At 36.8% G+C, this 72,089-nt stretch overlaps 3 protein-coding genes across 3 annotated transcripts; all 3 read right to left on the bottom strand.

Moving 5' to 3' along the window:
• Nucleotides 1–21,309: 21,309 nt before the first annotated feature.
• rtn4a (reticulon 4a) lies at nucleotides 21,310–34,095 on the bottom strand. The gene is made up of 7 exons (XM_026933575.3): nucleotides 33,672–34,095; nucleotides 27,671–27,878; nucleotides 27,434–27,572; nucleotides 27,271–27,340; nucleotides 23,434–23,480; nucleotides 22,930–22,988; nucleotides 21,310–21,765 (listed from the first exon to the last, which is right to left on the bottom strand). Exons 1-7 carry the CDS (start codon nucleotides 33,946–33,948, stop codon nucleotides 21,723–21,725), a joined length of 843 nt encoding a protein of 280 aa, XP_026789376.3. The 5' UTR covers nucleotides 33,949–34,095; the 3' UTR covers nucleotides 21,310–21,722.
• A 3,469-nt stretch (nucleotides 34,096–37,564) lies between these two features.
• LOC113538193 (leucine-rich repeat-containing protein 15) lies at nucleotides 37,565–41,712 on the bottom strand. Its single transcript, XM_034311017.2, has 2 exons — nucleotides 41,087–41,712; nucleotides 37,565–40,551 (listed from the first exon to the last, which is right to left on the bottom strand). The coding sequence occupies exon 2, from the start codon at nucleotides 40,541–40,543 to the stop codon at nucleotides 38,051–38,053; it is 2,493 nt and encodes an 830-aa protein (XP_034166908.2). The 5' UTR covers nucleotides 40,544–40,551; nucleotides 41,087–41,712; the 3' UTR covers nucleotides 37,565–38,050.
• Nucleotides 41,713–42,099: 387 nt separating this feature from the next.
• Nucleotides 42,100–50,826, bottom strand: LOC113538433 (leucine-rich repeat-containing protein 15-like). Its single transcript, XM_026933496.3, has 2 exons — nucleotides 50,690–50,826; nucleotides 42,100–45,806 (listed from the first exon to the last, which is right to left on the bottom strand). Exon 2 carries the CDS (start codon nucleotides 45,798–45,800, stop codon nucleotides 44,214–44,216), a length of 1,587 nt encoding a protein of 528 aa, XP_026789297.1. The 5' UTR covers nucleotides 45,801–45,806; nucleotides 50,690–50,826; the 3' UTR covers nucleotides 42,100–44,213.
• Between the last annotated feature and the right edge of the window lie 21,263 nt (nucleotides 50,827–72,089).

The following is a 72,089-nucleotide window of genomic DNA, read 5'->3' as shown; positions in this document are numbered from 1 at the left end:
CTGCAAGTGCTTTAAAGCGATGCAATGAAGTACTGACAAGAAGTTTATTTATTTATTTGTTGCTTTTGTTTATATGTTGCCACATGCCCCTGTCTCTGCCCCTGTCTCATCATCGTACTGTTTACTGATGGCCTTCACCTGTGTTTGAGTGACAATGAGTTTGCCTTTTTATATCCTCTGTGTCATTGTTCTTTTGAAGTGTCATTGAATGCTACTGTACTTTTCTAAACTTTTTTTCCCTAGTCCCCTGTTTTATAGTTTCATGTTTCCTGGCTTTGACTTTCTTCTCTTTACCTCTCTTATTATAATGGATTATCTGTGTTTAATGTTGCTTACATGTACTTTGACCCACACTATGGACTATAATTGCTGGATTGCCCATAATAAAGAATATGCTGAATTCCCACATATTGAGAGAGCAGGGAAATGAAGCTCTGTGCTCCATTAAATGAATGAAGTCCAGGCCAGAGAGAACTGAATGAGTGTATGTGTATACATTTATACTGAAAAGTTCAATACTTAAAGTTTATGGCTCAATTTCTTGGTTTCCGTTATTTGGTGCTGATATTCGGTTAAATGTGTTTGTAGCACTTATAGTTCACATACAATACTGAAATATACTTCCAGGTTATGTATGCTTCATTCAGGAAAACAGAACAAACATATAGAAAAAAAAAATAAGAATGTAAAACAGCCTTCAGCCTTCAAGTCTTCAGAAACTACAGACACATTTGCAACAACTTTGCCAGAAGTTATGTATTAATAAAAATAAAAACTGGTAGGAACAATATTTAAAAAGCTCCACTGTTTTCTCTAGGTTCTCACTCATAGCTTAACGATAAACCTCCCAACTACCAGACTTCTACACCTCTGCATTTACGGGGACTGATATTCAGTGATCTCTCACTAGCGTCAGATTGCAAGTGTGTTTGTGTCAGATGTGTTTTGAGAGCAGGGCATTGAAATTAGCCCCACTTCCTCACCTTATGTCTAAGATCAACCAGCAACTTTTTCTATAAAAATATAGTAGTAATGACAGAGCTGCAGCAGGTAGTGTTGTTGCTTGCCAGCTCCAGGGTCTTCTGGTTTGATCTAGAGCTCAGGTTTCTGTCTGTGTGGAGTTTTGTATGTTCTCCCCGTGTCCATGTGGGCTTCCTCTGTGTTCTCCAATTTCCTCTCATGTCCCAAAAACATGCCAGTCGAAATTGCCCCAGGGTATGAATGAGTGTGTGAATGTGTGTCTGCATGATGCCCTGTGATGGACTGATGTCCCAACCAGGGTGTATTCCTGTCTCTCTCCCAGTGTTCCTGGACTGTGAATCTGACGTGACCCTGATCAGGATAAAGAACTTAAGATGAATGACTGAATGCTAGTAGTAAAATATTACTTTTGTTTAAAGTCAGAAATGACATGTTCTTATTGCTGCAACTTCACTTCTTATAGGTACACAGTATAACCGAGTGTCTTAATTTAGCTGTGTATATTAATACACCACAAGACACTCAAACTGCAATGACTAATGTAATCTGTGTGCATGTTTTACATTTATTTCATTTGTTTGGAAGACCGCAATATATTCAGTTACAAAATTTGACCCACACTGAACACATTAACTGTAAATCCTGAAAAAAATCCTGAAAATCAAATACTGTCCTTCACACTGTTATTATATATTCATTAAAAACATATCACAAATCAGCCAATCCTTCATCCTTTCTCTGAACCTTTATTCTAGAACACACACAGTGTTTGCCCAGTTTCCGATATACAGAACATTAACTTCCTTCCCAACTTGTTTAAAATGCTATCATATCCGTGATCAAAATATTATGAATGGGTCAAGACCTCAATCTCAAAAAGGCCAAAGGACTTCAGACTATAACAGAGCACAAACAGAACATTATTACTGACCACCACTGTGATTCAGGAACTTGGGGTGTGTGTGAGTGTGTATTATGCTTAATCTTCACCACAAAAAAAATGTTCAGTCTAGATGCAGCAGTCTTTCCTATTTTCCACAATAAAGTATCAAATGTGCCGCTCGTATTGATAAATGTGAATGTTTTATTTCTGTAATATTGGGTATCGGAAAGCACAACATGGACAAAAAAATGAAACGGACAAAAAAAGAAAAAAAAATTGAGGCAGAACTTGAAGTACTTTTGTCTTACGTCTATGAGAATTATATATATATTGTATGTATATATATATATATATATACACATACAATATATATATATAAATAAGTCTCATAGACGTAAGACAAAAGTACTATATATGTATGTATATATATATATATATATATATATATATATATATATATATATTATTTGGCAGTGTATCCAGCAGTTACAGCACCTGAAAAGACCAAAATATGGAGAGAGACGTCATCCATCCAGCACAATATACAGTAAATGGAGTCAAAAGAAAATGGTTTGACAGAAAAATTGAGTAAAAAAGAAAACAGCTCATTCTCCTTTTATACGGTGGCATTTCATTTTAACTGAACAACTAACCTCATTTGTCTCAAAATGGATTTGAGTATAGCAAGTCAATATATAATGTATGTATGCAATATTTCCTTAATGCCATTTACGCCTATATGAAACGTCAGGAACTACAAAATATTTGTGCGTGTCCAACATTTTTTTCCACTGGTTGATATTGTGTTACATTTCTGAGGAGTGAAAAAGTGTGACATTGAATTAGCACTAAATGTGCAGATAGGAAAATAAAGCCATGTGAAAGGTGACAAGTAAACAAAGAAATCCAAACTGTGTTGTCTCATAGCCTTCAGTGCTATAGGACAAGAAGACAGTTTGTTTCACTGCAGTGTGAAGAGACTATTACAGTTATGGGACAAAATGATCTATTTTCTGTTCTGCTTCATATCCTCATGTCCACACTTTGATCTTCTGCAATCAAACTGTGGTTTTTATTTGTCTTGCTCTTATATTAGATGGCTTTTAGGATGGTCAGCTGAGTGTGGAGTGGCAGGCTAGCAATGTTTTGGAGGCTTTTTCCAGTGAGACTGTAAATGTTTTGGCTGATCAGGAGGTACCATCCATCACAGTCTTTATAAATTCAGGTATGTTTGGAACGTAGAGAGTGTAGTGGTAGTGGTTTCTGTAGCCTTATGGTTAACTGCAATCTACGATATCCAAATGATTATATAAAACTACAACATGTACATAGCCAAAAACTGGACCAGGCCAAGTTAAAATAGGATAAACTTAAAATCCTTTCAATGCCAACATCCTGTGCATATAAGGTAGTTTGACCACACATTGACTGGCTATAAAGCACACATATCACATTGACACAATAGCTATTTAGGAAATAACTGCTACTGGGGGAAAAATAAATCAATATAATTTTGATTTATCAAAATTTTATCAAGTACTTTTTGACTTTGATGATGATAATGAAATGTGTTCTAATGCCTAGAAAAAAAAATGCAAAATTCTCCTAATTATTTCTCATTTCACAGTTATTTTTATTATTATTATTATTATTAGTAGTAGTAGTAGTATTTCTACATCTATCCTTTATATCATAAACTGTCAAACTGTATTTGACTTAATAAAGGGATACAGGGAGAGAGAGAGAGAAAGAGAGAGAGAGAGAGAGAGAGAGATCTGAACAGATATTTCTACAAATAAGTACATAAACACAACATTCCTGCACTGTAAGTATTTCTGATCATTAAAAATAGTAGCAATGTACACATACGTAAATTATGTTCTTCTCATTCTTCTTGTTTTGAAAAGGTTTTTGTAAATGTGAATATGAAGGTTTGAGCCAAACATGGCTGTGATTTATTGATTTCTGAGGGGGAAAAATAGGAAAGCTTTAATTGCTCTGTCAAGAGTGAAAGCACTGCAGCATCATCCTTAGAAAAGAAATGTTTCTCTTCTCTGTTGTTCTGCTATTTCTTTAGTCCATATTATATTATGTCCATATTATCCTTCTCTAGTCCATATGACGCTCTTCACACCTGTCTTCAATTTTCTTCTCTGTCTGTCCTGCATCTTCTGTCTGTGCTCTGTGATATTTGGATACCTTGTTAAGGTTTCCTATCTTCATAATGTTGGCATTCCCTTTCTCAAAGTAAGGTTTCTGCTCATTTGTAAATGTCAATAACACTGGTCTTTGTGTCTTCACTGTAACAAAAACTTATTAAACTTAGGTTTTACATAGAAATCAGCAATATGAGGTTTGATCAGGTCCATGGTTTTATTCTTTATTCATCCACTGTCATTTTATACCATTGACTACAATCATCTTTCTATATAGAGTCATTTTATGATGCTTCAGAAGCCCATTTTTGTCAGAAGAAAAAAAATATGCAATTTAATGACTCTTATAATGAGTAATTTGGGGGTCCCTGGAGGACTAGTGGTTAGGCCACAGCACTCTCACCACCATGGCCTTTGTTTGATTCCCAGCCAGGGAACCAACGCCAGCCACTGGGATTGCACCTGACAGCGCACTCCCAGTGCCAGTGCCAGTCCCAAGCCTGGACAAAATTGGGCAGGGTTGTGTCAGGAAGGGCATCCGGTGTAATATCTGTGCCAAATCAAATATGCAGACCAGTGATGTGCTGTGACAAACCCTAATGGGAACAGCCAGAAAAAGAAGAAGAACAACAACAATAATGAGTAGTTTATGTAAAATAACCAGATTTTTTTTTTTTTTATACAAAAATTTTCAATATGTCTCACTATCTTAAAAGTCCAACTTTAAAGAATTAAAGTTCAGTTTCAAGGTTGGTTTATCTTCTCAGAATGCCCAAACTTATGCTTACTTGTAACATGTTAGAGCATTCTAAAATTTCATTTACATATTGTCTCCTCCCCCCAGCATTACATGTCAAAGAATTCAGACAATTATTTTGCCTCATTTATTAAGCTGCATACAAACAGATTTATTTGTAACTTCAATACAAATAAACCTCAATTAATCAGCAATTCATAAAAAATACAATGAGTTACTACACTTATATATGGATTACGTTGTCAAGTTTAATACATTTGTGTATTTTTAGTTACACATAAATTTAATGAAACTTTTGTGACAATCATTTTATATTAATGATATTAACTAAGAAAATAATAAATTTGAAAAAATAAAGAAAGCAATGTCAGTGGCTCAGACCTTCCACTTCTTGCTTTTCTAATGCAGCATTGGGAAGGGTGAGAGGGATTTCTGTCTGAGAGTCTCCAAGACTTTGAATAAAAAAAGCAGTGGCTCCAGATCCAAATTTGGCTTCCTTGTCCCTTTAGCTTTGTGAGCTTTGCCTGTTATAACATATTGTGGGCCTCACCAAATGCCAGTCAGCTGTGCCGTGCACACGCCTGGTAATTTACTGGTGATTTGCATTCATCATGAGAATATGAAGTAAACCAGCGTATCCAAAATGTTTGTAAATCTGGCAGAATTATTTAGTTCAGATTGGCTTATGCAAACATTTAGCTTTACTAAAAAATTGATAAATGAGACTCATTGTTTGCAAATCATCCGCAACACCCCTACTATCACTGATTCCCCCTTCGCAGTGTGTTGTGTTCTCTGTTTCTTGGATTTCTTGTCCATTAGAATAAATAAAAAGCTAACTAGTTTATTTTATCAGCAAAGCTCAAGAGTTAATGCATGAAATATGACCAGGTTGTTTCTTGCCTTTGTTTGATTAGAATTTATCAGGATTGGACACTAGAGAGACTGAAACAGATGTGAGTTCAATCCAGAATTCCCTAATTAGAGTTTAATCTGACATGAAGAAGAGGAATATTTGAGCAAACAGATGGTCTGCATGTGTCCTCTGTGTTTTTATGACACGACCTTGAGTGTGATCTCTTTCTGCCTCTGTGTAAATTTTCGTCATGCTTTTTAAACTGTAATAGGAGCTGTGGAATAAAGAAAGAATTCAACTGTTTAAAATTCTCTTATCAGTTACTAATACTTACGCATCATGTTTCTCATTATATACTGCAGTGTATCATTTAATTAACCATACACACATGGACACACACCAGGAGATTCCTTGCCCGTATATACACACAAATACCATCAAGGATTTCATAAACCAGCCAAATATCCATTCACTGCCAATATTAAACATGAAATATAATCACATGCAAAGTGAATTTGAAGAAGTTTCTTTAGGCTTTGTGTGTGTGTGTGTGTGTAGTGAAGTGAACAGATGTTCAGGAACAGAAGCGAACACATGTTCTAGCCGCTACACAAATCCCATAGCTGCAAACTTTTAACTGTGTTTTAACTCTCTCATCCTGCAGTCATAGAACTCTGTGTCTCTAACACTCACTTATTTACAAACTCGAATAAATAAATTACTTTAAAGTAAAAATCCCATTGACTGTCAGATTTATGTTGGTTGCATTGGTATTCTGTTTATTAAAAATCATTAAGTGTGTAAAGGATTGAAGGTTGAGTGTGGAATTGAGTTAGAAGATTTGCTATGTAACAAATAAAACACAATGGAGCATGCTGTTATGGGAAAATATGGAATTTGTGACATGGCATGTCAGTGGTTTGCTTCCTACCTGGAGGAGCACTCATATCAGGTGTCATGGAGGGGCTCCACATCTGCTTCATGCAGACTCTCCACTGGTGTCCCACAAGGCTTAGCACTGGGTCCTCATCTGTTTTCCCTCTATACTCGGTCTCTTGGTTAGGTCCTCACATTTTTTTTAATGTCACAGCAATGCTGATGACACTCAACTCATCCTTTCTTTTCCTCCCTCGACACTCATGTTTCTTCACGGATATTAGCATGTTTGGCAGACACCTTATCTTGGATGGCAGCTCTTCAGCTGAAATTAATCCCAGCAATTCTGAGCTGCTGTACATCCCAGGAGATGGGTCCCCTTGTCAAGGTCTTGTGATCTCCCTTGACAACTCTCAGATCTCACCATCTGTCACTGCACGCGGCCTTGGGATAACCATGGACACTCAACTGTCCTTCTCGTCTCATATCTCTGAATTGACTCACTCATGCCAGTTCCGCATCTACAACATTAGGATGATTTGGCCACTCAGGTTCTTGTTCAGTCCCTTGTCATTTTGAGACTGGACTACTGCAACTCACTCCTGGCAGGTCTCTGCACACCATCTGACCTCTGCAAATAATCCAGAATGCAGCTGCACAACTTGTTTTCAACCTTCCCAAATTCCCCCACATTACCCCATTTCTACAATCTCTCCACTCTCTTCCTGTAGCAGCCCCCATCAGATTTAAAACACTGATGCTTTCCTACAAAGCCGAAAATGGACCAGTGCCCACCTACCTTAAAGCTTTTATCACACCCTGCACTGCACCATGCTCCTGCTGACCCTCTAGCATTGCTCAATGGGACCCACCATCTCTCAGGGTACAAGGGAGACATTCATCAAGACTTTTCTCTGTTCTGGCAGCTAGGTGGTGTAACGAGTGTCCCCTAGCTGTGAGAACAGCTAAGTCACTAGCTATCTCAAGATCCACCTTTTCACAAGAACTTTGAAATCTTTGTCTTGTGTTTTTTCGTACTGTACTAACCATGCCAACAGAATTTTAGACTGATGGTACTCTTAGTCCTTGACCTATTGAACAAGCACAATGATATCTTTTTTGATAGAGACTTCAAAGCACTTCTATAAGTTGCTCTGAATAAGTCTGCCAAATGCCATAAATGTAAGTGCAAACATGTCGGCAGTTGTCAGCTTCCAATATTCAGAACTGAGGCTGTAAAGTAAGTTCCAATATTTATACCTCAAGACCTGAGTTAAGTAAGCTATCAACATTCAGGAACCTGCTGTAATTTTTTTTTTTTTTTTTTTTTTTTTGTGTATGTATGTGGGTGTGTGTAGTGAAGTGAACAGATGTTCAGGAACAGAAGCGAACACATGTTCTAGCCGCTACACAAATCCCACAGCTACAAATTTTAACTGTGTTCAATTCACTTTCCCAACTTGCAGTCACAGATTTAAGTGTCTTTAACTCTCAGACACTTTAAATTAATTTGTTTAACATGTTTATATAAAGAAAGAGTCCCATTCATTGCCAAATTTAAGTTGGTGTATTGATATTGATAAAAGAACATGAAGTGTGTAGAAGTCTGAAGGTTAGGTGTGGAATTGAGTTATACGATTTGCTATGTGAGGAATAAAACACCATGGAGCGTGCTACTGTAGGAAAATTATCAACAAAGAGTGGTTCAGTAAGCTACCAACATTTATGTACATGCTGTAAATATTTTTAATTCTTATTTATGTGGACATTTAGTCATGGACTGAATAAATATTAGTCAGTACAGATGTATTTCAGTAACATGAATGGGACATTAATGTAAGGTGTTACCATGCTTTGTTTGGTTAAACCAGTCCTGATGTTTTGATAGAATTAGTCAATTTTGAGATATGTTCATGGGATTTTTGTTGTCTGGTGCATTTTGGACATAAAATAAACTATTGCACCAATCTTCCTGTGATGAGATGTGTGAAGAAGTTTTAAAAACTGTAAACCCTCTCCATATGTTTACAGCTTATCTTTCCTATTGCTCTCTCATTTATTTTTCTTTGCAAGGCTTCTTAGTGGTACAGCATTGTTCTTATTATTCCCTGAAGAACTTCATCTCTCATAAGCATCATTGCTGCTTTTTATCACTGCTGGCAGCTGTGTAGACTTGTTCGAATGTTTCACTGGTGAATGATGACCTCCTCCAGCTTGTACAATTGGGAAAATTTCAAATGTTACAAGTGGGAGAAATTGACATTAACTGCAGTAATGAATCCTACACCATTAAGACAAGAATCTGAGATGTTGCTCTTCATGTCATTTAGAAATATAACTCATTGATCAAATAATAGAAGCAGAAGATCCAAATATAATTGTACTTCATACCCATATGAGGTGTCTGTTGCACCTATTATTAAAAGGTGTTAATTGAAAAAACAAACAAAAAAAAATCCAAATTCTGCTGCCTCTAACTTCTTGGTTGATTTTTTTTCTCTTTGTACAATCACCTCTCTCTTCCCTGCCTATTATCAGCTTATAATGGAGATTAAGGGGTGATGGATGGAGGAGAATTTTGATCAGATAGAGAAGAGAGAAGGGTTGGTTCCTCTCTCACTGTCTCTCTGTTTCTGCCTGTGGTTTGAAGTTCATATTTATTTCTATTAAAATATCACACATCATGTATATGATGGAGGGATACAATAATATTCATTTGAGTACTTATACTGAGACTGATAAGGGTGTCATATCCACTTTGAATGATGAGTACTGAAAGGAACCTTCATTTACTGATGCAGGAGTCTCAGTTATCTACTGATATATTTCAGGGACAGAGAGTCAAAAATAGATTGTGATTTGAAAAGTCTTCTGATGATGATGATGGTGATGATGATGATGATGGTGATGGTGATGATGATGATAGTTGTTGTTGATGTGAATTATGTCAAAAGGATTATGTTATTAATAATTAATTATGGCTTAAATACTATGCACTAGCATTTGCTGATGAATAAAATTATTTTTTAATAATAGATCATTTCAGAGCAGCCATCTCTCCAGTATACAGAAGACTTCCAGTATTTTTGTATCTAAATTTGTATCTAAATATTTATATCTATATATTTGCCTATTTAGCTTCACCATTTCAATGATATTTTTAAAAATCATTTTATTATTAACCTATACATCTGGCATGACTGTCAGAACATTAATTAACACCTTCTGACCAATCAAATTCAAGAATTCAATAGTGCTATTATATAAAGTCCAATTCTATTGAGTTCAGTAATTTGAGTGTGTAGATTTTTTCTGATTCTCAGCATGTTCCTGAGTTATGAAATTGAGAGAACTAAGTGCATAAACCAACAATTGCATTCATCGTGTCCTAAGGGTTAACTTGGAGAAATGTATGTTTCTTGAAGCTTCATAAAAGTACAGTGTGTTACCCTTTCACTCTGCTGACTCCTACTGATTCTACATTTCCTTTCTTGGTGCTCACTCACCAATGTCAAGAGTTCAGCTTGCTCAACTATCTTTCCTTCACTCCGTTTATGCAATCAAGCTAAAGCCAACACTTGTAACATTTGTGCCTTTGCATTTGCATCAGTAACAACTGATAGCTGTTTGTCTGTAAATTGGCCTTGACTGTCAGGGTCCTTATGAACACAGGATCCATGTTAAATTCTGCCTCTTTAGATTTAGTGAAAGATCAAGGGAGCACATATTTTATTAGCTTACTGTGGTCTGGTGTTTCAGTACCAATAAAGTAAACTGAGTGCATAGGTGGGGCCACCACATACACTATACACTGGCCAAAACTTTGTGGCTACCTGACCATCACACCCATATGTGGGCTTTCACGAAACTGTTACCACGAAACATACAATTGTATAAGAATGTCTTTGTATACTGTAGCATTACAATTTCCCTTCACTGGAATTAAGGGGCCCAAACATATTCCAGCATGACAGTATCCCTATGCACAAAGCAAGGTCTATGAAGACATGGTCTATGAAGACGTCTATGGTTGATTTGCCAAGGTTGGAGGGAAAGAACTTGCGGCCTTCACAGAGCCCTAACCTTAATCTCTCTGAACACCTTTGAGATGAATTGAAACGCTGACTGCACCCCAGACCTCTTCATCCAACATGAGTGCCTCACCTCACTAATGCTCTTGTGGCTGAATGAGCAGAAATTCCCTCAACCATGTTCCAAAATCTAGTGGAAGTTCTTCTCAGAGCAGTGGAGGTTTTTATAATGGCAACGGGGGACTAACTCTGGAAAAGAATGTTCAAAAGGCACATATGAGTTTGATGTTCAGGTGTCCACAAACGTTTGGCCATATAGGGTATATTTCACAAGAGCAACTGATGATAAGACAAACTGCATATGGCACCTGCATATAAAGATCAAAATGGAAACCATGGAAAGTATCAGGACTTCCATGCATTTAAGATGGAAAATCTGCTGTCCAGCTGTATACTGCAGTGCAGTGGATGACACCCCGAGCATGTGCAGTGGATGACACCCCGAGCATGTGCGGTGGATGACACCCCGAGCATGTGCGGTGGATGACACCCCGAGCATGTGCGGTGGATGACACCCCGAGCATGTGCGGTGGATGACACCCCGAGCATATGCCGCCATGCTTTGCCTTATGAGCAACATCTCAGAGGTCTTTCGCCTGCAATGGGGCAGCAGTCATGGTGGCAATCATGGTTTTTATGCATTGTTAGTAGGACTGCTTCTTTCCACCATTGTCATCTGTGAGAAAGAAAGTGGATGAACTGCAAATTTTGACTTCAGGAAAGATGGATTATATCCTCATTTTTCAATTTTATCTTGAAGTGGCTCCATAGTTATACACCAAACTGAGCACTAGATCTCCCCAGAGTTCATGTGTTGTGATGTTGAACACAGCAACAAAATAAATAGCAGTGGGGTATGCTACCATGCTAAGAAAATACTGCCCTGCAGATCTACAACTACTATCTATAATTTGCAAACATTTTTACTTTCCAAAAGAGTTTCCTTCCATAATTCTGGTTGGTTTGTATATCCCTCCTCAAGCAAATACCTTGGATGGTGCACATGCTGCTGTCAGATCAAATCACACCCCTAGGAAGCCCAACTCTCCTTTTATTATCCTGGGTGGTATCACCACACTCTTCCTGCAGTCATTCTGCTGGGTGAATAGGCTCACCTCTTTCTTTTCTTTGCTCTGAAACTAGAGACCCTGGGCTCACAAGTAAACATCAGTTTGACAGCATAAAACATTTCTTTCTGTCAACAAACTGCCATGTAAATTTTTAAATAAAAAAAGGCTAGGATGTCTTGCTGCCTGGTGCATTGTGTGCACTGATTGGTATATACATCGATCAGCCATAATATTTAAACCACTGACATTGATTATCTCATTACAGTGGCATCTGTCAAGGGGTGGGATATATTAGGCAGAAAGTGAACAGTCAGTTCTTTAAGTTGATGTGTTGGAAGCAGGAATGGGCAAAATGGGCAAGCATAAGGATCTGAGCGACTTTGACAAGGGCCAAATTGTGATGGCTAGACAACTAGGTCAGAACATCTCCAAAATGGCAGGTCTTGAGGGGTGTTTCTGGTATGCAGTGGTTAGTACCTACCAAAAGTGGTCCAAGGAAGGACAACCAGTCATGGGCGCCCAAGGCTCATTGATGCACGTTGGGAGCGAAGGCTGGCCTGTGTGGTCCGATCCCACAGAAGAGCTACTGTAGCACAAATTGCTGAAAACGTTAATGCTGGCTATGATAGAAAGGTGTCAGAACACACAATGCATCGCAGCTTTCTGCGTATGGAGCTGCGTAGCCGCAGACCGGTCAGAGTGCACATGCTGACCCCTGTCCATGTCACATGTTCCACTGTTCACCTGTTTTAAGTTTCACCCTAATCAGCACCACTATTTAGGTTCTAGTTTTTCTGTGTCTTTTTGTCAAGCTTCTGTTGTTGCTGCTATTGTATTACTTTGCCTACAATTGTCTTGCCAATAGTCTGTATGTTTTGTTGTTTTGTGTTTACTCACCATAGTAGTTGGTTATTTTACACTGTGCACAATAAAAGTCTGCACTTCCTTTTGCCTCCTTTACATGACAATAGTCTTCTTGTACGCAAAAGTAAAATCATGATAATGATTAAAATGTTTGGGTATACAAAATTAAAAAAATATATGTTCTGTTTTTAGTTTTTTTTTCTTAAAAGATTAGTCATTATTTGCTTATCTGCCACACCTTATGCAGGCCATCAAGGGCCACAAAGCTTAATCATTAAAAGAAATCATCACAGTGAAAAGCTCTCCCATACTAAGTTCCTTTATCTATTTGTTTAATTAACCAAAAGAAGATCAGTGTTTTTGAATGACCTAGAGGCCAGACCTGAATCCAACTAAACATCTGTGGGGTGACCTGAACCGAGCTGTGCATAGGAGATGCTCTTACAATTTGACGGCTCTAGAATGTTTTTTGGAAGAAAGAGTAGGAAAATATTGCTAAGACAGGATGTGCCATGCTTCGGTACATATTTACATTTTTTTTGGGAATGCTCTGCACTCTCTCTTTTCTGGTCTCAGCCTGCTCATAACATATCATTCCTATTGGAAAAGGATGTGGTTTTGACTCCAGATCTTTTCTTCTTAAATAACTTTTCAGAATTTGCTCTGTCTCGGCAACAGAGAAACTTGCTTTGAGCTGCTCTTACTGCTGCAAAGAAAATGATAGTCAGTCGCTGGGTTCCTCCCCATTTAATGACCAGACGTGTATGGGGCTTATCTTTGCTCGACATTGTTTCTATGGAACTATCTACAGCTTGCATTCACAGAGCAAAGACAAAAACTTTGAAGACCTGGAGTGCTACTTTTGATATTGTTAAATCTTTTGTTTCTTCTTTTTGATGTACAATTTATTTGGTATTTATGTATATTTTTTATTTTTCTTGTGATTAAGTATTACACTGTACTTTTCTCCACTGCAATGTTTTGTATTTTCCTCAGCACAGTATAAGTCTAAATAATTGTTCACAAAAAAAAAAAAAAAGATGTGCCATGCTGATACTCTCTTACTCAATAAAGACAGTGGTTTAATATAATCAAAAGATGCTTCAACAAAGTATTAGTTTAGGGGTGTTCATACTAGGGGTGTGCAACTAGGTTATTGTAAGTTTTTTAATTTTTTTATTTTTCTTTTTTCCCTATAAAGGTTTCTGATTGTTTTTCACATTATTTGTATACTTTGCAATTTCACATTAAAGGTGGGAAAAGTTCTGAAATGATTTATCTTAGTTTATTATTTTTACCTGACAAAACCTGCCATTTTAACAAGGGTGTGTAGATTTTTAATATCCATTGTAATTGCACACATGTATTCTTACCCCAGGTCTTCTTTTTTTTTTAAGAGAACTGCACAATTTTAATACAAGTATGAAGCCTTATCTCTCTGTGAGCATAATTCATAATTCTGTTAAATAAAAGTGGATGCCGATTCCTTTTTCACACTCATCTGAGAATCTAATAAGATGACTCTCTGATCTCCATGTCAGATCTGTTCTTTTTAGAGTGTCACCCTTCCATTCCTCAATCACAATCATACACTTTCAATTTCTTTTAGTGTTTAATGGGAAAAGGCAGAGTGAATTCATCACACAGTTCTCTTTTATTACTCTTCTAGGCAAGATGATTTCAGATACACACTCTCTCTCTCTCTCACTCACTCACTTACTCATAAGCACACACACACGCACCACTGAGTCACATCAGATGTTTGTGTTTTTTTTTTCCCCCTCTAAAATCAACTCTCACTTCACTTCAAATTTACATATCAGCCTATACCAGATCAAGAGAAGAAACAAAGAGAAGATGGATGGAGGAGAATGCTGATCAAACTTAGGTTATGAAAGTGCTTGATCTTTCTCTCTATGACTTGTGAGTCACAAATCTCTAAGTGTCAAATCCTTACCTGGTGTGAAGGACAGAGAAAGATGCATTCTTTTACTGAATTCATCCAGTACGTGTAGTTAGCTTTGATACTGTTCAGAAAGACTATCAAAAAGACAAGCTGAAGTGAAAGTCATTTATAACGGAAATTGTGATGGAACAATGTCTTATGAATGTTTCAGAGCTACACGTATAGATGAGATTTAAATATATTTGAGCTTTAAGATTTAAGCTAGTGCACATACAGCAACTCCTCATAAAGATGTATTTTGTTCTTTACTTTGGTGAAAGGAATGTACTAGAATGAAAGAGAATATAAATTGTAAAAGACCTCGTCACAGGACATGTATTCTCAAAGCAGCTTTACAGACATCAGTGAGCAAACCAAATGTGACTGTAGTATTGTCTGTAAAGATCATGCCATTGGGAAAGCAGTGGAGTTTTTTATTTTATTTTATTTTATTTTATTTTATTTTATCTTATTTTATTGTATGTTATTTTATTTTGGTTGAGATCAATACAAGTCTGAGTGTGGTTTCCTCTTTACCACAACATGCTGACCAACAATCAAATGAAATTTGTTCTAATTTTGTACCACAAATTGAATTTACATTGACAGAAGTTAAATTTGACACATAAAAAGATCACCATGGCTTATGGCCATATTATGTCACTTAGGCCATTTAGCCTGTATGGCATGAGTTTATTTTTTCTATTAAATAATAGTTTATATGATGTGGCAGTTGGGTTTGGTCTCCCTCCTCCATTTTTTTTCCATCTACATTTTAACCCTTACAAAACAATATGTGGATGTATATTTCAAATTGTTTAGGTTCCATCCTAAATATTAATTCTGACCTATATAAATATCAATATGAAACTCTGGACTAAATGCCAATCCTATCCAAAATGCCTCCACTTGTACTCTAAAGACCTCCATTTTAGCTACTCCATTTTAGATACTATTCCATCTACAACACTTCCACCTGTGTGGGGAAGCACTATGTGAACTGTAGGAAAATTTCAGTGCTTTAACAATGCTTACACACTGTTACATCAGCGTCACTAAAGGCTAAACCATAAACATGGGTATTTAGTGAAACCTTCAATACTTAAGCTCAGTGGCTTTGTCCTAAAATGAACTGAACTTTTTTCTATCAGTAATAAAATATTAATTACTGATTGTAACATCTGATATTTAAATCTGGCTCAGATCTTGACTTCTACACATGCACATATTGTTTGTGCATCTTTTATTCTGATGAATATAAATTGAATGGATATAATGGAGTTAACAGCTAATGGAGCAGTAAATTATTATACAGTGTACGATATGCAATATTTTCAATTAATTATAATTTAACCACAAATAAAAGCCCATAGCTGCTGTCTGTTCTTTTTTGTCATGTCACCTGCCATCATGCTACGATGACAACCTACTTTCCTACATTTGCTCTGATTAGCAAAGTGGAGATGGTGAATTTGTTGTGTTTAAAATAATTTGGACCACATTTTAATGTTTTATTTGAATTGTTACACTACATATACAGTATGTAGCATACTTATTATGGCTGCTTGCATTACAATTCAATTCAAATAGCATTTCTGACAATAGTCATGGTCACAAAACATTTGGATTTATAGAAATCCAAATGTAAATTTAGATCCCTAATGAGCAGGCTAGAGGAGACAGTGGCAAGTAAACACTGCCTGACCCTACATTCATACTAGCAAGCAACAACGTGACAGGTGACCATTCATTTTCTAAGTATGTAACATGAGTGAATTGTTGCTTGATAGATGGCATGAGGAAGAAACCTTGAGACGACCCAGAATCAAAAGGGAACCAATCATCTTCTGGGTGATTAGATAGTGGATAGTGGGATTATAAAGCATTACACTACTTTATAAAGCATTACTGGATAGTGGGATTATAAAGCATTACACTACTTTATAAAGCATTACTGGATAGTGGGATTATAAAGCATTACACTACTTTATAAAGCATTACTGGATAGTGGGATTATAAAGCATTACAGTATACAGCAAACAGTATTTGGTACAATACTACAACAGTACATGGTATGGAGTGCTCGAATCTTGGGGCAGAATGGCAGTACTGAGTATTGAGTATTGAGGCCTTAAGCACTTTCACACCTATTACTCCATTTTCAGAGTCTGAATAAGAGTGGAAATGACATGATTCATTTTCTATAATTAAATGAACCAAAGAGTAAAAAAAAAAGTTTTGTGAAGGGTTGAAAACTAATCTGTAAAACTTTTTCATTTACTGGTCAACAAACATTTGCCAAGAAAACAGAGAAAATCACAAATAAATGAATAAATGAATACATAAATAAATAAATAAATAAATAAATAAGCCAAGCAGGGAGAACACAGCGTCGGATGATTAGATATTTATATAAATAACTACTTTAAAATGTTTGTCACTTAGATTGGGACAGATAGTACCTTTCTATGTTTCTCTCAGACCCTTGTGTCATTAGCAGGCTACACCTACAGGCCACTTTATTAGGTACACCTGCACATTCATTCAATTATGCAGTCAGCCAATCATGTGGCGGCAGCACAATGCATAAATCATGCAGATCATACATCAGAATAGGGGAAAATGTCATCTCAGGGACTTTGACCATGACATTGTTTTTGGTGTCAGAGAGGCTGGTTTGAGTATTTCAGAAAGCGCTGATCTCCTGGGATTTTCATGCACAATAGTCTCTAGAGTTTACACAGAATGGTGCGAAAAACAAAAACTTCCAGTGAGTGGCAGTTCTGCAGGCAGAAACACCTTGGTGTTCCTCCACAGTCTCCACAGTGATATTATGGTCACATGTGTTTATGTAGGTTGGTATGGCATTTGCATAGTTCCTCACAACAAGCAGAGAAAACAGACAGCTTATAGAATGTTTTCTGTGAAAGGAAAATACACCACAAAGATGGAAAATACACAATTCACAATTGCATGGCTGGTGGATACAATGTCAAATCACACATACAGTATGTGGACTGGCAAAAGAAGAATGTAATTTAGTTTTCCACTGTGGCAGCTTCTAGCCAACTCAAACGTCAGTGTTATCTATGTTCATGGATAACATCTGATAAAGAGTCTTTATGGCTTTGTAATTTTCTCCTGCTGGGATTTATGTGAAATCTGGTTTTGTCTTCTGTTGCAAGTTAACAGGTCTCCTGGGTTGGCAGTGTTACTGAAGAGAGAGAGAAAAGCTGTATGACTTGGCAATAAACTCAAACACTAAGCCTGTGTGAGTGTATTGTGCACAATCCCAAGCTATTTTTTTTTCATATGCTTCCCAATAGCTCAAAAACACAAGACTCTGATTTTTCTCCTGTGTGTGCTGGACACTTTGGAGTGGAAAACCTTGTGTTCTGTCTCTGTTTCTGTGTGTGTTTTGTTTGTCAGCCAACTTTTTTCTGCCTTCCTAAAAAATAAGAGACAAAGTCGAAGCACAATGCAACTCGGGCGACTGATTCATTCAGAGTGTGCATAGAGAGAAACGCACATACACACACACAGACACACACTGTCAGACACACACTGTGTCTGTGTCCTGTGAAGGGATGATAAAGACTGGTGTCAGTGTGTGAGGACAGAAGAGAGGATTATCCTCACTGCAGAAAAATCCTCGGAAATAATTGCTACATTACATTAATTCAATAAAATACCTCCTGTATTAAGTACAGCTCTGCAGTGTCCCCTGTGAATTATCATTTACTCATTCTGTCTGCAAATAACAGCTCATGAAATAGTGGGAAATAAAATGAGTGTCTAAGCTAAAATATATCAGTGGCTCTGACTAGCAATGCCACGCATACGCACACATAAAGGACATGAGAATTTATGAAATCTACTATGCACATATGCATAGTATTTATGGGCATTTATATATATATATTGCTCTTACACTCAGCAACAGTCTCGCCCTTGTTTTCAGATTCAGTGAGCATTTTTAAGAAAATGTCTTTAAGCCCACCTCTATCATGCTTTTAATAGCTCTTAGCAGTAGTTCTGTTTATTATAATTGTACCTGTCTGATGTGTACTTTTATTATTTTATGTGTTTTGTTTTTGTAATTCATGAAGGATTGGGGTTTGGCAGGTATTGTGAACCATTTCTAACTTCCATTTAGACAAGGGCTATACAATTACAGAGCTACTTACTTTTCTACTGTAACCTGATGGAGTAACACACTAGTGCAGTAGGTAGCATTGATATGGGAGGAAACTGGAGTAGCAGTAGAAAATCACATTCTCCCCGTGCCTGCACTGGTTTCCACTGGGTTCCTTCCACCTCCCAAACACATGTTGGAAGGTTTTTTTTTTTTTCATTGCTGCCAAGTTATGACAAAAATATATCATAAAACTATAATATATGACTCTTGTCTGGTATAAAATGTGCCTCACTGAACACATATTCATCATTTCATTACCAATACTATGGTGGTAGCATTCCTTTTATACCGAATATTACTCCTGTTTCCGCTTTTACCACAGAATAAAAGAATGTTGTCGTCATTCCAGTGGCTATCTGTGGAAATCTGTGGTATTACCTCTGTCCCTGTTTCTGTGCAGCTTTCTATACTTGAATGCCAGTAGTTCAGCCTTGTGAAAAATCTTCAGCCTGCTAAACTACTGAATGAGTGAATACAGTGAGTGAGTGAGTCAGTGAGTGTGTAGGTGAGTGAGCGAATGCGAATGAGTGAGTGACTGAGTCAGTGAGTGTGAGTTAGTGAATGAGTCATTGTGTGAATGAATGTGTGAATCTGTGAGTGAGTGAACACAGTGAGTGAGTCAGTGAGTCAGTGAATGAGTCAGTGAGCCAAAGAGTGTGTGAGACTGTCAGTGAGTGAGTGAGATAGCAAGTGAGTTGGTGAGTGAGTGAGTGAGTCAATGACTTTGTGCGTAGTTGAGAGAGTGAACCATTTCCACAAGGTGCTTCACTTCTAAAAATGGTTGAATGTTTTCAGCAGTGACTATAAAATATTAACTCATTCGTGCCAAGTTCAATCAGTTCAATCCTTTACTCACACAAACTTTTTGGCTTAGCTTGTAATTTTTCAGTGTAAAATGCATAACATTTTGTAAGAAATAACAAACCACAGGAAGACTGTGGAGCTGATCTCTCTCACTCTCTCCAATGAATATGAATATCTACCATGAGTGCCTTTATTTTACAGGATGGATCCAGAGGAGAAACACACACACACCATACACACACACACGCACACACACACACACACACGAGCCAGCTGAGTCTATTTTCAAAAGTGCAACAGCAACACCAAGTGGAAGTATCAGGGAAATCCATGAAGCCCAATAATGCAGCACAATTTACTCACTGAAAATGTTGATTTAGTTTGAATCATAAAATGATATTTACTGCTATTCATACTACTACTGGAGGCATGTGTATACATTCCTGTAATAGTTTTGTATACGTTGAAAAAAAATGATAAGCAAATGTATATTTATACCCACAAAACATTTAGTGTATTAGGCTTCATTTTTTTGTTTCTCTGTATAATATATAATATGTAAATAAAATCTGCAGTTTTCTTTTCCATATATGATTTAAATATTATTTATACCACAACACAATTGAATGCCTGGTTCTGATTGGTCAGAAGATGGTGATTAATTTCTATAACAGCAACTTTAATAGTAGTGGTTTATATTAAGATGTTAATTTTATTATGCTATCATTTCTATAGTAGCAACGTACACAGTTTTCTGACAAGGGAAAGTCTTCAGGATGTAGAGCTCTGTGTTTATTATTATTATTTTTTATTAACTTTAAGAAAGATTTAAAAAGAGAAGAGAGCGACTGTTTATAGCTGCTATAAAACAAATCATAACAGGAACTAACATGTTTCACTGACATACCACAACATTAAATGTAACAGTAATCTAAGGGGACATGGTGATGGAAAAAGAAGTATGAGATGGGAGGAAAATTAATATTTCAATGCGTTTGTGTTCCCCCAAACTTTTGTGCTCCCCCAAGAAACTTTGCACAAATATCTTGGCGAGAAAATGCAAATAAATTGCGAGAGAACACAAAGTTTCTCAGGGAAACGCAAAAGCATTGACATAAATTTTCCTCCCATCTCATATTTATTTCATTACCATGCCCCCTTAGGGGGTCCATAATAAACAGATCAAAAGTGGGTCATTTTTTAATGAATAAATAATTGTCCATTGACAAATTATTGTGGTATAAAAGGAACAAAACACTACAGGATGTGCTGTTATAGAAGATTAATCAACTTTAGGTAAAAGTAACTCCGCTGCACGCAGGTCACATCACACATCACAATGACAGGGTATTGACGATTTTTCTAAAACAACGTGCTCCCAAGTGTTTTTATTCCTGCTCAGCCTTTGGCCTTATATATAACATGGATGTCCAATGTCTTTTGTTTCCTCACATTTGGAGATCAGGTGTGATCTCATTCATCTTGACACATCTGCTCCAACTGCTTCCTTCCATCAGTTCTCATGAAGAGGTGAGAGGGTCCATGACTTCTTTATTATATATTTTTTTAATAATTTAAAATGTATTGGATTCTTGTGTTGCATTAAACTATTGCTTTAAATTATAATTATGGTGTGATTTCTCTGGTTGCCAACTTTAACACATTCACCCAAACCAAAATCCTCCCCCCAACACACACACACACACACACACACACACACACGCACACACGCACGCATACACGCACACACACAAGCACGCGCACACGCACACGCACACACAACAAAGATTTAAACAGATGATAAACCACAATGTGTTAGGAACATCACTGAATTCATCCATATGATTTATTTGCATTTATTTTATTTTCCCAGACAGACAGCAGTATAAAGAAAAATAAAGCTATATGAAATACGATTTAAATTGATCTTCACAGTCATCATATTCAATATACGCTATAACTAATGCTATTCACATTAACAATAAAGATGCAGAAAAATACACTCTCATTTTATTCTTTTATAAACCTATTTTCATTTACACACAAAAATCTATGAAATAAACACTGCAGCAATGAGAAGTAATAAAGCTGGGGAAAATGAAAATACACAATCCATGTATTTTAAGTGGATTTTTTCCCTAACACACAATTGATTAACATACACTACAGTAACAGAACAGCTTTTCATAAACACACACACTCCACGCTGTTTATTCGCTTGCATTCCAATACTGATGCACTTTATTCAGCTTTATTCTTCACTCCATGAATCTTTGCCTGAATCCTGCAAAACAAAGTTACAGCAACAAAATTAACAATAAAGAACACACACACACACAAAATTACCAGTTCATATAAGTCTCCTTCAGTTTCTCTGTGTAACAGTAATTGAAGTAAATTGTTTTATATAATACAAAATGCAATTATTAATGTTCATTAATATTAATCTGTGCAAAAGGAAAAAAAATGCAAACGTCCATTGAGAGTCAGACATACATTAAAAGCACAATACTTCACTTGGCCACTACACTGTGACTATTCATTCAACTTGCAAGCTGACAAGCAAGCCAAGTGACAGCCAGTGACAAGCTTGCGCTTGCCTTTTTTCTAAACTGCATCTGGTATACAGACAGGTGACATATTAAAGGAAAAACCATCATAAAGTGTTTTCATGAGGTGTTGGGCCACCACAAGACACCAGAACAGCTTCAGTGCATCTTTGCAACAAGCCTTAGGAACTGTACTGGAGTGACGGACACCTTTCTTCCACTGAACTGATTGATGTTTTGATGATGGTGATGTAGAGCGCTGTCTAACCTTTCAAAATCTCTGGTGAGTGTGAAAGCCATAGCATATGATTTACATAATTTTTATCCTCAACAAATCATTCAGTGCGTCCTCATGCCCTGTGGATGGGGGCGGAGTCATCATAGAAGTGACCACACCCTACAGGATAAAGGTGATGCAAGCAGATCCAAACACGTATACCCAAACTGTGCTAGCATAACACAGGCTCTGTTTTTCCTTTTTCACGAGTATGTAAATGGATTTTATTATTATTATTATTATTATTATTATTATTATTATGGAATTCAATACAGCACACTTTTTTCCCCAGTTTGAATACACATATAAATAATAGAATCATCACGGGGTTTGCAGTTTTAAAGGCTTTGACAGTACACTCAGTTTGTGCTTGTGTAAAATTACTTTAGGGGACACAGAAGTAACGTGCTAATTAGAGTGTCAAGGGCCACGCAGGAGGCACCAGCTGTCACTCTGTAGTTCTGCCCCTGTTGTTTGACATCACATGTAGCTGTATCACAAATACCATTGAAGATAAAATAATTGAAAGCTCAGTTGTTCATTTTAGCAAATAATGTGAAATGTATGAACAAACCCATGTTTATAAGAAATAAATAAAGCAATGAATGGTCTCTAGCCTTACTTTTTCACTATGTCTTGCAGGTGGCTGTTCACCAGTCCATAGTAATGATCAATCTGCGTCTATGTGAGATAAAACATGAAAATTAATTCAATTCAATTTACACAAGATCAACCAATCAGTTTCTGATTTCATTTATCCATACACATCATAAGAACTCTGTGATATGTATAGTGTAAGTATTTAAAGAAATACCTGTTAAATTAAATCCATGTTAAAAGACACCCTAACACAATGACAAGTCTTTAACTTGTTTTACGGACATTCCATGTCATTAAATGTGACTATAAATGGATAAAAACACCATGTATCATCCATCAACAAATAAAAATAATGTAATGGATGCCAAATTGTTGTGGTATAAGGGGAATAATACACTTCACATTGTGCTCTTACAGGACTTGCACTGCTACCCGCATCACACCACCCTGCTGTTGATTATTTTCCTATAACAACATGCCCTGCCATGGTTTAATCTTTACGTGTTTTCATTGTGTTCAGACTCACCTTGTGGTTTTCATAGAGTATTGGACAGGTGAATGCTGCAACTTCACCTACAGGAGGAGAGAGAAATCAATGATCACTATTATAAATTACCAGTCAGTTTCTCTAAAGCATGTTGTTTGGAAGTAAAGATGTTTCAGTATTTACATTCCCCACTCTTCAACCTCAGAACTGCTCGCTGATGTTCCCTGCCTTCTTGCTTACAAATGAGTCCTCTCTTGGAATAAACAGAGCCACTGATAACCTTTGCTTCATGTTAACCACTTGCTTCTGTAGCCTCTGTCCACTCTACTTTAGATCAGCTTACACAGTAAACTCCAAACCCATCTGAAGAGAAGTGTGTGGGTCAGATCCACCTACATCACAACTGGTAAAACCAGCTATTCCCAGGGCACAATTAACAATAAAACAGTATTCATAAATCTGTTCAGTCTGCTCAATCATCATGACTATTCATGACATGAATAATAGTAATAATAATAAATAATAATAATAATAATAATAGCTGAGAAACAGGCCCAGACTGGCCACTGGGAGATTTGACCTGCATGCTGAGGTCACAAGTAAAGTAAACAAGAACACTGTTGTGACGTGTCGTTTGAGAACAAGTCCACTGTTTTAGGTGAACATTGGGAACTGATTCTTAAATGACTTTTTGTTGTTTATTTTGTTTTAGCATATATAGGCAATGCTCAATGCAACTCAGTGCTTACAGTGATTTTTTTTCTATAGCTTTTCTTAAAAAAAAAAAAAAAACACCTTTGGAGTGTGAATTTTGATGACTGTCCATAAATCAAACTTTTTGTACGTGTGATTCCGTTCATCAGTTGAGTCACTCAATTCACTCAAAGCTAATGCTCAAGCAAAAGTAAGAAAACGCTACTTAATAATAAGCAGTTCCTCCGCACAAAGTCTCACGTTGTGATTTTCTATTGCCTCACAAAACCAACATTCACTAATTCTCAGGTTCACCTAAATAAAGTTGGCATGATGCAAAGGTGCTACATAAGGACCAAGGTGCTACATAAGATGACACAGAACAACACAGAACTACAAGAGACTACATAATGTATACATAAAGTGCACAAGTGCAAACATGTGCAGACAGCGCAAGACAGTACAAGACAGTACAATGACTACTGGGACAGACAGTGAGCATAGTAAGTCCCGGTGCAGCGCCGACCAGTACACAGTTCTTTTTAAAAGTGAACCTAGTGACAATAGTGCAAATAGTACAAGAGTACAATACAAGTAGCTGAAATAGTGTAAACATAAGGGTAAACATAAGAGTAGCAGCCTATGTACAGTATAATATAATAGGTATTGTAGCAGCATAAACATGTGCAAAAACTTGCAAAAAAAAAAAAAAATTGCAGAGGATGGAGGATGCTCAGTTGTGTGTGTGTGTATATGTGTGTGTGTGTGTGTTCCTTCAGTCCAGTTTCTAAGTATTGAGGAGTCTATACTCTATACTATTACATTTTCACAGTGAAGGGGATTTAAAAAAATCATCAGTGCTATGGCTAAACAAACCAACCTTTCTGAACCTTCTGTTCATTTCTGCTTTGTTAGGGTTTGTTCCTCAAAACCTGCTTTAATACATCAAGAGTAGTAGGGTCAACAGTGCTGAAAAAATAGGAAACTTTCTGAGGCATCTAAGAGTCGACATAAGGTAAAAAGGAACATATACCTTGGGATAAAATTCTAGAAAATGTGGGCCAAGATCTACCCCGCAGATGCACAAGTCAGGTTTTATAAGCTACCAGTAAACCTTTAAAGGAGATACTGAGTATGCAAGCTTGGTTGTAAGACATAAAATGAAATGTGACTATAAAGAGCTTAAAATGTAAGTAGCAGTAATTTGTGCTTAACTCAGGATGACCCAACCAGCCACAGGTGTAATCTGAGCTGAACACTTGGTGGATGTGAGATGAATTTTGAATAAGTTGCAGTTTATTAAGCTTTATGCCAGATGGAAACTAGAAAGACTAGTGACACAATGCCAAAACAAAGTGTAGAGGTTCTATTAAGCAGGGCTTTGGGGTCGACTGGTAAAATTGCAGATTTGAAGTTGAACCATTATTCTGAATCACGTATACATGTGGTCAATTATTTAAGAGGCATTACTGTGGCGGACCAAGTGGCAACATAAATCAGAGTGACATTTTGCATAACAGTGGAAGACAGTGTCATCAAATTGTCTGACCGAGAAGGAGAAAATGTATGATGCAGAGGAGCAGGACTACGATCTGAACCACGAGGGACTCTTTTTTGACAGGGACGGTAAAGGATTTATGTTTATCAATAGATACAAAGTGGAGTCTGCCAGAGAGAGGATGTAAACCACGCCAGAAATTTCCTGGCGAGAGAGAAGAATTTCACTCCATCAAAGGCTGCACTGAGGTCTAAAAGAGGAAGAATATTGAGGGTACCAGAGTCAGCAGACAAGAGAAGAGCATTAGTGACTCTTACAAGAGCTGTGTCAGTGCTGTGCAGTGAAAGGAAACCAGACTGGAAAAGCTCAAAGGGGTTGCTGTAGCAAGGTCATTCTGCAGCTGAGTGGCTACCACCCTGTCTAGCACTTTCAACAGAAATGGGAGATTAGAATCAAGCCCATAGTTTGACAGATAAAAGTGGATCAAGGCCAGGGACATTACTTACAATACCGACTTGATCCTAAATCCAGTTTTTTTTTTTTTTTTTTTTACATGACGTACAAATCAGAATTTATGAAACCTGAAATGGATTTGACCTGAAATGTGTATGAACATTTTCTGTCCTCATGCACTGCTGTACTAAAAGGAGGACTAAAAGGAGGTCTAAGAGAGGGACAAGGAGAGTGGCCAGGCAAGGGGCTAGAGGAGGAGCTGAGGAAAGGAGCCATGCTAGGCTTCACAGGATGGGCCATGCAATGCTCGCTCTAGGGGAGGGGCCAATCAAGGCTCAACGAGAGGGATGATGGGTGGAACTAAATGGGTGGTGGCTAGGGAAAAGACTAAAAGAGGGACCACAGGAGGGACCTGGGAAGGGGCAAGAGGTGGGATAGTTGGTAGGGAAGTGACTTGGGGATCGACTAGCTCTCACCACTAGTCCGAGTGAGGAACTTGAGTGGGGTGTCGGGGTACAGTGATGGCTCAGTCACTGTTAGGTCCTTGAGGAAGACCCTTCAATTAAGTCGCTTTGGATAAAAGCATCTGCCAAATAAATAAAAATGAATATAAAATGTAAATGAAAAGAAGAGGATCTTACAAGGGAAGGGACTAAGGGAGGAACTTGAGGAAGAACCGAAGGATGGACCACGGGAGATATTAGAAGTGAGTATAGGGAAGAGATTAAGGGAGGAACTAGAGGAGGGACCAGGGAGAGATTAGTGCAGGGGCCAGAGGAAGGACTAGCTCTGGTATCTAGTTGCAGATACCTATTTGACAATATTATTTGAAGGTAATTATGAGAATGTATGACTTTCTAAATGGTTTCATAATAATTTGTGTATTTTTTTAAGTATTAAATGCTGACTTTGGTCTGAAGTGAATGTACTGGCTGTGATTGGACCATGATTGCTTTTCAGTGCGACATGACTGCAATGAATGAAATGTTTATTCCTTAAAATAAAAAATAAAAAAAGCAATACCCTGCTGAAGAGATCAAGCAATGTAAGAGCAATGTAATGAAGGTTTTGCTTTTCAGTGTGGTATGTTATCTGCACGTCACTAATATAAAACAATAAAGTTTGTATTATATTTCACATTTTATCACTGGTATGTTTGCATTTTGCTCTGGCACAAACACTGCTCAGTGAAAACAGCCTTCCCTTGTAACACTGCTGAGATGAACACTTACCGATAATGAGAAGGGTGAGTCCATTAAACACAGAACCGACGTAGGTCAGAGCCCACAGCAGCACTGCTAACTGTACACGATTAACAAACAGAAACAACACACATTATTATTATCATTATTATTATTATTATTACTACTACTACTACTACTACTACTACAATACCTTCAGAGAGTCAATCAGATCCTCCACCAGGAAAAGATGCTTCATCTCATTAACAGTGGCATTGATATGCTTCAACAGCACATCACCGTGTTTATGAATTACATCAGCTGGTAGAGTGACATCCTGCTCTAGGTACACTCTAAACACACACACACACAATGCGGAGTCAGTATTTAACTGCTTTATTGCGCTAAATGACACATACTTACAGGTTGTGTGTATGTGCATGTTTCTTACTTAAACGGGTGTGTGTTTTCGCTTTTCTGTAGAGCCTCTGTGATTCCTCTGTAGATTCGGAAGCAGATGGTGATGGATAACAGAGCCAGAGCCATGTATGAACACACACTGATGATGCTGAGCAGACTCAGAGAGATCAATAGTGACAGTGTCCCTCCGAACACACATGCTGTCTTCTGTATGTCATGCCAATACAGCAGATCCCACACTGAAACACAAACACACACACTCAGAAACTATTTATGGGGTGACACAGCAGATCTCTTACTGAAACACTTAAGCCAGAAATGTATCTTATGCTTAACTATGCAAACAATCGCACACGGCTATTTGAGCAGGTGAGAACAAAAACTTCTCTGGCTGCCAGTTTTTTTTTTTCTTCATTTGTTCATTTTGTTCATTTCATTTGTATGGCACAGTACAAATACAGACAAGCTCTTTATCATCACTATGGTTGTCCTAAGCTGTGTCTCATATTGCATACTATGACTACGTACTGATCAGTGAGAAGACACTTTCAGCTTGACACACAGAGAAGATGTTTATTAAATTAAAACAATTAACCAATTAAAACACATGTGACATACAAATATGCTAGAGAATCTTCTAGAATAATATAATTAATAATTTTAAACTGATTAAATAAGTAAAAGTACTGAACCACTTTAAAAATAATTTCAGTTTGTAATGTTTATGCATGTTATTAATGACAAGCAATACTGTTTATGTATTCCATGTTTTTAATAGCGATATGACTGCATTTCACCTTGGTACAGAGTCTAAGCTGTGTGATAAATGCTGGTGTGATAAATGCTATAAACAGTTCCCTCACCAGCCTCTCTTCTTTTGGTTTCTTGGAAAATAACTGACTGTTAAAAAAGCACGGATACTGGAGACTCACATATAGCTAAAATCATGTATAAAGCCAATTCACACTGGGCACATTTCTCAAGCTTTTTTTTTTTTTTTTTTATGTATCCTTTTTAACAAATGTTTCAATCCAACATCAGGTGTTACATGCTGAAAAGAGAATCCTGTAACAATGCATGTGTGTGGCAGAGAGGGCATGCTGTGAATCGGAGTTGTAGAGAAAGAGTACATAAGGAATGAATGTTAGCACCCCTGTGTCATTAATTTCTGGTTAATTATGTGCTTGTTTCATGTGTCTTCTGTTTTACACACAAAAGTGAAATGTAAACTACATAAAAATCCATTTAAATCACACTTTCAGTATGCACTGAACATTAGTTTATGACAGTGCATGCAGGACTTGCATAGCAAAGTCTTCGAATAAACAGCTTGCTTCTTTTTTTTCTGGTTATCCATGAGTATCAGTACTGTCTCATGTCATGTTTTCATTGAGCTGTGTTGTAAGTACAGCTAGCCCAACTTCAGTTACCCAACTTTAGTTATATAATCTGTTTGTAATGCTCACATAAATTAGTGTCTTTGTGGCATCATGGTTTGTGTTTTCAGTATTTTATGCGTTATTTTTATGTGTAATGTAATCATGTTCTCTTAACGTTCTTTTGTGGCTTTTTTTGTCAGGACATGTCAGCACAAAAAGAGTCTCAGTCAGCGCCTTTGTTTCTGTAAGAAAAAAAAAGGCCTAGTGTGAAAGTAAAAGACTTAAAGAGCAGTCTTAGGGTCAGATGGGAATGGAAAAAGACAAGATGTAGTCTGTAACTGTATAAATACAAGTACGGAGCGCTCGATCATACACCCAGTATGAGTATTGGGGTTGATACTCAGAGCTGTCAGTTTTTTTTTCTTCCCCCAGATCTAATGATGTACAGTATTTTATGCAATGGATGTGTATTATGTGACACACAGCACACAACTCCTCTTAAAGCATGTTACCATCATTGTTCTGATGTTTCTCAGAACTTGGAACAATAGCTTGTAGAAACTGGGCAGGGTTACTGAGAGAGTGTTTCAGCTAGCCCAACTTCAGCTGTCCCCATCTCCCATGATTAATTAACAGTGGGCCTTGCGTGCAAACTTCCAATGGAGCCACTAGATGGCAGCACAAGCCTCTGAATACCTGCACACTGAGTCTTGCACAGCTGCACACTTTGTAGGTATACACACATCCATGCACACCCTCTACCCCACCCTTCAGACATGAAACATCATGAAACCATGGCTGACCACAGGTATTATTTTGGTGGTGGATCATTCTCAGCACAAGGGAGGGGCTGTTACAGGTACGTGTATCAGGCACGGCAGAGTTTTCTGAGAACAAACCTCCAACCAAAGGTATCCATTACCATGCTTTTACACTGGGCGGTTATATTTCTTAACCTCCAGCAGTTGTAAGACAGGCTCAGCGCAGCCAGTTTTAAAAGGAACTGCTGTTGGCTGAGCTTTCAACATTGAGAAAAGTTCCAATTTTCAGAAAAGTACTAAGTGATGTCAAGTGCTTTTAACCTCCCGATCAGTCAGGTCACAAGTTGGTGAGAAAATCAAACACAGAGGACAGAGTGCCAGTGAAAAATGTTAGTAAGCGAATATAAGGAGAATTATGACATGTTGAACTGAAAATATTTCATTACCAATATCCCAATGAATATATTATTATATTATATTATATTATATTATATTATAATACTACTAGTGCTACTAGTACATTACTGAATATGGTGTAATTACTAAGTGAATATGGTATAATTTAGGCCTATTTGGGTTAATTTCAGGTTTAATCAAGATAATCTGACCATTGACTCAACTATATTTTTTAGCTACATTGTTAAGCTGGGAAAAGTTAATGAAATTCTCAAATGTAGTATTAGTTTTTAAAATCCTTAATGAACTTCCTTCTCCAGTTCTTGGAGAATGTATATATAAAACCACAAATAGGTTGACTAATGGCCCTTATAAGTGGTGATTTTGTAATATCTTAACGGAAGTGTTTTTGGTCAGTCTGCAGTTTCTTGTCATGCATCACATGATTGGCATGAACTTCCTGCTAATTTAAGAGATTTGAAAATAGTACTGTTTGTAATTCAAATGATAATTTTACACCAATCAGCCACAACATTAAAACCACTGACAGGTGAAGTGAATAACATTATCATCTGTCAAGGGGGGTGATATATATTAGGCAGCAAGTGAACAGTCAGTTCTCAAAGATGATGTGTTGGAAGGAGGAAAAATGGGCAAGTGTAAGGATCTGAGTGACTTTGACAAGGACCAAATTGTGATGGATAGACGAGTGGGTCAGAGCATCTCCAAAATGGCAGGTCTTGTGGGGTGTTCCCGGTATGCAGTGTTTAGTACCTACCAAAACCGGCGAAAGGGTCATGGGCGCCCAAGACTCATTGATGTGCGTAGGGAGAAAAGGCTAGCCTGTCTGGGCTGATCCCACAGAAAAGCTACAGTAGCACAAATTGCTGAAAAATTTAATGCTGGCTATGATAGAAAGCCATCAGGACACACAGTGCATTGCAGTTTGCTGCGTAAGGGGCTGCATAGCTGCGGACCAGTCAGAGTGCCCATGCTGACTCCTGTCTACTGCCGAAAGTGCTTACAATGGGCACGTGAGCATCAGAACTGGATCACTGAGCAATGGAAGACGGTGGCCTGGTCTGATGAATCATGTTTTCTTTTACATCATGTGGAAGGCCAGGTGCATATGTGGAAGGCCAGGTGCATATCTCTTACCTGGGGAAGAGATGGCACCAGGATGCACTATGGGAAGAAGGCAAGCCAGCGGAGGCAGTGTGTGGCTCTGAGCAATGTTCTGCTGGGAAACCTGACCTTGACAGATACCACCTACCTAAACACTGTTGCAGACCAAGTACACTCCTTCATGGCAACGGTATTCCCTAATGGCAGTGGTCTCTTTCTGAAAAATAATGTGCCCTGACACACTGCAAAAAATTGTTCAGGAATGGTTTGAGGAACATGACAAAACGTTCAAGGAGTTGACTTGGCCTCCAGATTCCCCAGATCTCAACCAGATCAAGCACCTGTGGGATGTTCTGGACAAACAAGTCTGATCCATGGCCCCACCTCGCAACTTACAGGACATAAAGGTTCTGCTGCTAATGTCTTGGTGCCAGATACCACAGCACACCTTCAGAGGTCTTGTGGAGTCCATGACTCAATGCGTCAGTGCTGTTTTGGTGGCACAAGAGGGACCTACACAGTATTAGGCAAATGGTTTTAATGTTATGGCTGATCGGGGTGTCTGTCTGTCTATCTATCTACCTATCTACCTACCTATCTATATATATAGTCAGGTGTGCCATTATTATGTTTAGTTATATAACATGTTTGTAATGCTCACATGTGTCTTTGTGGCATCATGGTTTGTGTTTTTAGTGTGTTCAGTATTTTATGTGTTATTTTTATGTGTAATCTAATCATGTTCTCTTAACGTTCTCTTGTGGCTTTTTTTGTCTCGACATGTCAGCACAAAAAGAGTCTCAGTCAGCGCATTTGTTTCTGTAAGAAAAAAAAAAGGCTAGTGTGAAAGTAAAAGACTTAAAGAGCAGTCTTAGGGTCAGATGTGAATGGAAAAAGACAAGATGTAGTCTGTAACTGTATAAATACAAGTACGGAGAGCTCGATCATACACCCAGGTTGATACTCAGATCTGTCATCAGATCAGGTTTAATTTTTTTTTTTTTTTACTCAGATCTAATGATGTACAGTATTTTATGCAATGGATGTGTATTATGTGACACACAGCTCCTCTTAAAGCATGTAATCATCATTGTTCTGATGTTTCTCAGAACTTGGAACAATAGCTTGTAGAAACTGGGCAGGGTTACTGAGAGAGTGTTTCAGTTATCAGATGACACCCAGAACTCTCACATGGCAATAGCAGTTGGGGGAGAAAAGGGATTGGTGTTTCTCTTCCTTTAAAGGAAGACCAACAAGGTAGCAATGAAATTACATTAAATTAGACATTCCTAGCACACAGGAACATAGATTTTAGGATTTAAACCTGGGATTTAGACCTGATCCAGATCCACTGCAAACCTGACCAGGACAAGGCGCTTACTGAAGATGCAACTACAGGATGTCCGAAAAGTCAGGAACCAATGGGAACAAAAACGCAGCACAGCGACTGAGAAAATGTGTAGTGTAAGGGTGAATATGTAGAGCATGTGTTGTAAATAATAAATACAAAATTAAGTACATGTAGTTTTACTCTCATTGGTTCCTGGCTTTTCAGACACCTTGCATAACTAGCATCCATGCTAATGGTAATAGGGCATTAATGACATTCTTATGATTTATTTGATTGATTTATTTATTAATAATATTATGTTCAATCTATAATTTAGGTAACAGGGCTGCACTTTAGAAGTGACTTCATCACTAACCTATCACTGAATATAAAGAAACAGGAAAGGAGATGATATACTTTTCTTTTTCTCATGATCTTCAGGAAATTTGTGGAAGGTTCCAAATATTTCATAGGGGTGAACGTATTCAGTTGCTTGAACACAACAGGGTTGAGTCAATGTTTTAGAACTTAAATTTATTATTTTTTTATTATTTATGGAAAATGATCTTTCAAGCACAGGATTCAGACATTTATGCAAACTAATACGATTCTGAAATATTTTAATGATTATATTTTAAGGTAGTTATGGTGGGCTGAGAAAATGCTGTTCATTAAGTGTTAGGTTTTATTAATGTTTTAAGTTACGAACATAGGTTGTTGTGGAGGACACTTTATCTATGTTCATAATATAGCTGACGTTTACTTTACATATAGAATTTAAATGTAAATGTCAGCGCGAAACGAATGGCACCCCAATCGTGGACTGGAATCACCCAAACAGCAAGGTGCCCTTTAGCTTTGCTAACTGCTGCCTGAAGACCCGGATGAGAAGGAGGCATCTGATTGGTCTGTTGGTCTACGGGACTTATAGTACGCTAGAAAGACCTACTTTATCGTTGTATGCAAATATTGTATGCATTCATTAGAAAGCTTTATGTGAAACATGGGTGGGAAAAACGGTAGTTAACGGTCACTACTTACACTGAGACGATGGTGCTTTAACTTCCTCGTGTGCTTCCTCTTTTTCAGGAGAGTTTATGATCTGTACGTTTTTTATGTCCACGAGCTGATCTTCCGATCGGTGTCTCTCGATGGCGTCTTTTGCGCCTCCGGCCAAATCCAAAATATCATCATAGTCGAAGCTTTTACAGTCGGAGAACTCTGACACCTCCTCCGTAAACACTTCGGGGGCGAGTTTGTCTCCTGCCTGCTGCAGGTACTTCTGATCCTCTGTAGTGGAACTGATCTGATCATCCATAGCGGAAACAGCTCTTCAAGATTACTCTCAGATATTCAGCGGAAATACCCGTTTCATAGTTTATTGTACATTAGCGAACTAACCATTCCAGCTGAAACAGTCTTTTTTTTTTTTTTTTTTTTTTTTGAAGTTAAGCCGGAAGTTACTCAAGTCGTCGGTGACAACGCAATACCAAGGGGAGGAGCTTTGTGTTCTATTCTTCCTCAAGGGGGCGTGGCTAACTGTTAAACGGTATGCTTATATGAGGTATACCAGGGGTTGTCAAACTTTGTTGCTGTCAGGGATCCCTTCCAGAAGGATAATAATAATAATAATAATAATAATAATAATAAATCACAGTTCCGACCTAATTTTAAGAATCCTAAAAGAGTACATATGTACCATCATATTAATTTATATGCGCATCCAGAACAGTGCACCATATACCATATGTATATTAACATCTCTTCCTGATTTTATTAAAAGTGAAGATAGATTACAATTAACATTTTTTTTTTTAGTTTTTCAGGCTTAGATGAACCCACTTCTCTGTAAATGACCTGTCAGTTAGACTTACATCTTGGATAATGAAATAACATCCATCACAACCTTGATACTACATTAATAGTAATCTTCACCACCATTGTGTGATTTAAAATAAATAAATAAATAGATAGATAGACCCCACTTTGAGAACAATGGCTGTATACTGCACTAGGATGTATGTGTGGTGGCCTGGGAAAACTCTTTACATGGCCAACTTCTGACATTTACTATTATACATATATTTCTATGGGCTTTCTTGGACTGATATACAGTACTGTCTAAACGTCTTAGGCACATGCAAAGAAATGCTGTAGAGCAAATATTCCTTCAAAAATAATGAAATTAAATGTTTCTACATTAAAAAAATACTATAAAGAGCAGTAAACAGTAATAAGTGAAACAAAGTCAATATTTGGTATGACGACCCTTTGCTTAAAAAAATAGTCTCAGGTACAATTTTTGCAGTTTTATAAGGAAATGAGCTGTAAGTTTTACTGAGCATTCTGCAGAACCAGCCACAGCTCTTCTGGAGACTTTGACTCTCACACTTGCTTCTTATTTTTGCAGCAAAAACCAGCAGCCTTCATTATGTGTTTTGTCTTACGTAATATGTTGCTTTCCTTACTGACATACAGACATTTTTCTGTAACATTTAATTTTGTGCTGGAAAACTAATGTTTGGAAATCTAAAATGTTTTTGTAGTGAATCAATAATGTAGATGTCATAAAATAAAAATCAATAACAAAGTTTGTACTAAAAAAAATAGGGTGCCTAAGACTTTTGCACAGTACTGTGTGTTTCTCATTTGCACGTATCTCAATCACAAGTAAATTTCTAGCATTTTAAAGTCTGGTTACTTCCAAAAGTAGAAAATCACATTTAAAGATTCCTTTGCAGATCCACTGAGAGATGCTCTGCTTGCCTCTGCATTTATAGCCTAAACTATTTATGAAAACAAACAACATTACTCCCAAATTTTAAGGAATTAAATTTTAGAGGAACGTCTCTAAATACATGATTGACATCATTTTGCTTCTTACTTAATGACTTTCCTAATTTAATGGGGGCAATGGGGTAAACATAAAATTAACATGATGATATGTTTTCAATGTCCTGTACACATTTTGTAGCATCAGTGTTCTTTGGGGTCAGTTTGACCCCAGGCTGTTTTAGCTGTATAAAACCTATAAGAACTATCAAAATTTGACACACATTTGTTTTGGATGATATTGAGGGTCACTATAACATACGATTTTATAATCTTCAGAAAACTTCCTTCTGCTTTAGGGCCCTAATCTAACATAACCATACCTGTAGTATTGCGAGAACCACTTATAGTTCACATGACAGTGGGAAGGTGTAAACACAGTTCTCATGAGGACACTGATAGTTCACCCAACATAGGAGAGGAGCAAACATATAAAAGCTTACACTGCAGCCTTCTCTAAAATTTCTCTTGGTGCTCTGTGGGCTGTCTTTTTATAAAAAAAAAAAAGATTGAAAATGAATTGAAAATAACCTTTTAGCAAAGGTTTTCTGTCAATGGCGTTTTGTCACAGTTTGACAGTGTAAGTGACATAGAGGAGAATGTGTCTAAGACAGAGGATAATGTTGAGGAGGACCCTGATTATGAGCATCCTCCTCTGATGAGAATGGTACTCTTAGTGTTGACCCTCCAATTGGCTCTCAACCACCAGCAGACACATTACCTTCCAAAAATGCAAAGTTATTGTGGTCCCTTTCCGCTGCTAATGTCGTCAAAATGGTCCCAGATCACCAGATACGGAACTGCTGAAAAGGAAGCTTACTATGTACGGGACAATGAGAAAAAACAAGCTGGAGCTTTGTGCGATGAAGAACAAGAAGGTAACATCTTCAATGTTTGCCTTCGCTGACAGAGCCACTGTCGTCTTTTATTGCCCCAAGAAAGGGAAACATGTCCTGCTGATGAGCACCATGCACAAAGATGCTGTCCTGAGCACCAGAGAAGACAGGAAACCACAAATGGTCTTGGACTACAATAAGACTAAGGGGGGGGGGGGGGGGGGTTGATAATCTGGACGAGGTCACAGCCACCTACAGCTGCCGATGCAAGACTGCCCATTGACACCTTCTGTTTTACAAATAAAATTGTTCTAAATGTTTGAAATTGTGTTTGTTTTGTTTTTTCCTGGGATCAAATTGACCCCGAACATAATACATGTTACTATCTTTGATAACAGAAATTGTTCTTCTTTCCAAATGTTCTAAATAACAAAAATCTGTACTTAGAAATAATATAAAGCCTTTAAAACACCCTTTCTTTCCAGTTGTAGGTCAATTAGTGAGATTTTATGGTGATTTGCTTATTTTTCTATAGTCGCACAATAGGTATTCTGGATGTATGGGGGGGGGGGGGGGGGTGTTACTTAACACACAAACTTTGGTAAAAATCATATTCTGGAGGTTTAAATTGCTGGGGTCAAGGATAATAGATTTTAGTAATTTTGAGGATAATAGGAGGGATAATGGATAGAGAGTCAGACTTGCAACCCGAAGGTGAACGTGAAGGTCATGGGTTCGAGTCTCAGGTCCGGCAGGGATTGTAGGTGGGGGGAGTGAATGACCAGCTCTCTCTCCCACCCTCAATACCATGACTGAGGTGAGACCCTTGAGCAAGGCACCGGACCCCCAACTGCTCCCCGGGCACCGCAGCAAAAAAGGCTGCCCACTGCTCCGGATGTGTGTTCACGGTGTGTGTGTGTTCACTACTGTGTGTGTATGTGCACTTGGATGAGTTAAATGCAGAGCACAAATTCCGAGTATGGGTCACCATACTTGGCCACAAGTCACTAATAAAAAATTTTAAAAATTAAAAAATATCAAACATCCATGCTAATTAACGATACTACATGATGTCCCATATGTCAGGCATCATAAGTTTAATGTATAAGTTTATATTTTTAGATGTATCTATTCAAGGAAGAAAATTGTGTGCATACTGAGCATGTTCTGTAAATATAAGCTTTTGTTATATCATGTTTTTATTATGCTGGAATGATGTGATATCCTGTATTTTGATTTATGAATACATGCATTATGAAATTCAGATTAGGTTATTCATTGGTTTTAATCTGAAAGCACATGTTTCAAATATTTTCAAACATTCAAATATTTTTCACATAATTACAAATAAAAAAATGCAAAATATGACAAACAAGAGGCAAAAGATAACTCTGAAGGAAATTGAGAATTCCACAGCTCAGAGGGAAGAAGCTGTTCACAGCACCATAGCCTCAACACTCTACAAAGCTGGGCTTTATGGGAAAAAAACAAAACAAAAAAAACATCATCACCATGAGAACACCATCCCCACAGTGAAGCTGATAATTCAAAAAAAAAAAAAAAGAATTGAAGTTTTATCAAACTTTTATCAAACTTTTTTTTTTTTTTGATAGTTCCCTGGTGACAACTTTTTTTTTTCTCACAAACTATATTGACCCACCCCCATATAATACCAATTAGATGAATTTTGAGGCTGTAACACTACAAAATGTGGAAAGGTCCAAGCCAGTGAATACGTATGCAACCACAGTCTCATAGAGCCACAGTCTCAGTTTCTTGGAGTGGTCTGAGTGTAACAGATTTAGTGTAGGAGAAGCGTATGAGGTTGACATTACAATAAAGCTTTTCTCTTTCCTGGAACAAACAATACAGTGAGTATGTGACCTTGGCGAGCACCACTGTATAGCAGATCTCTAGTACCAACATTGTTGTGTAGAAAATCATCAAGACCTTACATGATGATGCTCTGTCTGCTGGTGAGGAGGAAAACATGCCAGAAGATAGATTTTGAGAGATGGAGAAACTAGTACATGCAAAATTCCTTAGTGTGGTTGAGGCTGGTGTTGTTTTTCCTGTTGTGAGTGTAGTACGGAGTGTAGTAGTTGTGGCCTCCGGACCGGTAACTGTTGTAAATGAGGTTGTTAAAGCTGTAGATGTAGTGGTTTCTTCTGTGATTGAAGTAGTTGGTGGTGTGGTTGTTGTTATAGTGGTGGGCACTGGAGTTGAACTTGCAGTTGATGTAAGGATTTCTGTGGTTGTCATAAGAGTGGTTGTAGAAGAAGAAATGGCTGATGGTGTAGTTGTAGGCTGAGTGGCTTCTAATGTAGGGGCAAGGGAAGGAGTGGTGAGTGTTGTCGTTATAGTGGTGGGCACTGGAGTTGAACTTGCAGTTGATGTAAGGATTTCTGTGGTTGTCATAAGAGCGGTTGTAGAAGAAGAAATGGCTGATGGTGTAGTTGTAGGCTGAGTGGCTTCTAATGTAGGGGCAAGGGAAGGAGTGGTGAGTGTTGTCGTTATAGTGGTGGGTACTGGAGTTGAACTTGCAATTGTTGTAAGGATTTCTGTGGTTGTCATAAGAGCAGTTGTAGAAGAAGAAATGGCTGATGGTGTAGTTGTTGTAGGCTGAGTGGCTTCTAATGTAGGGGCAAGGGAAGGAGTGGTGAGTGTTGTCGTTATAGTGGTGGGCACTGGAGTTGAACTTGCAGTTGTTGTAAGGATTTCTGTGGTTGTCATAAGAGCGGTTGTAGAAGAAGAAATGGCTGATGGTGTAGTTGTAGGCTGAGTGGCTTCTAATGTAGGGGCAAGGGAAGGAGTGGTGAGTGGTGTTGTTGTCAGTGAAGTTGTTATTGCTGTACTTGTAGTGGCTACAGAATTAGTAGTTGTTCTTATTAGGGCAGTTGTTGGAACAGTTGTAATGGTTGGAGTTGTGGGACATATCAGTTGGTCTTCTTTTAAAGATGTGATCGATTGGCCTTTCAAATCCTCAGGGTACTTACAAACCTCTGGAGAAGAAGACTTTATCTTTTCCGGATTTTTCTTCATCCACTTGTACATGGACAGCAGATTACAGTCACAGTGCCATGGATTGTCGTTCAAATATACCTTCCTCAGTTTTGGCAGAGAATCAAAGACATCTCTTGGAATTGTTCTGAGTTTATTGTTATCCAGTTTGAGAGTAGAAACAGATTGTAGGTTTGTGAAGTTTTCAGACTTCAGTGATTCAATGAGATTATTCTGAAGATTGAGCTCAGAAAGTTTCTCCAGTCCATCAAAAAACTCTCCAGAAAGAGTTGAAAACTGATTCGAGGACAGGTGTAATTTCTTAAGCTTCTTCAGTGACTGAAAAATCCCAGCAGGTAAGAATGTTAGATTGTTGTTGTTCAGAAATAATTCAGCCATATTTTGTGTTTCTCTGAAAAGAGGAAGGGGGAGAGCGGTGAGCTGATTGTGATTCAGTGTTAACTTTTTAAGTGCGGAGAAACCCACAAATATCTCAGGTGCAAGTTCAGTCAAGAGATTATTGTCTAATAACAGTGTTGTCAAGATATTTTTATCTGGAAACAAATCTGGTTGTATGCGTGTGATTCCGTTGGTATTAATGGCTATTTCCTGCAGATTTGATTTATTATTAAAAATTCCATCAGGCATTGATGTCAGCTGGTTCTCATACAACTTAAATATTTTCAGCTTATTGAGTTTTGAAAAAAGGGAAGATGAGATGGAAGTAAGATTGTTCTTTGCAAGAGTAAGCTCTGTGAGATTCTCCAAGTGATCAAATATTCCCTCTTCAATTGTTGAAATCTTGTTATCTTGCAATCGGAGTATTTCAAGATTCTTGGTATCATGAAACAGTTCCTTTTCTAGGCTTTGAATTTTGCTTGATTTCAGAATCAATTTCCGAAGGTTGGTCAGATTCTTAAAAACACCGACAGGAAGAGATGTCACTTGGGAACCTTTAATTTCAAGGGTATTCAGATGTTCTAAACCTTCAAATGCACCTTCTTCTATGGAAGATATAGGTGTTTCCCAAAAATGAATTTTTTCTAGTTGAGGGTTTTTAGAAAATGCTCCTTTTGGTATGATATCAATCTGACTCTGAACAAAAAAGACCTCTGTGGTTGTAGCTTGCAGTGTTTCTGGAACTGCTGTCACATCTTTGCCATAAATTTCATTAGTCCCATTGTTCTGAGCATCAGAGCAGCTTAGGAAATGGAGTAGAACGCAGAAATACAGGAATACTGTCATGGTTATACCTGCAAATAAACAAATAGGTCATGGGAATGTCAAATGATGCAGAATGTTGCACTTTGTGGTTTCTCTTTAACAAGCTGCAATTTTTGTCTTATTAACCTCAAGAGATAGTGAAGAAATGACTGTCTATAGATGTTATGATGCATGTGATAATAGGAACTAACTTGTTTCACATACATTCCACAGAATTATGGAGCAATAAATTACCACATGGTCATTAAAAAAAGTACTTGTTGGCAAATTGCTGTGGTAAGACAAATAATGCACATCAGGACATGCTGTAATGTGAAAATGATCAACTTTAGATTCACATCACCTCACGTTTTTTTTTTTTTTTTTGCATGCACCATGCACCGCCCATACTATGTGTTCTTGTAATATAAAATAAACTTAAAAATCAGATCCAAGTGGATCCAGTTAAAGCACTTGAATGTCACAATATTAACCCAGTAATATGTGTATTTATTTGATATGGTAGTTATCATCATAAAGATAGAAATATCACATGTCTATTAATAAGATATATAAAATATTTACCTTATATTCTATTGCTCCAAAATATTGACTCATGTCAGCACATACCGCAGTGTAATGCATTTATCTTCTTGCTCCAGCATACATGAACACCCTAAGAAGTGTGGGCAGGTCATTTTCTGTTTTCAGAGATAAGAGCTGGGAATTAAGAAACCACTTTCTTAGAGTAGCATATTGGACTTCTTTCTTAGAAAACATTTATGACATTTATTTCTATTTCCGTTCATAGATATACTGTTATTATACGATTTAATCTTTACATTGCTATTCATAGCCATGTTTATATTATACATGGAACATACATTGTAAAGGGGGTTGTTGGTGGGAAGCTATAAATGGTCATGAAGCAGCCTATCAACTGATTCTCAACAACATATCAAATGATGTTTCAATACCTTTCAAACCATGTTATTAAATATTTTAATAGATTCCACATGAACTGACTTTGAAATGGTGATAGAACTATGGTTGAGATTATAGCCTGTATATGATAAAATACATGTAAAAATAAAAGGGGAGGAGTTAGTAATCTATAGAGTGTGTATATGATATCTAACATCAGCAAACATAAACTGGTGCCATATAGTTGATAATTAACTGAGAGGTTGTTGACAGTCTATAGATGGATTTTTTTTGACTGTTTGTAAAGAATCTACATTAAGCATAACAATTTTTTTTACCCAGAATTCTATTATAAAAATGAGAAGGTTGTGTTTAAATATTGTAGAAATCTAAAATAAAATGTACATTTTATAAAGCAGTTGATCTTGTTGTTGTCTTCTTCTTTTGGGTGGCATGTTTGTTCGAGGGACCCTGTTTTATCCACAGCTCTGATTACTGCCCATTGGGATCAATTAAAAAAAGGATTAGAGAAAATAAGACACATAATAATAATACTAAACCATATTTAAAGTTATATTACTAGTATTCTTTCTCACTTTGATAAGAAGATTTACTAAAAATAACATCCAATATCAAATGTGAAGAGGAAATAAGACGAAAGGCCTGGGTATTGATAAGGATCAGTACAATTAGCATGTTAGTTTCTTTAATCCATTTCATAGACTCATGCAAACCAGCATAAACAACCCACACAGAAATATACACAGTTTATATGTATTAAGAAGCATATACAAAATGAAAAGGCAATGTTACTGCATTCATTTTCTTCGAATATATACACAATACTATGCAAAAGTCTTAGGCACATGTAAAGAAATGCTGTAAAGATGCCTTAAAAAGAATACAAGTAAATGTTTTCGACATAAATAAAGCTTCTGTAAGGAGCAGTAACCAGTTTAACCTAAACAAAATCAACATCTGGTGTGACAAGGCTTTGTCTTTAAAAATGCCTGAGTAGTCTCAGGTAAATTTTGTGCAGTTTTATAAGGAAATTGGCTGGTAAGTTTTGTTAAACCATCTTGGAGAACCTGGCACAGTTCTTCTGGAGACTTCGACTGTCACACTTGCTTCTGTTTTTGCAGTTAATCCCTGACAGTCAGCCATTAATTGTCTGAAAAAATATTTGAAAATCGATGTTTTGTGTGTGTTTGTTTTACTAAATATAATGTATGTATCATTAAATCAGGAGCATGCACAAACATCTTTTATTTTTTAAACTTGGCTCTATGTATTAACTGGATAAGAAAGTGCTACAATTATGCTTTAACTAAGGTACATCAAAAACATAATAGATATGTTGTATATGATAAATAGATAACTTTTTTAATACAATAATAAGCACCAACTTAATCATACCACAATGCCTGACAAGTCTTTAAGTAGAAATGTAGAAAGTAAAATACCTCATCATTGATTATGTATTTAGAGTAACAAGGTAGTAAGAAAAGAATTATATTCACAATCAATTTTCTACAAAAAGTTTTGACTCATATGTATTTGTTAGGATAAATAACTTTCCAGTATTTTGAGGCTTTTCCAGTTTACTGCTTATACTTGTGGTAAAATAAAATATAAAATATATATATTTTTTGTAAATACTTAATAACCTGTCAGGCACTTTTGTCAAATTAAATTGTTGTTCCACTTAAAATAACTAGTGACCCTGCTTAGCTGGCTAGTACCTAGAACTTAGGTACCAAAAAAAAAAAGAAATAAAAAAGAAATTAAAAATAAAATCAAAAATAACTTTTAAACACGTTTAAACACAGCAAGCCTTAAAAAAATAATAAAAAAAATCTGTGCCAATCTTTCCATTTTGTGAAAGGCTACTGTCAAGAAGTACTTTTAAATTAGTGCATATTTTATGTTAAATGCATGATCTTATTTTATAGCATCTCCATATGCTACTACATACAGTAACAAACAGAGAACATGCAAGGAGAGGGATGCTGAGAGTTGGAGTAACTACTACAGAGAAATGTCCTGGGGCTGTGGAGGCTGGTGTTGTTTTCCTTATTGTGCGTGTTGTACAGTGTGTAGTAGTTGTGGCCTCTGGAGTTGCAACTGTTCTCACTGAGATGGTTAAAGCTGTAGATGCAGTGGTTGGTTCTGTGGTTGGAGTAGTTGGTGGTGTGGTTGTTGCTATAGTGGTGGATACTGTGGTTGAAGTTGTGATTGTTGTAAGGCTTTCTGTTGTCGTCTGTTGTAGAAGAGGAAGTGGTTGATGGTGTAGTTGCAGGCTGAGTGGTTTCTTATGTGGTGGTAGTTTTTGGAATGGTCATAGTGGTTGTAATGGCAAGTTGTGGGACATGTCAGTTGGTCTTCTTTTAAAGACATGATTGATTGGCCTTTCAAATCTATAGAGTAATCTATAGAGTGTGTATATAATATCTAACATCAGCAAACATAAACTTGTGCCCTGTAGTTTCTTACTTTAGTTAATTAACTGATAGGTTGTTAACAGTCTATAGATATTTTTTGACTGTTTGTAGAGAATCTACATTAAACAAAACAAATTTTTACCCAGAATTCTGTTATAAAAATGAGAAGGTTATATTTAACCATTTACATTTTATAAAGCATTTGAACTCCTTCCAGTAGTGTTAAATTTTGGAAAGGCTATTAGCAACAAGCAATTTAAAATGAGTACTTATTTTATATTGAATACAAGATCTTATATGATATCATCCCAGGGGTTACCACATACATTTGTTTTAGTAACTCTACATTATATTACAGTTTTTTGACTGTCCTGTTTGTTCCGCCTCCAGCAGACAACACAGATGATAATACTAACAATGGCTACAGTGCAGACTACTGCAGTGATGATCATATGCATTTCCAGTGAACCAATGATGAGCTCTGCTTTCTCAAAGAGTACTGCTGAGTTATCTGAGGGTGTAAATGTGGGTGTGGGAAGGGGATGACTGAAAAGGTTTATTATACTGATGTTTCTCAAGTCTAACGGACTAAAGCACACAACAGATGTGACATTTTTTACTTTATCTGGATATTTCTTTAACCAGTCTTGAAGAGGTACAATGCCATGGTCACATCTCCATGGATTTTCAGTTAACACCACACTGCCAACGTTGGTTAATGAGTCTAGAAATGTCTTTGGTAAAGACGATAGAGAGTTGTTTTGAAGCTCCAGCTGGTATAAGTAATGAATACCATCAAGCAGCTTCTCTGGAATGGAATGAATTTTGTTATTTTCCAATGATATTTTGACCAATTTTGGAAGGCCTCTGAACACTCTTTCGTCAAGGCTCGTCAGGCAATTAGTGTGCAAAGAAATTTCTTGCAGCTCATTCAATCCATTGAATGCACCAGGAGAGATATGTGAGATCTGGTTTCTGGTCAGCACCAGAAGTTGCACATGAGTTAAATTGCTAAATACATTTTCCTCAAGCCGGGTTAACATGTTGTCATACAGCCACAGGTCCTGCAGTAACATGGGCCCAAAGGTGTTAATAGATAGACTCTGCAGCTGGTTGTCGTAAAGTGAGATCCGCTGTAGATTAGGGAGTTTCAAGAAGATGCCTTCAGGAAGGAAAGACAACTGATTATTAGAGAGGTAGAGTTTCTGGAGCTTCTGCTGATGTCCAAAAAGTTCTGCTGGTAAATATGTGATAACATTGTTCTGCAGATGCAAGGTCTCCAGATTTACCAGGTCCTCAAATGCATTGCCTGGGATCACCTTTAGGTTGTTATTTTGAAGGGACAAGATTTTAAGCTTGGTAAGTCCATGGAAAGTTCCATTCTGCAATTGTCTGATGCCATTTCTCTGCAGTATAAGCTTCTCCAAGTGAATTAGATCCTGAAACGCATTCTCTGGAATAGAACTCAAGTTGTTTTTGCTTAAGTCTAAGATTTTCAGAGACTGAAGAGATGTTAGCAGGGATGGAGGGAGTTCATTTAGTTTGTTGTTGCTCAGCATCAGAAAGGTGAGAGAGCGTAGTTTCTGAAACAAGTCCTCTGGTAGAGAAACCAACTCAGTTCCTGAACACACTATAGTGGTGAGTTTGTGTGTCTTGTCAAATGTGTGACGTCGTACCTCATTTATCCTCGAATTATTGATTGTGATTTTTGTCAGAGTTTCAGAAAATGCATCAAAATCAGCAGGTTTCAGTGAAGATATGTTTGTATATGAAATGTGTATAGACTTTGTTGTTGATGGAATAGGGGATGGAAAGTCTTTAATGCTATAGCCCATGCAAGAAGTAGCATTGTCTTTGCAGTGGCATTGCTGGGGGCATCCCCAAACCACATTTACAGCACAAATACCAATAATTATATACTGCCCCAGCTCCATGGTCTTCTGAATGGGAAAAATAAACAATTTGAAGAGATTGATTATTACATGATTTTGATATATTTCCTTGGTGTGAAATTTTACATTATATGCTAAACAAAAACATTAAAAAAATTACATTCAAGTTACATGTTTTTATTTAAATATTGTTTAATTAAAAGCGTTGCATGTCAAAATTCCATTAAGCAAGCACAAGTTCTGAGAAATATCACATGATATGTAATCAGTATCTTTTCAGTACCTGTACAGATGTATCCCAAAGTTTGGGCACTCCTAGCCAAATTACGTTTTATTGATTTTTTTTAAATGAAAAGAAGTAAACACAACCCCTGCAGCAAACTCTTTCGAAAAATATCTTTAACAAATGTTAATGCACAGTAAACTTCAATTTGATTAATTTAAAATATAGAAAAAAATAGTAATTGTGGGATGTGCAAAAGTTTGGGCACCCTTCCAGTTGTAAAGCCTTGGAACTTAATTAACTCATTAAGCCTTAATTGAATTATTAGTACTCATTAAGCAGGTCAAGAAGTCATTCACAAAGCAGGGGAAGGCTATAACAAGATATCAAAGCCTTCCAGCTAACAACTTTCACTGTCTGAAATGTCAGATGTCAGGACATGGTCTGGAAGACCAAGGAAACACAGATAGAACTACCTGTATGCTAGTTAGAAAGGCAAAGCAAAAAAAAAAAAAAAAAGATAAGCAGGAAGGTTTAGCTGACAAAGGAGTGGTGGTGCACTGTTCTACTGTGCAATGTTGCTTGCACAAATATGATCTGCATGGAAGAGTCATCAGAAGGAAACCTACCCTGTGTCCTCATCACAAAATTGAACATCTGATGTATGCAAAATGATATCTATATAATCCAGAGGCATTTTGTAAAAATGTTGTGGACTGATGAAGTAAAAATGGAACCCACTGGCCAGAATCACCAAAGGTATGTTTGGAGAAAAAAAAAGATCAGTGTTTGATGAAAAGGACACCTTGCCAAATGTTAAGCATGGGGGTGGATCTATTCTCCTTTGGGATTGTGTGACAGCCAGTGGCACACAAAACAGGTTGATGGAAGAATGGATTCTAGTAAATATCAGCATATTCTGCAAGCAATTATGACACAGTCAGTCAAGAAAATGAAGCTGAACAGAGATTTCGTTCTACAGCAGGGCAATAATGAACTTCATCTACACTGATCAGCCATAACATCAAAACCACCTGCCTAATATTGTGTAGGTCCCCCTTGTGCTGCCAAAACAGCTCTGACCCATTAAGGCATGGACTCCACAAGACCTCTGAAGGTGTTCTGTGGTATCTGGCACCAAGACGTTAGCAGCAGATCCTTTAAGTCTTGTAAGTTGCGAGGTGGGGCGTCCATGGTTCAGACTTGATTTGTCCAGTACATCCCACAGATGCTTGATCTGATTGAGATCTGGGGAATTTGGAGGCCAAGTCAACACCTTGAACTCTTTGTCATGTTCCTCAAACTATTCCTGAACAATTTTTGCAGTGTGACAAGGTTTTGTCCTGTTGAAAGAGGCTACTGCCATTAGGGAATACCGTTGCCATGAAGGGGTGTACTTGGTCTGCAACAATGTTTAGGTAGGTGGTACATGTCAAAGTAACAGCCACATGAATTCCAGGACCCAAGGTTTCACAGCAGAACATTGCCCAGAGCATCACACCGCCTCCACTGGCTTGCCTTTTTCCCATAGTGTGTCCTGGTGCCATCTCTTCCCCAGGTAAGCGACGCACATGCACCTGGCCATCCATATGATGTGTATTAAAAAAAAAAAAAAACGTGATTCATCAAAGTAAGCCACCTTCTTCCATTACTCCATGGTCCAGTTCTGATGCTCATGTGCCCATTGTAGACCCTTTAGGCTGTCGACGGTCAGCATGGGCACTCTGACTGGTCTGCGGTTACGCAGCCCCATACGCAGCCTGCGACGCACTGTGTGTTCTGACACATTTCTATCATAGCCAGCAAAGTAAGTGAACAAAATAATCAGACTACAGGTACATTTTGATAAAAAAATGGGAATACTATCAGGATTAAATTTTTTTCATTTAAAACCAAAGAAATTAATCTTTTGACATAACGCAATATAGACAGCTGCTTGATTATGGTTCTGGTTCTCTCTTGCCAGTCGGGACTCATGTGAGCCACCTTCTTGATGCATGTGCAAATAACATCTATTTCTAATCATTCTACTATAGAGATACATTGAAATGGCTGTTTATCATGATGCCCACTGGAAAAAAATGCATTACAGTCGTGGACATTTTGAAATTATTTTTATAAATAAGAAAATGGCAACAACATCAAAGTACAGCACAAGCTATGCCTTCCAGCTGTGAAGACGCTGTCTTTATTGAAGGACTCGACATCTAATCTAAAGAAGCATTTAAGCATGGAAATCATGTTAGCTAGGTTAGATAAAATGATTTAGTGTTAATTAGTGCTTTGAAATTCTCTGGTTTGCATGATCACAGTTGTGGGTAAGGTTGTCAGCTGTGCTGAATTAGCTGGGAACGTCTTGTAATTTGGTAGAAGTTGACTCCCCCCCATGATCATCCCACTCCATCCATTCTCGGTACACAGGATGCCTACTGTAAAAGCCAGTAAGGGGAACTTCCTCTAAGGTCGATCAGTGAAATGAAGAAAGATCACAGCCTTGATCCACATGTATTTTGAAATAGTCTAACGTACATGTAGATTGTGTAAGAACAAAATGTACAAATAACTGGATTTTTTTGCTGAATCAAACTTTTAAACAAACAATAACCTGTTTAGTAAGGACATACTGTATAACAAAGCTTCTAAGTTCATGTTGCAAAATTATGAAAATTAATAATATTTTCTCATTTCCATCATAACTTCAGTTGAAATGCTAAAGTTGTTCTTTGAAATGCTTTTGTGATGTTGCTGATGTTGTTCATATTACTTTTCTCTTGACTTTATTTACATATATGACCTTGAAGTAATCCAAAAGTCAGATTTCCCAAATCAGATTTTATTACTTTCATATTGTGATACTTGGATTATGTTACTAAATAAATTTTGTAACTATAGTGGAATACATTTTTAAAGTATCCCTCCCAGCCCTGCTTGCAGATCCTCCTTTATCAGCAACAACCTCCACCAAATGTTTCCTCTAGATGCTTATAAGACTGGCACAACGATGACAAGGAATTTTGGACCATTCCACCTTACACCTTTCAGTTCATCCATATATATTGAGTTCATCGTCTCAATATAACAGCCCTCACCACAGATGGGATTAGGTTTTGGTGTTGGTGTGCAGGACACCCACTCCTAGGGAGAGCAGCAATTCTGAATTTCCTCCCTTTGTAGACAATTTGTCTTACTCTGCATTAATGAAAACTCAGGTCTTTAGAATTGCTTTTGTAGCCTTTTCCAGCTTTGTGCATCTATACAGTATGTCTGCTAAGGTCCTGTGTAAGTTGATGGGATCAAGGCATGGTTCACAGTAATCAATTGTTCTTGAGAAGAACAGATTTGTCAGTAACCAGCCTTTGTGTGTCTTTATTCAAAAGCGAAAGAACCTGTACAACCCACACTTCCAATCTCAAGTCCTTAATTGAAACACTTACTTCACTTTTTTTTTTTTTTCACTTACTTTTTCCAAGATTACTCAATATGCTTGATAAAGACCTGAAAACTACTGTATGTGTGTTATTCGTTTAGTCAAATTGTGTCTGTCTAAAATTGTGACTTAGGTGAAGATCAGACCACATTTTATGAGTAATCAATGCAAAAACACTGGTAATTCCAACCGGTTCACAACTATACTTTTCTTGCAACTGTACAAATGCAAGCTGAAACATTTGGAATGGCCCTGGCAGACCAAAGATATGCAGGTAGATCTTAAACATGCTGTGCATGCAAGAATCCCCCCAAAATAACACAAAACTAGAAGATTTCTGCAAGAAATATCAGTTGAAAATTCAGTAAACAAGAATAGAAAGACTCCTAGTTGGCTACAAAAAAAGTGTTTGCAAGCTGTGTCATCTGCCAAAGGGGATGTTACTAAGTACAAATTTAAGTCGCGAAAGGGTATCCAAACCGTTGCACGTGCCACAATTACAGTTTTTTTTTAAAAATTAATTAATGTATTTATGTATTTATTTATTTATTTTAAGTTCATCAAATATAAAGTAACTACAGTATTTGTAGAAATATGTAATTTTTTTTAATAGTTTGCTGCCGAGGTTGTGTTTACTTTTAACTTCAAAAATCAACTAAATATGTAATTTGGTGAGGGGTGCCCAAACCTAGGCATACAGCTAATAAATATAATATTTATAAGTAAGTTAAATATTTATAATATTATTATTTAATATGTATATTTTATTCATTTACCTATATATATATATATGAATAAAATATACATATTAAGTACATTAAGTATATTATAATAAAAAAAAAAAAAAATATATATATATATATATATATATATATATATATATATATATATTAACTATGTATATTAACTGATACTGTGTTTATAATTTCTCTGCATTTGATCTGGTTCTAGGTACAGATGGCTCTTCATATACAGCTGGTGTGATAATACTGGCAGATGTTTAAATTTATACATATTCACATAAAATCAAACTACTGCTAATTGATCTTTCTTTTGAGTTTAACTGCATTTACCTCATTAATTTTGATTTCTCTCTTTTACTCCCATTGCCTCTAAATCATGTCTTACATTAACAGTTACTGAATTTAAGAAGAGCATAAAGAAATAACCGGTTTACATTCAAACTGAAATATATTCCAATACGGTTCCTGAATTTCTGTAAATGATCTGTTATTTTAGCTCAGTGTAGGCTTACCTTCACGAATCCAAAAGAAACCTTACCTTAGGCAGTTGACTTTTCACAGATATGTGGTCTTCTTTTCACTTTTGACTCCTGTTAAGTTTCCACCCTTATCTTTTAAACAGTTTAGATGTGTGCTTCACTTTCAAGTTAACAAACAGAAACTGCGCCCAGTCATTCCTTCTAACATTAGGTCGTCACATTGGTGTAGCAGACTGGGTTCTAAGACTCCACCCTCTCACAGGATTGGGATCATTCTTCTTCTTGATAATTCTTCAAGGATTCTCCAACATTTGTCCACCTTTTTCACTATCTACCACATCTGTAGTGCATGTGGTATTACCATAGAGAAGAATTTGACTTTTTCCTGTACTTAAAAATATAAAAAACAACAACTGTTTACTTCAAATTCACTTAATAAACAAGTTAATAAACATATTTATATCTCTATATATTTAGATATCGAATACTCAAATCTGTTTGACAGAAGATGTTTAGATATTATTGTACTTCATATCACAGGTTTATATTTATGACTTGTTCTAATATGTTATCATTTCCATAGTAACAGCTCATTCACATGGACCTGTACAGAGGACATTCCACATAATCGAATGCTAATAATTAATGGATACAAGCAACATTTTAATAATGATAAATCATTGTATAGATGATGCTTTCTATAAGGAGATATTTATTTAACTTTTATGGAAAGACTCTCTAGTGTCAACACTTTGTGACAATCAGTCTTAAGGATAGTGCATTGTGTGCTTTCTGACATTGCAATGTAGTTTTTATCTTAGAGTAAAAAGGAGAATGACTGTTTAACGCTGCTCTAAGGTAAACAATAACATGAACTACAATGCTTTGTAGAATTTCCACAACAATAGATATAACTATAAATGGATAAAAAAGTGACATCATTCAGTAATAATATATATATATATATATATATATATATATATATATATATATATATATATATATATATATACTTGTTGGCAAACTGCTGGGGTGTATGAGGAATAAAACTCTTCAACTTATCAACTTTGAGGTGGTAATAGTAATTCACACAAGGCTTTCCTTGATTATTTTCCAATAACATCATGCCCTGTTATGTTTTATTTCTTACATATACAGAACTTTGTCTGGAAGATGTCTGATGTATTTTGAAATAATTTCATGTACAATAGCTTAAGAATAAATTGAAACTCTCTAGTCCTTCATTTGACTTTGCAAATTTCTAATGTCCTAGGCTGATAAATAGCAACTGCTGTAGATCATTATGGCATTCTATAATCAGTCAGTAATATAGCTGAGAATTAATGCCAACTTCATGAATGATTGCAGACTAAGCAGTTGACTGAATATATAGTAATGACTAGCATTAAGCACGTTCACATTGTCTTTTTATACTTGTTGATTGAGGATTTTTATAGTTAATTCATTTAAATCTATAGAATATTCAAAGCAATGCAGTGAGAGCAAAAATGTTTGTTCAGTCTGTAGTCTGTCTCTCCTTATCATGATACAACACAATCAGGGAGGGTGAAGACTGCAAGCTGCACATGTTTTAACAGACGTCTGTATTTCTGTTGCTTCATATGGATCCTGCACGTCTATGTGAGTGTGGGTGTGTGCATGTGTTGGCAGTGTTTATGCTGTCTTATCTTATTTTGGGGGTCTTTTGGAATAGAGATTGGTGTCTGGTTCCTTGTGGTAGCATGAATTCCAAAAGCAAAAATATTGATAATTTATCAACTGTGACTAATACACAATAGACAAATGTTTCTATTCATGGTATAGTGTAATGTCCCTGCAACATCATACAATTTTATTGATTTAGATTTTCATACAGTGACTTGACACACTTGAAACTGTAACACTCATCCTGGAAAAAAGATCTAAAATGCCACATATCGATTTTAGAACAGGCCATTTTATTGACTGTTAAACGTAGGTATCAAAAAATGGGCAAATATATGCAAAATGTATGTTTTCAACATACTTTAACTGACATCCCCTAAACCTTTAATTTCAACTATCATAGTTCAGCTTTGAAAAACGATGCTTGCTTCACTTCCTCCTTCTTGCTTCACATGACAAGAAACTTGATACTTGACTTCAGTATCAACAACAACAACAACAACAACAACAATAATAATAATAATAATAATGTCATACTGATATTCACACTGATTTACATACAGGCAAATAATGTGATATGACAGAATTCAAGGAAATTATTGCAGAAATTCATTTATTTTGAGTATTTTTGTCAAAATTCTTGTATCAATTTATTTTATGTATGCTTTATGTCAGAGATTATTGACTGGTGGTCTAGATGCGGGCCCAGCAAACTATTTTGGCAGACCAAACTGAAAAAATACTGTAGCTGAGCTGAAAAACTTTTGAGAAGATTTTAGTCAACTAGCTGTGAAAACTGAATGTTCAAAGATGAACAGACAGAGAAGTGTGAGTTTATTCTCTCAATGTCAGAAACAAAACATAATCAGTAAGAACTGTATAATTTTATTATAATAATATTATACTAATGGAATTTTTTTGTACCTGGACCTTCACAAATTGTAGTTGAATATCCCTGCTTTATGGAATACTTATTCTCTTAAAGTGTGTGTGGAATCTTTAACATCATAACTTCTACATTTAGGAGGTTCAATATTTTTGTCCTTAATAAATATCGACAATTATGTGGTCATATTTTGGCAAACATCATGTCAAAAGTAAAGCCTACAATAAAAAAAATTGTTCTCAATTCCAGTCCTGTGGGTGATACTGCACGTTAGCAGTTTATCTCTGTAGCACCTGACACATGAAGGGAATAATTATCATCTGAGGAGTTGAAGCAGCCCCCTGGGTCTGAGGAGTAGCTTATTAAATAGCGATTAGGCAGAATCTGTGTTTTACACAATCTCACAGGAAACACTGTTTTGCCAGTGCAGGCTTCCATCACTCACAGATGTTCATTGTACACAATTTCCAAAGAATAATAATAATAATAATAATAATAATAATAATAATAATATCTAATCAAGTCAAGACAAGTCAAGTGGAGTCTATTGTCATTTCAGCCATATACAAATACATAGTGAAACGAAACAACATTTCTCCAGGACCAAGGTGCTACATAAGACGACACAGAACAACACAGAGCTACGGGGACTACATAAATTAAACATAAATTAAACATAAAGTGCACAAGTGCAAACGTGCGGACGCACAAGACAGAACAAGACAGTACAATAACTACAACACCGACCAGTACGCAGTTCTGTTTGAAAGTGGCTAAGTGACAATAGTGCAAATAATACAGAGTTGGTATAAATAGCTGAAGTAATGTAAACATATGATATTGTATTATGTAAACATAATAGTAGCAGCAGCAGCATAAAACATGTGCAAAACATGTGCATGGAGGATGTTCAGTTGTGTGTATGTGTGTATGTGTGTATATGTATGTGTGTGTGTGTGTTCCTTCCTTCAGTCCAGTTCTAGGTATTGAAGAGTCTGATGGCATGAGGGAAGAAATTATTGCACAGTCTGGTTGTGAGGGCCCGAATGCTCCGGTACCGTTTACCAGACGGCAGGAGGGTGAAGAGTGTGTGAGAGGGGTGTGTGGGGTCATCCACAATGCTGGTGGCTTTGCGGATGCAGCGTGAGGTGTAAAGCATCAGTCAAAAATATTAAATGAAAAATTGCTTTTTGTAACATCTCTGCCTTCTCTTCCATCTCTGTAAACCCTCTTCCATCCACAGTCTTCTGAGTTTTGAACTTCTGCTCAGTAATTGGATGCCCTACTTAAGCAGTGAACAGCGAATCTGATACTGTACTCAGCTAAATCTTGCCACATTTGTTCATTTCTGTACATGGGTGCATTTCTGAGCTTCAGTTTCAAGCATTATTTCCAGTGTAGGACCTGCTATTCCAGCGTAGGACCTGTCTGATGCTGTGCTCATCTTAACCCTGTAAATAATATCTACCCTCAGCTCCTTAGAATTTGTTACAATTATAGATTGAGTTAAAAAAAATGTATTATTTCCTAAAGTCTCAAAGTCATTAAATTAAAAATCACTTTATATTTCTGTCTTATTTTTCAACTTCTCACTTATTTCCCTATTTTATTTGATTCCAGGAGGTATAGTCATTTATATCTTTCTTATTTTACTCATGCAACCTAATCTTCTCAGCAGGAGATAGAATGGTCCAGGCTGTATTAAAATATTAACAGCATTGACAAAGCGTGATTTGGCTCGAGCTGTAGCACCAATGTGCTTTAACATGACACTTTATTAATACTGTGGGACTAATAATACACTGTAATATATATTATATACGCTCATGCTTTAGGTTTTGTACCTATTATATTTGGCTGCATTACCTGATTGTGTATGAAGCAGAGCTTGTTGCTAGTAATCCAGCTACATTAATAAAGCACTACACTTCATATAGATACAGACATTCAACTTTATGATTTTAAGTTTTATTCTTCCACATTCGTTTGTAAGTAAACTGTAAACCAGTAAACCGACCTTCTTAAAATACACTGACCTAGATCAAGGGTCATCAAATGGTGGGCATGGTCCAGTTGCAGATCCAGTCAAGTATTTCAGCAGACCAAAATGAGTGCTTGAAAAAATACCATTATCGAGCCGATAAAAATATGAAAAATAATTTTTAAAAAATGGCTGTAGTTCAGATAGTCTAATTTTCTAAAGACAAATCAGTATGGTTCTTTAGTAGATCTTCTGTTATGGCTTATCCAATCATATGCATTTACAGTATGGAAATGATTTAAAACTGAATATAGCTCATCAGACAGACTAGTTTCCCAAGGAGAGAGAGAAATAAAAGGGTGCTTGCAATAACTCTTAGGTGTCTTGGATAATCCTGATCAGAGGTGTTTTGCTGTGTTGTGAGAATGGCACATACAAACATTTTATTCTTTCATTCCTTAATCATTCAGTAACTGCTTTATCATGGTCAGAGTCATTGTGGATCTGGAGCCTACACAGAAAAACTATACGTGAGGCATGGAACGGATGCCAAGCAATAACAAGGTCCCACACACACACACACACACACACACACACACACACACACACACACAGCAAGAATCCTAAAAGGCCTTGAAGTGAACTGGAAAACTGTTCCCCATTAGACTCATTACTCATCAACGGCATTACAATTTACTATTTATAATTAAAATGCTGGATGCACAGATGCTAATACTTGCAAAGTCAGCATTGTAAATCTTCCCAGATGGGAGATAGGCACATAGTGTTAACTCAGCTAAAGCAACTTTATAATCACTACTTTGCTGACCAACTCACATTCATTGCTTGAATAAACCGTATTCAGACTAGTTTATAATAAGTCCTAAATATCTGGGGGTCTAAGAACAGTGTCTGAATTCTAGCAAACAGACCACAAAACTAGGTTTTTCTACCAAATTTAGTTTGACGTCTCTTTTTCACCAAAACCAATTTTTACCAAACTATGTGGAAAGGTATTATTTAGGCTAATTCCTAAACTTTTCTTTCTTTTTTCCCCCCTTTTTTCTTTTTGTTTGCTTGCAAAAATCACGTTGTGTACAGAGCCAGTTTAACAATCTGGTGGTAAAAACAGTCAGTCTGACTAAAGATGTCTTAAACCTTAAATTGTTTGTACTGTTCTTAGTCAATAGTGGAAACAGGAAAAACACTGCAATTATGCATACAATTGTGTGTCATGTGGCATCATTTAACATCAATGATGCTACAACAAACCTATAAAACACACCAGTGGGAAAGCAGAACGCTGGTGTTATGCTGAAATTTTCTCACTACATGAACACATAGCACCATCACTCTCTCTGACAGCTATTCATGCTAATAACATCTCTAAACTTAGATGGTAAGAAGAATTTGCAGGATTGTATTTGTTCATGGGAAAAGTACATACATTTTACCTGTGATTAGATCAATAATATGTAACCATATGCCCTACATATGGAAAAATAACATGAGAAATAAATGAATCATATGAAAACTCACATGTTGGAAAAAAAAAAACAAACAAAACATAACAACCAAATAAAAACACTGAATCATACCAGTTTCAGTTGTTGTGGAGTGTGTAAGAGCCATACACACATTCCACCTTAAACAAGGCTCAAGTGAGGTTCCTAGCCCCAGATTAGGTTTGGAACTGTAACAGAAGGTGAACAATTTTACACAGCCACGGGTGAATAACACCACACAGAGAAGAAATAATGCAGCACAACCACCACAGTGCGGCGCATGACACAGGTCTTAGCATGTTATTATAATCTTGAAAACATGCAAGATTTGATGTTCGCCACAAGAGGGCTGCATAAGACAGCCTTTTGGCTATTTTGGTATACATGCCTGTTGAAGGAATGACACCACAGGTTCATTAACTGGCTCTGACAGTTAATGAAATGCCTCATAGCCTATCAGTCACACAGAGTAAAATTATGACAATTGTGAAGCAGAAAACCAATTAGAATAAAAAGAATTTTATAAATGCCAATTTAAAAAAATATATATTAAATTAGAACTGGTGCCAGAAAAAAAGTAAAATAAATAAATAAATAAATGAAAAGAAAAGGTGGTTTCCCTCTTTAGGCATTTAACCCTTTAATTTACACTAATGGATACTGCAGTAGGTGAACAGAGCTATTGTATGCTTGATACTGATTGGTCAGAATTGGTTGATTAATTTTCACCATCATAGCTGAAAATAGTACTGTTTGCAGTTCAGATGATAGGTTTACACAACGATGAGCCATAACATTAAAACCACCGACAGGTGAAGTGAATAAGACTGATTGCCTTGTTACAGTGGCACCTGTCATGGGGTGATATATATTAGGCAGCAAATTAACAGTCAGTTTTCAAAGTTGATGTGCTGGAAGCAGGAAAAATGGGAAAGCGTAAGGATCTGAGTGACTTTGAAAAGAGCCAAATTGTGATGGCTAGACAACTGGGTCAGAGCATCTCCAAAATGGCAGGTGATGTGGAGTGTTTCCGGTATGCAGTGGTTAGTACCTACCAAAAGTGGTCTGAGGAAGGAGAACCGGTGAACCGGAAATAGGGTCATGGGCGCCCAAGGCTCACTGATGCACATGGGGAGTGAAGGCTATCCCATCTAGTCCTATCTACAGAAGAGCTACTGTAGCACAAATTGCTGAAAAGAGTTAATGCTGGCTATGATAGAAAGGTGTCAGAATACAAAGTACATCACAGTTTGCTTCGCATGGGGCTGTGTAACCGTAGACCGGTCAGAATGCCCATGCTGAGCTCTGTCCACCGCCAAAAGCACCTACAATGGGCACATGAGCATCAGAACTGGACCATGGATAGAATGGAAGAAGGTGGCCTGGTCTGATGAATCATGTTTTCTTTTACATCATGTAGATGGCTGGGTGCGTGTGTGTCGCTTGCCTCTGGGAAGAGATGGCACCAGGTTGCACTATGGGTAGAAAGCAAGCCGGTGGAGGCAGTGTGATGCTCTGGACAATGTTCTGATGGGAAAGCTTGGGTCCTGGCATTCATGTGGATGTTACTTTGACACGTACCACCTACCTAAACATTGTTGCAGACCAAGTACACCATGGCAACGGTATTCCCTAATGCCTGTGGCTTCTTTCAGCATGATAATGCGCCCTGCCACACTGCAAAAATTGTTCAGGAATAGTTTGAGGAACATGACAAAGAGTTCAAGGTATTGACTTGGTCTTCAAATTCCCCAGATCTCAATCTGATTGAGCATCTGTGGGATGTGCTGGACAAAGTCCGATCCATGGATGCCCCACCTCGCAACTTACAGGACTTAAAGGATCTGCTAACGTCTTGGTGCCAGATACCACAGCACACCTTCAGAGGTCTTGTGGAGTCCATACCTTGTGGACAGCACAAGGGGGACCTACACTATATTAGGCAGATGCTTTTAATATTATGGATGATCTGTGTATATTAATGCAATCATTCTAGTATCTTATCATTTCTATAATAAGATCTGATAATAAATAAAAGTAGTTCCAGCTGCAACAGATAAAAATCAATGAAAGATATATAATCATTGATATGGTGAAACAATCTTTAAGGAGATGGTTATTTAACATTTACAGAAGGAGTCTATAATGCCATGAAGTTTCTCATCATGTGATGCCCTGAGATGGACTAGTTTCTGAGCCAGGCTGTATTCCAACCTTGCACTTACACTTACTTCCACCATGACCAGGATTAAGCAGTTACGAAAGGCGAATAAATGAACAAGCTACCCTGTGTCATAAAAGAATGTGACAAACCCAATGACCAGTCCACACACTCAAATAAATCACCCACAGTGTTTTTAATCATAAAAAAGTTTAATGTGACATAATACGTTATTTTTATATATATATATATATATATATATATATATATGTATGTATGTATAAACATAATATAAATATATATGTCTAAGTATAGAGTGCAGAGATATCAGAGTGATGCTTTCCAGAGTCTCCTGAGACTTATGTCAAAGATAGAGCAAGAAAAAAAGGGAAAAAAAAAAAGCAAAATAAACTTTTTTTTCTAAGATAATGCTATACAAGGCATTGTCATCAGGTAATTATGTAAATTTTGTTTTTTATTGCACATCCCTAAATTTTTCTTTACAGACACTATTGTGTTATTGAGTTATACTATTTATTGGTGAGCAGAGAAACTTTTTTAAGTACCACAACATTGATAAATTCTTACATCTGACTAATCAGAAGGTTGATTGATTTAATTAATTAAAGGTTAATTCATTTTTCTATACCTGCTTCTCTGACAGTAGTTCTGGCTGCAAGGCAAAGGTTCATATTAAAAATCCTTTTTATTAGATTTATTTAGATTTATTTCTAATATGGTATCATTTCCATTGCAAAATCTACACAGAGACTTGTACAGTGAACACACCAAATCATCTAAGACTAAAGATAAATGTGGTAAAAATGTTTTGTGATTTAACAAAGAAAAGATGATATCAGGAACACGTGTCACAGATGTCTCAAATATTAAAAGTATATATATAGTCAGGTCCATAAGTATTTGGACAGGGACACAATTTCTGTAATTTTGCCTCTGTGCACCTCTACAGTGGTTTTGAATGAAGCAATCAAGACGTGATTGAAGTGTAGACTTTCAGATTCAATTCAAGGGGTTTAACAGAAAACCTGCATTAACCGTTTAGGAAATACAGCCAAAGGAGTCCCTTCATTTTCACAGGCTCAAATGTGACAAACTAACAATCTGTTTGTTTATTTTTTAATTGTAAATTATTTATGATTGTTAGTTTGTCCAGTTACTTTTGAGCCTTGATTGCTTAATTTCACATCCATTGTGGTGGTGTACAGAGGCAAAATTACGAAAATCGTGTCACTCTCCAAATACTTATGGACCTGACTGTATACATATATATACTGGTATATATATATATATATATATATATATATATATATATATATATATATATATATATATATATATAGGTTTGCTTGCACCTTTTCTAATAGTTGTATATAAGTCCCTCAAGTCTCCTCAGTGTGGACAGATGGATCTCAAAATCATATAGCTGCTGTTGGAAAGGGGTCACATATGCAGAAGATGCTGGAAAAGCAAAGAATGTGCAGAACCTGGAGGATTTTTCTGAAGAACAGTGGGCATTTTAATTGCTCAGGACAAATAAGGGACTCCTGAACAACTATCACAAAACATAAAAACAGTCGTTGATCAACACACGGTATTAAGAATCAAGTGTATATAAACTTCTGAACTGGTTCATTTGTGTAGGTTCAGTTATTATTGTGTCTTGTGAACTATATGTAAACATCTGTTATGTGAAATAACTTATTCAGGGCAGTAATAAATAAAAAACAAAATGGAATTTTTATGATCCCACTTATTTTTAAAAAATTATTAACATTTTGCAGACTCTGCAAGGCGTATGTAAACTTATGACCTCAGCTGCACATTATGTACAGTTCACTGGGCCTAGATCACAGGGCCAGGATTATAATGTGACACAGCAAGCTGTTGCCATGTTCTGTTGATCATGTAGTAAAATATAAAGTTTATTGCAGTCAGCCAAAAGTTTCAATCTATTAAAGAGGTACAATGTTAACATTTCACACAAGAGCTTATCCAGAAAACACCAAAAGCTTGCTGATGGTAGTCAGAAAGTACATGGTGGACATAATAATAAAATGAGCACTAAAGGAAAGGTTCCTGCAGTGCACAGCAAGCCTCAGCATTCTGACTCCATTTTGGCTAAGAATACCTGCTGAGAGCGATGCATAACAGTGTGATAGAAAGTGAGCCAGAGCACACTGACAGCAGCAGCGCAGTCTCATGTACACAGCCAGCTTAAAAACGGATGCTATTAGAGTAATCTCCCAAAAGTATAAGGGGTTAGCACAATGAATGGCGTCCAGAAATGCCAGAGAAGTCTGTGGAAAGATAACTGCTGAATTTAGACTATTAAGTGGTATGTGTGAAGAAGGTTTAAGACGTTTTGCTGTGCCCTTCACTGGGCATATGAAAGAATTGTGACAAAGGTCAAAGAATATTTCTACCTAGCCTAAAAATATACAACTATACCTCAACAATGGCATTTCCTTGCTGAAGAAAGATATAGAGTTAGATGGGGATTCAACTGATATCTCGCTTTATACCAAAATATCTGGATTAAAATAAAACATGTTTTCAAATAAAATCCACACCAACAGATAAGACATGATGTTAGAAATGGTCATAAGATGCACACACACACATAAAAGGCTGGTCTTTGAGTAAACAGGATTGTGTATTAATTCATTAATAGCTGTATCTATAAGCACCTAAGCACCCTTCTGGTTAATAAGCAATTGTCAGCACTCACCTAAAGACATGACACTTCACTGCACTCTCTCTCATGCTTATGAAATCTTAAGCCATCATGACAGCAAGAACAGTTGTTATGTAAGTATATGTGGTTCTATGAACAATATATATAACTATCACTCATGGTGAGAACCACATGGATACCTTCTAGTACACATGTGCATGCATGCTGAGACCTCTCAACAAATTTACCGCTGTCCTGCAAGCCACCTTTTCCTGGAAACGTCTTACAGAGTCCTCGCTAGATCAGTGCCAGTTTTCGAGTAACAAGGACCCTTGGAAGTTATACAGGATTCACAGATCCACAGTAATACATGTAACTATTGCTCTGTATTTCACCCATCTAAACTGAAAGGGGTGGTAAAAAAACACCTGTACAAAGTATTTTGCCTCATTTATCAATGTTACAGTAAAGTAGTGTTTAATTGTTTTCATAGGTCAACCCAAACTAAAGAATCCTGACAGCTTATCAAAAGTTTCATATCTCTGATTTTCATACTTAAATGTTAAATGCTGATCACCTGTAATGTACTAAGCATGTTTATAGCACAGCTGATTTACATGAGTCATGGGCACAAAAGTCCACAAAAGGCAAAGCGACAAAATGGTGAATAAATAGTGAAAGAGCGCCTAAATCCTAAGTTCAGCCACTGCAGCAAGTCTGCTACCACAGACACACACTAACACTTCCTCATGGTATAGGTCACCATAACTTTTGTCCTAATTGAATAGCTAGGCTTATTTGTCTTCATTTAGACATTTGTTTTTGATTGTGAAATGGTTGTGAATATTAAATTCATGTGTGCAATTGAAATAAATAAGAGATTTAAACTCGACAGTGTAATCTGTATGTAAAATTGCACTCGTCACCAATTATACCATTTGAAGCTGATCATTTGAGGTTTACATTAGTGAGTCTCCTCACACATAAATTTACACTCAGGAGCTCTTATAAGATACAAATGCTTTTCCAAACTAACAGCATTTTCATGAATATCACATTTGCCGCTATGACCAGTTTACAAAATAAAGCCATGAATATCCATCTTGAAAAATGTACTGAAGAACAGGGCTCATATTATGACTACCAAGAATGGTTAACTGTTTTCTAGGAGAACTGGCTGTCCTGATTCACACTAAGCATAGGAAATGAAGAGTTCCAAAGTTTGACAGAGACAGTCCTTGGCCTCAGCTGAGGTTTTGCTGATTGTGTTAAGAAGATGTGCTGAATTATAATTATGGAGTAAGATGTAGCAGGAATAAAAAATAAACTGATTAAATTCTTACTTCACCCCTAAGCCACGAGGACCGATTAAGGACATAAAGAGATAACAGTTTGCAATTAGGGATGACACAATGATGAAAAATGCAATAATATGTAAGCATATTATATGAGGAAAATGAGACATACAGTTATGTCACTTTGCTACGCAGAAGAAAGTAAAGCGAATGAGAGCTATATACTGTATAATGCCGAAATATACAGTATGTATAGTTGTATAAAGACAATAATACTTATTTAGGCCTTGTGTTTTGTATTTGTGACACTCATCCATCATGTTATGCTTCTTTATTAGCTGTATGTGAATTGTAACTGTCTCATTATTGCAAATTCATAATAAACAAATGAAAAGTTACATATGATTAAGGTTAGCAACAGAATGGGTTTTCATAGTCATGTACTTTCTCACAATATCATTTCAATCAATTAAAAATCAATTACGAAAGATTTATTTATTTTTTTTTAGCTCAATAGAGAACTGCCATCATTGCATGAGTTCACTCACTCTCTCATTCACTAATTTTCAGTAATCACTATAATGTCCTAGTCAGAGTTGTGGTGGATCTGGAGCCTATCCTGGGAACACTGGACATGAGGTGGAAAAGACCTTGGATGGGCCACTAGTGCACAAACATTTATACACTGATTCACAGCTAGGGGCAATTTATCATAGTCTGAATGACATTCAGCTAACATAAATATATATGGTCAGTATTTATAGCTTTATACTGGTCAGTATATTGAAAAATGTACTTACTGCACCACTGTGCTGCCCTATACAGTAATATGTATATCATCAATAAACCCATAAACAAATAAGTAACCATACAATATATATATATATATATATATATATATATATATATATATATATATATTTTTTTTTTTTTTTCAAAATGGCACTGTGGATTGTGTTTAGCAAACATACCACTGGCCTACTTGTTTTTAATCAGTAGCACAAAATCACAGTATTTGCCTCTAAACATGACTTCAGATTGCTGGGAATAACAGTCCTGCTCGTCAGGTCATTTGAAATGTGTTTCTGGTGATTATACAGATTGTTGACCAAACTGTTTTAAAATGGTATGGTTATCATAAGACTAGGAGAATTTGAATTTTTTTGAATGTTTTTTCTGTCTCAAAAAGGCTCGCAGTTGGTATTTTAAAGCTGCTCAGAAATCATATCCATTGTTTGCATACCCAACTATTATTAAGCATTGAGAAAGAGACAATAAAGTCCAAAGTCAGAAATATATTCTCCTGTCATAAGTTTTATTGCTTTGTCTTCTGGGCTTCTGAACTTGTGCAATTTTGGATGTAGAAGGAACTGGCTGAATATCTAATCCACTGTAATTGTAAATTCCTATCACAGGCCTTGGTGTGCTCAGCTGTTTCTTTCTACAATACTTAGCCTAGTTATAGATCTGTGCAGGTGTCTAATTTTTCAGTGGTCATTTGGGAGAACAAACAAACACAAACGCGTCTGCTCTGACATTACTCATGCTAATGGCTTTACATAAATCACAGTGGGGAGAGTGACACTAATCACTGAAAGATGAAATGCGCACTACGGTAGCCCTGCTTCCTGTTGCCCATTTTCCTACAGTTTTGTTTCACGTATCTGGGGCATTTACAGACTAAACTCTTCGGAAAATCTCTCTGGAACATTTAAGAGTGTTATGCACTAAAAACAAAATTCAATTCAATTTTATTTGTATAGCACTTTTAACAGTGAACATTATCATAAAGCAGCTTTACAGAAATAAAAACGTTCAAATTAATTTAAACCAAAATAAATTGTAAATATGTGACTTTATCCCTAATGAGCAAGCCAGAGGTGATGGTGGCAAGGAAAAACTCCCCGAGACAATATGAGGATGAAACCTTGAGAGGAACCAGACTCAAAAGGGACCCCATCCTTATCTGGGTGCTAACGGGTAGCGCAACTATAAATAAATCCCTTCTATAACTGTGTACTACATGGACAAATAGTGAAATTGTGCAACCAGTAAATTCATCACAGTTTTCATATGAAGTCCGGTTTGTTGAACCTATCCACTGTCCACTGATGGAGTCTTGAGTACAAAGCTGCTCATGGCAACCACAGCCTCAAAGCCACTACAGCAATCACAGTCCCAAGCCATCACAGTACAACTCCCCATATGAGAGCGCCAGAAATCCCAATGATCTTCAGGCTGTCCATGTGGGGCCGCCCCTGGCAGCAGTAAGCGATCTCAAGCGATCTCAAGCGATCTCAACTCCAAACAGAAGTAGGGCATCAGGATGAATCAGGCAAGTCCGGACAGCAGAAGGGGTCAGAATCACTGGTATCTCAGGAGTAGCATGTGTAGCTCGACAGAGAGAGAGAGGGAGAGAGGGAGAGAGGAGGAGAGATTGTTAAGCTTTTGTCCCATAATGGTTAAGGACAATGTACTTTGCCTGCAGAGTGCAAGCAAGACTAGCTGTGACAGCATAACTAAATGGGAGAGCCAGAAGGTAATAGAGAAATGAGGGCGCCCTGGGACATAAAGAGGCCAGCCACGCTACCTTTACAAATCTGAGTGAATACGTGAGCGTGGGGGGGCAACAGCATCCAAACATCCCAGTTCGCCACAACACTCTATGTCCGTGAACCCTCCAGATCTGCTCCTTTACCTAAGAAAAAACTATTCGCAAAAGGCTTGACTAAACAAATATGTTTTCAGTCTAGACTTAAACACTGAGACTGTGTCTTATTCCCGAACACTATTTGGAAGGCTGTTCCATAACTATGGGCCCTTGTAAGAGAAAGGTCTGCCCTACTGTATTGTCTAAAAGACAAATATACTTCATAAACTGCATGTGAAATGTCTTTCAGTGAAAAGTGAAGACCGGAAAATTAACAAACACACACACATATTTATGGGCAGTGTAGCATAGCCCATCCACCTGGGTGGGTGGAAACTGGAGAACCCTGAGGAAACCTACGCAGACACGGGGGGAGACCATGCAAAATTCCACATAGACTAACCCCAGTTCAGGATCAAACCGGGGACCCTGGTGAGACGGCAACGCTACCTACTGTACCACTGTGTCACCCTCTGGTAAAATGAGATAGAATTGTGAGAAATAGAAAAAGTCTATGATTAAATTGGGGGCATAACCACGTCTTTCACCTTCTCTAGCTCTTATGATGCATTGATTTTTGCTTCAATCTCTGTGTTTCAGTTGCCTGCTGATGTTACATTTCCACTGTAATAATATCTTAACTGTTAAATAGCAATACAAATCATGCTCATTCAATTATTTTATAAGGCTTTTGTGAGCTGTGCTAGGTAAAGCTACTCTTTCTGAAATGGTACATAAACATGTTACAGAGTCATATTTGAGTCTAAGGTGATGTACACATTTTCCTCCAAAGATGGAGTTTATTTGTTTGAGGGAAGAAAAAAGTTAAATGACTGAGAGAGGGAGTGAGTGGGAGATATGATTATTACCACAGCTCATGGTGCTCATATTTTTAAAGCAGTAGTCATGTCATTATATTAGTATACAAACGACATCATTAGCACAGGGCAACAGTGGGCAGAAACACATTATCAAAGATTATGATGGTTGCATGTAGATGGGAAATACAGGAACACAAAGATATAACCTCACATCAGCAAGAGAATTAATAGAACTAATTTGCAGCCAGTGTGTACAGAAATGAAACATCGCAGTCTGCCCAGTATTGCTGGAGTGGAACAAAGAATTATATCTGTTATGGATCGTTATCATGCAGTGCTGCTGAATTCTCGAATCTGATTGGCCAGAGTGTGTTGATTAGTTTTCCATAATAGCAACTCTCACAATAGAGCTGACTATAAATAATCTAAGAAATATTTAAAAAATGTTAAATGCTGAAGTTTTCTGTAAGGAGACATTTATTTAACATTTATGGAAGAAGTCTTCCATATCTGTGCTTTGTAATGGTCAGCAAGTTATCCAAAATGGAAAAGACAGAGGGCTTTGTCGTTTTTTGGTAACATATCAAGCTGTATTTTTTGTTTTATTAACGTAAAGAAAAAAGAGAGAGAAAGGCTGGTGAGACAACAACAGTTTATAGCTTCTATTATGTAATTGATTACAGGAAGTAGCTGCTTTTGTGGCCATTTTAAACTACAATATTAAATGTAACAATAAGTGGTTATTATATTTGTATGTCTTTAATGAATAAAAATGTGTGAAAAGTGCCAAAGGTCTGTGAAATAAGACGAATAAAACACTTCAGGACATGCTGTTATTGAAAATAATAACTTCAGGGTGTAAAATGTAACTCCACTTTATTTTGGGCTGCAACACACCACTCCATCATTGATTATTTTCCTATAACAGCATGCCCTGCTATAGCATTTTCTATGGCATTATTCTGTACTCAACCCTTTAATATTCAGTTACTGCTTTGAATTATTCATTATCTACAGTGAAACGAATAATGATTGTATTTACTGTATGACACTGAGGAATTGGGTGCACATGACCACTGGACCAGTTACTGGACCAATCCTAAAGTACACATTTTTTTTTTTTTTTTAATTTCACTGCCATCTTTTTTTTTGCATTTTTTAAGCAGACTGTGGAGCCTAGAAGTAGCTTAAAGGTGTTTGACCCACTTCATGACAAACCTTTTACCAATCCATCACATTCAAGGACAAATGTAAAGAGCACCAGTCAGAGGACAGAAAGTCTGTTAATGGGTTGAGAAAATGACTGATGATTAAATGAATGGCTTAGATGTGTGTGTGTGTGTGTGTGTGTGTGTATTTGTGTAGACCGATTCTACCTGCCCACGTCTCTTTTGCACCAAGCTTGATTTGAGCCAGCAAAACAAGTTTAAGCTAAAAAAGTTAATGAAGATCACATGTTAATTATAAAGATCCAGAAAGCACAAGAACAAATTCCTCCCATTCGTGTGTTAACTCACTGTTCCTGTAAACAAATTTCTTCATTTTACATTTTATGACATATGCTTTGTATCATCAGGTTTTGTATCATCATCATCAGTTAGAACCCTGTACATTATTAGATATATATTTATTTAAAAAGAAGTGACAGTGAGAGAGGAAACTCTGTTAGATTAGGATGCAAAACATTATACAGCTATTTTATTCGGAGACTTGAACCATTGTTTAATAATGATTTAAATAACTGAAGCTACACTTAGAACACACTGAATAAGTAATGCGGTAGGATCCTTTATAAAAGCACAAGGACTTTTTTTTTTAACTGTGAGTAAAAATGTAGAAAGCTGTCAGAGTCAGAGAAACAGAATAATTAATTTCTTAATTACATTTTGTGGTGATACGAGTATGCCTGCCAACTCTATAATGAATTGTCTAGTTGTCTTTCATCTGTTCACTAACAGACAAAAGATAATAGGTCATAATAGGTTATGAGCCATTTTTAATGACTGAATATGAGTATTGAAATGAAAGAATTACTACCAAATGATAGATAGATAGCTAGATAGCTAGATAGATAGATATATCACTTTATTAATCCCAGAGATAAATTCACACATTACAGCAGCAAGCAAAATGTAGAGTGAGCAAGCACTGGAGAAAGTAAGAAAATAATTAACAGCATCTCACAAGCTTGATTAAACCAAAGCTCACCTACAGTGTTATTGGTCAACTGGGAAAACAAAAATTGACAAATCTAAAAAAAAAAAGCCCCTCATATGGCAAATAACGTGTGTGTGTGTGTGTGTGTGTGTCATGTTTACCACAGTGTGGCACTCTCTCTCTCTAGCTTGTTCGAATTCTAGTCTATTGCTCGGTAAAATGGACCTTACCTGAACATATTTCAGATCGATGTCTCTCATGTAAAAGAGCACAGCTGGCTACTGCTTGTCCCTTGGATCACTGCTCTGAGACCAGAATCTCTCATTATTATGCAGCGATATCTCACACATAACAACTCCAATCTCCAAACGGCCAAACTCCAAACACCGATACTGACCGTTGCAGTAACACTTTGTGTCACTACAGAACATGAACAGTTATATTGAAAAAAAGTAATACATGCATTTTTTTACATGTATGATTTAATGCCTGGCTCCAGCACTCAGTATAGTTGTTGGTTATTTTCTACTGAGCTTTGACATTTTTCTTTATACCACCGTTGCAGTAACACTTTGACTGGTCAGAAGGCATTTTTATTTTATTTTTTATGATTATTTTTCTATAACAGTGGTGCCAGCTGTCAGGCAAATCACATGTTTATATCAATGCACTCTAATATGTTATTGCTCCTATAGTACAACTAATTCAGAGTGACTTGTCTCTAATAAGCACATTTTTAAAACATGCTGTTATTTACAGTCTCCTCCAAAAGTATTGGAAATACATTTAGGTTTGAGATCAAAAGATGAATGTGAGACAATAGATCAGCATTTCCACTTTCATTTTCTGATATTTATGTTTATCATATGTGTTAAACAACTTAGTACATGGCATCTTTGGAGGCAGACCACCCACTTTTAGGTGAGCAAAAGTGTTGGAACAGATATTTTTAAAGTAAATTAAAATAAATAACACTTAATATTTGGTTGCATATCCCTTGCTTGCAATAACTGCATCAAGACGTTGACCCACTGACATCACCAAACCATTGCATTCTTCCTTTGTGATGCTTTTCCAGGCTTGTACCACAGCTTCTTTCAGGTGTTGTTTGTTTTGGGTTTTTTTTCCCCTCAATATCTTCTTCAGGAGGTGAAATGCATGCTCAGTTGGGTTAAAGTCTGGTGATTGACTTGGCCAGTCTAAACAGTTCCACAGTTCTAGGTCACTGTCTTGCTGGATGATCAAGTTCCTCCCAATTGGATTGGATGCATTTCTTTGTAAACTGGCAGACAGAATGTTTCTGTAGACTTCTGAATTTATTCTGCTGCTACCATCATGAATTACATCATCAATAAAGATTAGTGAGACCATTCCAGAAGCAGCCATGCAAGCCCCAGCCATAACATTACCTCCACTGTGCTTGACTGATGAACTTGCATGTTTTGGATGATGAGCTGATCCTTTCTTTCTCCACACTTTGGCCTTTCCATCACTTTGGCAGAGGTTAATCTTGGTTCCACAATTTTTGTGGCTCTTCTCTGTATTTCTTTGTGAATTCCAATCTGACCTTCTGATTCTTACTGCTGATGAGTGGAATCCATCTTGTGGAATGGCCTCTATATTTCTGATCTCAAAGTCTTCTTCAAACGGTGGACTGTGATACCTTCACCCCTGCCGTGTGGAGGTCGTTGGTGATGTCACTGACTGTTGTTTTTGGGTTTTTCTTCACAGCTCTCTGTTTTCCTTGGCCGACCTGTTTGATGTCTGGTTGTTAGTACACCAGTGGTTTCTTTCTTTTTCAATAGATTCCGAATTGTTCATTTAGCTATTCCCAATGCTTGTGCAATGGCTCTGATCGATTTTTCCTCTTTTTTCAACTTCAAAATGACTGGGTTTTCTCCCATAGACAGCTCTCTGATCTTCATGTTGGTTCATCCTTTTTAACAACAAATGTAGTTTTCAGAGGTGGAACCCAAGATTAGACATTCAGAGCTAATAATTGTTTAAACAGTCAGTCTAACAGGGCACGCCTGGGCAACATGTCAAGAAATACATCATGTTCCAATATTTTTGATCACTTGAAAAATGGGTGGGTTCAAACAAAAGGTGCAATATTCTAAGTTATTTAACACATCTAGATGTGAATATCAGGACATGAAAGCTGAATAATATAAAGAATAATAATTATAGTAGGCCAGATTAGGACAAATTTAAGACGATCAAAGCTTTAAATTTAATGTCACCACTCAGTCACCACTAAGGTTGCTAACTACATCATGCATGTGTTCCTAGAGTAGACCTACTTCATATAAATATGTTGTCAACTGTATTTCCAACAAGCTGTTTGCAAAATGCAATCAAAAGTAAACTTAAAACTTACAGTATAGATTAGATATTATTATCAGATCCTTGATTCAATATAGTTAAAAATTGAATGTAGCTGGCCAGACTATTTACTGATTGGCCACCCAGTTATAATTAATTCAGTTAAGCTCTTAGCATAGAAACATGTGTCAGATCACTTATCTATTATATCAGTATCGACATCCACATAATACCACAAAAATAAAACAGTATTATTTCACATCATTGGCATCTATGAAAAAAGTAGGGTTCTCCCATCTCCTAAATCCTGATTTAACCTCTGCTTGAGGGGTTCCAGATGGAGAAATTATCCTTCGACTTACTGCAAAATATAAACAAGATATGTGGCAGCTTACTCACAGTGGGGTTGTAGGAACTTATCCGTGTGTCTTTGTAAATTGGCAGATGTTTCTGGATCCCAAATGGTAAAGCATGGTACTGGAAGCCTCCATCACGCTTTGAAAACATTCTCTTTTCTTTTGCTTGTGGGTTCAGTGGCAATCATTGATCAGATCCAGGGTTTTTGTAATTGTTGGGGCTCAGCTGCTTATGACTTGAATGATTCTCCAGTCACTTAACGCAGAATTTGTCGACGTCTTTAAGTCTAAAGCCGTCTTTGTGGATAATAATTGTCATTGGTGTCCACCCAGACCAAGCCAATCATAATCTGTTAAGAATACACATCTAGACACAACTGTGTGAAAAATTTGTCATACGTGTGGGTGGTAGCATGGTGTGAAACACCTGCAGTTCCTGTAGGGATGTAAGGCAATCCCACTATCATTATCTGTGTCTATATCTGTGTCTGTAGAGTGCTCCAAATGATCATATTTGTACCTGGATTGAACCTGTTTGTTCAGGCCCCCTTGTGGTGTAGACACCAGTGTCTACAGTCTGATTATTGTGCAAAAATAGATTTCATATAAAGAAAATAGTAAAGATATCAACAAAAGCTACATGCCATCTTTGAAAGTAATAAGCTTTCTCTGTCGTTTTGTTGTGGAGCACTCTATAACTGAACAGACATGTCTCCGTGGGAATTGTTTACAGCCTGCTGGAAAGCCTGATGTAACGTGGACAAGTATTTAAGACATCGCAAACCAAATACTTTTATCAGCAAAAAATCATGTTCCAATAAGGTAAAAATAAAATACAGCTGATGCATAGAAACAACAGTTATATCATAGTTTATTTAGTTTATTTAGTAAAATGAAACATTTTAAAGACATTATCTTTGAAACACTGAAAACACTGGGGGGGAAATACTCAGATATGGAAA

The sequence above is a fragment of the Pangasianodon hypophthalmus genome, chromosome 2 (genome assembly GCF_027358585.1).
Source record: "Pangasianodon hypophthalmus isolate fPanHyp1 chromosome 2, fPanHyp1.pri, whole genome shotgun sequence".
Lineage (NCBI taxonomy): Eukaryota > Metazoa > Chordata > Actinopteri > Siluriformes > Pangasiidae > Pangasianodon > Pangasianodon hypophthalmus.
This window is presented reverse-complemented; position numbering and strand designations above follow the sequence as displayed.

Excerpts from the sequence above, each read along its gene's own strand:
- rtn4a (XM_026933575.3), bottom strand. The coding sequence starts at position 33,948 with ATGGATGATCAGATCAGTTCCACTACAGAGGATCAGAAGTACCTGCAG. Across the intron at positions 27,879-33,671 it reads TAAAGCACCATCGTCTCAGT|TGTGGGATCTGCTGTATTGG; the intron begins GTAAGTAGTGAC and ends TTTGTGTTTCAG. Across the intron at positions 23,481-27,270 it reads ACTCACCCTTCTCATTATCG|GTGAAGTTGCAGCATTCACC; the intron begins GTAAGTGTTCAT and ends CTCCTCCTGTAG.
- LOC113538433 (XM_026933496.3), bottom strand. The coding sequence starts at position 45,800 with ATGGAGCTGGGGCAGTATATAATTATTGGTATTTGTGCTGTAAATGTG.
- LOC113538193 (XM_034311017.2), bottom strand. The coding sequence starts at position 40,543 with ATGACAGTATTCCTGTATTTCTGCGTTCTACTCCATTTCCTAAGCTGC.